Source organism: Lutra lutra, chromosome 6 (assembly GCF_902655055.1).
Source record: "Lutra lutra chromosome 6, mLutLut1.2, whole genome shotgun sequence".
NCBI lineage: Eukaryota > Metazoa > Chordata > Mammalia > Carnivora > Mustelidae > Lutra > Lutra lutra.
Window position 1 is genome coordinate 4829446 of NC_062283.1, and position 72089 is coordinate 4901534.

A 72089-nucleotide genomic window follows, 5' to 3' on the forward strand; every position below is an offset into this window, starting at 1 on the left:
ATGAATAGTGGGTTTTTTTTTCCTTTGAATTTTGAAGTGTTGAGGGGAATGATTTGATGATTCCAGGATTTTTAACTGGTATGGCTTCCATGGGTTTCCTTTAAAACTCGTATTGATTCCTTTGTTAATAGTGAAGGTGGGCGCCTGTGCAGCTCAGTTGGATAAGTGTGTGCCTTTGGCTCAGGTCATGATCCCAGAGAGCCTGAATCTCCCTCCCCCTCAACCTGTTGTTCCCCCTTCTTGTGCTCTCTCCCCCTCTCTCTGTCAAATAAATAAATAAAATCTTTTAAAAAAAGAGTGAAATGCTTAGGACCTACCAGGTGCCATATACTCTTGAACTTCAGAGGAAAACAACTCTGATAAAATATCTCAACATTGTGGAGAAAACTGGAGGTGGCTTTAGTCCATGATTCTTTGAAAAACCTAAATTTAAAATCCAAAAAATTTTGTTCTCTTTTCCCATCCTGTCTCCTCTTCCCTCAGCCAACTGTCTGATATCTCCTTGCTAAAGAGGAAAGGAGCTACCTTAAACTAAATATCAATCAAAATAAAGGTGGTATTTACCACAACATAATGTAGTTATATTGACTGTACAATGGGTTGAGACTTGGGGGATGTTTGGATAGGGTGAATGCATTTTGATTATGAATCTTGGGGACTGGAGTGTAAACTGTGGCTGGCAGGATAACGCCCCTGATGTCCAAATCCTAATCCCTGGAAACTGTGCAAAGGTCGCCTTACACAGCCTGATGATCTCATGCTAGAGGTTGGGCAATAGAGTTTTGCAGTAAGATAAATCTCATTCACTTTGTTAGGAGTCTGAATTTCATTTCAAGTTTTCAAGTCCTCTCTTCCCCAATTCTGTTCTTACTCATGATTACAATCTCTTGAAGCTTTTGGTCAGCCCTGGATGCTGTGCTCTGAAGCAGAAAGCTCTGGGGCTCTGGACTGTATTTTAGGTCCTTGATGCTTGAAATGTGGCTCCTGGTTCAGTAACATGAGCATCGTATCACTGCTGGTGGAAAAGGAAAAATCTCAGGTCTTAACACAAAGACATCAAATTTATGTGCATACTAAAGTTTGAGAAATACTGCTTTAGACGATATTTCCTGGGTCACAGAAATCTTAGGAGACTGTCCTCAACTAACTGACAGAATCTGTTGGTGCTATCTGTTGTTGTGGTAGTTGTGATAGTGGTGATGATGGTTGTAATGGTATCTGTGGTAGTGCTTGTAGTGGCTGTGATGGCGTGGGCGGTTTTGGAACTAGTTGTATCGAACAAATGGCTACAGTGAGAAAGTACTTTCTTTAATATGGCAGACTTCCACTGGCCTTGCCTGCCTTGTTAAATCTAGCACAGTCCTTGGTCTGTCTAAATATTTGTCAGATGGAAAGAAGTTTACAAAAAGACAATCAGCCATACATTTCTGGTAATCATATCTGTCCTGTGCTTTTTCTCCCAGAGGAAATGAAAAATATGCTCCTACAAATTTCACATAAACCCATCCAACCAATCCAACCAACTATCCATCCATCTACCCATCTACCCATTCATCCATGGATGGACTTCGTTCATTCATGTATTCAACAGAGATGTACTGAGAATTTCCTATTGTGTTAGGTTCTGGGGAATTAATGATGAAAATGACACAGTCCTGCCTTGAGGAGTTCAAAGTCTTGTTACAGAGCGATGTGGACAATTATAATGAAATGTAAAGATTCAGTGACACAAATGTAAAGAGTATTACAGTGTCATTGAGGAGAAGGTAATAAAACTGGATTTTAAGGGCTGGGGTGAAGGATCTGAAGGATAAATATACCCTTATTAGGTGACACGGGATACAATGGAATTTTAGGGAGGCAGGAAATCCTAGGTTATTTTCATATGTTCAGATAACTTTTGACATTCTGAGCCTTGTCATGTTTGTAGTATGAAGTGTGGATTGTGACAAATGGAGTCAGGCCAAGAGGAAGCAACCATACTTTTGCTCTGTGTCCCTAGCTTCCAATGGTTTTCTAAGAACTAAGAGATATTTACCACCCTTCTATTCTCTCCAAAAACTCCAGAAATGTGCCAGTGTATTTATGACGACTGAGGTCTCCTTCGTCAACATGACTTTAATACGTGTTCTAAGAAATTCTTGCTCAGGAAGAAAAAAGATAAAACTAATAAATACATTTACTGTGTGCTTTGGGAAATTCCTGAAAACCAATTTTTCTTAGCAAATATTGCACTCATGCACAGGGCACTAGATTGCTCACCTGAGCAAATGGCTCACCGAACAAACAACTATTTACATATCAAGGCTCATTTCAAGACCCTCACCTCACTGTGTCCACCAATCACGAAATATTGCCTCATGAATTTAGCTCAGTCTCAGTCAGAGTCCATCACTGAAAGATCTTCCTGAAACCACGTGAGCCTGGATCCCCACATCCTAGAAATATCTGTTCTTGACTGGAGCTGAGACGTTACTGAGGAAAGGTGTGCTCTTATACTATAGTAGGTTTAATCAACTTAACTTTGCTTGATAAACATGTGATTTGGAAGCTTAGGGAGCAGTCTGGGGACACCTGGCATTGAAAATGTCTGAGAACAGAGGGCTAGAAAGGAAATACTAAGCTTATCCTATGGGTCACATGCAGTTCCTGGTTGCAATAGTGTTGGAGTGGGCAAGTCATTTCCTTACTAGATTAGACCTCCTTGAAAGATGATGTATAAATATAGATACTAATTATTGTCACTGGAAATAAAAGATGTCTCAAATATTCATGACAGAATGCCTAACAGCAAACAATTGAAAGTCCGTCTTGGAAAATGCATTCGTGATGTTTCTCTAAAAAAGGTGTAACTCTTATCACTATTTATTTTTGACCCTATTTGCAAACAAGATGAGTGAATTATTTTTTTTTCCCCTTAGCCCCTGTGTGTGGTTTATACAAGGTAATAAATGTTTATCATATTATCGGCACAAAAAACCTGAAGGGTTAAGAAGGGTTCATCAAAAAGTGTCAAGATTTTCATTAAAAAATTCATATGCAATTTGAGGTTGAGCTGTTAATGTCATTAAGCTTCGAAAAGAGCCATTTCCATTTCTGGCCTGAGAATCATGAAGTACAGTTGCTTTCGGTGTGGCTAAACATATCCTGCGGGTTTCCTTTACTTGAACTGCACTGTCCACACGTATCACTGAGTTGGTTACTACACAACAATCCATTCATTACAGAAGGAGGCAGTGGGGAGGGACGTACGGAGAACCACATAACTTCTTCTTTTCCAGTCTGGTTATATAAGGTCCTCCGTTTTCTCCTACATGGACAAAATTCTAACTTTTTTGGAAAGGAAATAATATGAAAGCAGAGATTTCTTTGGATATATCCTCCTCTTGACCCACATATTTGTGAATTAAAGATGATTTTACTGAATGTGAACCAACAGGACGATCACTAAGGATGCTGTGTTTTCCAACCATGAACTCGATTCTGGCCGTCATCACAGCTCATTTCCTTCGCTACCGTGGGTTCTTTTTATTTTTTATTTTTTAAAGATTTTATTTATTTATTTGACAGAGATCACAAGTAGACAGAGAGGCAGGCAGAGAGAGAGAGGAGGAAGCAGGTTCCCCGCTGAGCAGAGAGCCCGATGTGGGGCTCAATCCCAGGACCCTGGGATCATGACCTGAGCTGAAGGCAGAGACTTAACCCACTGAGCCACCCAGGCACCTCTACTACTGTGGGTTCTTTATGGCTCTCACTGTGCTGCTTTGCTCTGTGCAATAATTCATCATCCACATTATCTTGAGTGATTTTTGTTTTCTAAAATGCATGTGTTATGGTATCATCCCTGAGGCAGTATCTTTTATTGGCTCCATAAAAATCAGGAAAAAGTTCAAGCCCTTTAGCAGTAATAATATAAGCTCAATTGATGCATAGGCTTCTGATCAGTATGTTTAAGGATGTAACTCAGAATTGCACAACCAACCTTCTATGACTTGCCCTCAGACTAATCAGGATGTTCCCGGGACGCTGCCAGCGTTCTCTCTCAGGCCATGGCGTCACTTGGCATCACCAGTCTTCGGCCATGTCTGTTTTCCTTAGTAGAATATGAGTCCCCAAGCTCAGCGTCCATGTCTCCATTGCTATGACCTTGCTCCGCACCATGGTCACTGTAGGTAATCAGCAATAATCTACTGGATAAATTAAAGGAAAACAGTTATGCAGGGTATTATGGCTGAATCGTACCCCTCCTCCCCACAAACCCATGTGGAAGTTCTAACCCCAGAACCTCAGAATGTAACTATTTGGAGATAGAATCTTTAGAGTTTTAAATTAAAATGGGGTCATTAGGCTGGACCCTAATCCAACACGCTGGTATCGTTATAAGAAGAGGACATTTGGACACACACAGAGTGAAGATGTCCATCTGCAAACTGAGGAGGGAAGCCTCAGAAGAAACCAACCTTGCTGATACTTGCTTTCGCACTTCCAGCCTTCAGAACTGTGAGAAAATACATTTCCATAGTTTAAGCCACCCAATCCGGATGTCTTTGTTATGGCAGTCCTAGCAAAGGAATAGTGTCATAACACTAATTGCGAGTATAGGTGAGAGATTATCTATGTGTAACAAGCCAATAGAACACTTATGCTGAAAAAGACAATTTGCACATATCAGATATATGTCAATTGAGTTTATTGCATTCAATTTAATGGCTTATTATTGAGAATTATCTACTGAGATAAGAACAGTCTGCTGGAGTTTATATCAGGAGTGTTGGGTTTGAGTTCTGTTGATATGACTTACTAGCCCCGTGGGGTCACACATGTGATTGGTCCTATTTTGGAGCCTATGACTGTGTTTATACTAAAGAGATGTACAGTCTATTTTTCATTAAAACACTAATATTTAAAATATTTAAAATGTTTGGTAAAATGTTACTCCATGATTAGACATTATTTTTACCTGCAATTTATTCTGCTAGGTATAAAGATATGTCAACTATTGTCTCCCTTCCAAGGAGTGAAAGGATTTTTAATGTTTGTGATAAATATGGCCAAATTGCATCACAAAACTTTTATTCCAGATTATATTATTACAGGTAGCAGATGAGAGTACATGTTGCTCCAAAGTAGGTCATCTGTCTATTGTGATTTCTGTTTATATATATTAAACTTTTCCAATTTTATACATAAAAATGCTATGTTTGTTGGGGCACCTGGGTGGCTCAGTGGGTTAAGCCTCTGCCTTTGGCTCAGGTCATGATCCCAGGGTCCTGGGATCGAGCCCCACATCGGGCCCTCTGCTCGGCGGGGAGCCTGCTTCAGCCTCTCTCTGCCTACCTCTCTGCCTACTTGTGATCTCTCTCTCTCTCTGTCAAATAAATAAATAAATAAAATCTTTAAAAAAAAATGCTATGTTTATTGTCTATTTTTATTCTTAGTTTTGTTTTTTTTTTTTGCTCTGACTTAACATGCTTTTCTTTACTCCTTTACTCCTAGAACACTTGTTTGGGATATATAATTAAATTGGGGTGTTATATTTCAGTTATCTTCACGACTGGTTCTTTGTGGGGAGGAATTTTATCAGGTGCAATGTTTTGGTACTGAAGGTTCCAAAGGCAGGCCCCCCCAAGATGGGCAACTTTGGCATGAAGATTATTTTGCTTTTTCTCCCTTCACCACCCAGATTCCTAAAGGCCCTTTTCGTTTTTGAACCTTTTGATCCCAGGAACAACCCTCTGTAACATTGCCCCCTGGAGTCTTATATATGCTTAAGCTGTTCCTGCTCTAATCTGCTGGGACGTTTTTTGCAGTGTTTTCATACTTAGGATGGACTTCCTCCTTCTGACCATGATTTCAGTTTCATCTTAAATCCTCTGTTCCCCTCATCACGGTTCATAGTTCGTCCGGGTTTCTTCTAGCTGTCTGCAAGGTTTGTATGGGATCTCAGAATATAGGTATCTTGAAAACTCCTGTTTATTTTTCTATTCACAGATATTTGAGTTTGCGATATGAAAAAGCAAAAAACACAGGCCCCAAATGAAGCCCCTTATACCAAGTCACCACACTGGGGCTTCATACCCAAGCTAACCACAGTTTCAACCTTTCCTGGAAATGCAGTCTTCACCAGTCAGGCAGGAATTTTCTGGTCAGTGAGGTCATTGGTCACTGGTACCTCAATTACCAGTGAGGTAATTTGTCTCCTGGGCCCTCTCCATCCCCCAAAGGAAGATGAGATGATCTTCATGGTTAAGACCCTTTTTCCTCCTCCTCCTCCTAAAGGCTAGTGACCTTGCGGGAAACAGCAACTTCTTATCTTTTGCTGTTAACTTCTTTGCCCCACCCTCTTCCCTAGAGAAACCTTCCCTTTTGTACTACTCCAGAGAATCTCTCTACTTGCTACATACATGGCTCCTGACGAGCCATGATCCATACATTGCTAAAAAAAACCACTGCGATCTTCAGATTTACCCAGCTGAATTTTTGTTTTTCAAAGTGACGCTCTCTGCTTTCACTCATGCTAAAGATGTGTGCTTCTTCTTCCTTTAGTGGGTCTGTACAGATTTTGGAGCATGTGTGGTAAGGGTATGATATAGGTAGCCCCTCTTAAACGGGCTAGTTTGCATTTTATAATGAAATGTCATACCTCTGGTTTCATAATACATTTTGATTATTATTTCCTTTAAAAATATAAGCTAGTTTCTTTTATTCCATGAACTATGGAACTTGTCATGACATATTTTCCATTAGAAGATAATTAAATGATACTTAACATTTAAGATGACGACGTTCTTACAGTATTAAAGTCTTCATATCCCAGAACATGAATACCTCGTCATTTATTTAATTTTCACTTATTCTACTGCAAAGAAGCATATGTTATTGATAGTGATCACATAGATGATATTTGATATCAATTTATAATGGATATTGATATTACATTTATTTGTGTGATTTTCAAAATGACTTATTGAGATACCCTTTCAGTTTCTCTCTATAAATGTATTGCTCTATAGGTGGGAAACACATTATTACCATCCCATTTAACAATGATAAATTAAATGCCAGAAGACTTAAATGGCTTGCATAAATTCATGGTTATTTGGCCTCACATTCGTGCTGGGGTTCTATGTTAACTGACTTTCTAGTTCAGTCCTTTCTGTTTACCATAGAATCATGATTTTAAAGTCAATCAGAGAAAGACAATTATCATATGCTCTCTCTGATATGAGGAATTTGAGAAGCAGGGCAGAGGGTTGTGGGGGGTAGGGAAGGAAAAAAAGAAACAAGATGGGATCAGGAGGGAGACAAACCATAAGAGGCTCGTAATCTCAGGAAACAAACTTGAGTGTTGCTGGGGTGTGGGGGGCTAGGAATGGGTGTCTGGGTAATGGACATTGGGGAGGGTATGTGCTATGGTGAGTGCTGTGAAGTGTGTAAGCCTGATGATTCACAGACCTGTACCCCTGGGGCAAATAATACATTATAGTTTAAGAAAAAAAAAAGAATCATGATTTTAAATTTCTGTACATTAAATAACTGCAGTGAGACATTCTCAATTTAATGTCTATGGTTATTTTATTTCTAGACATTATTTTTTTGAGACAATAGATAGCTTATATATACATATGTATTTATCACAGTGTGCGTTTCCATAACCCAAATCTTTAACCTAATGCATTGCCTAACATTTGTTGAATGAGTGAAGTTAATATTCTTTTAATTTTAGAGCTCAGTGACTAATATATAAAAAAGAATTTTTCTACCATAATATTGAATACTCTTGACATTTTTGTCTAAAAGATCATGTAAACATTTTTTCTATGTCACAATCCATCTTTACTTTCTTTCCATTTCTCTTTACTTTTTTCTCTTCCTTTCCTTACCTCTCATCTCCTGCCCTCTTGGTCTTCTTTGTTTTTAACCTTTAAACAGAAATAGCCTTAGTGATAAAAATAAATGAATCTTGAAGTTTTAAGTGAGATCTGGGCTCAGTAGAAATCGTCAGCCCTTTCCGATCATTTCATGTTTATATAGTAAAAAAGTTGCAATTAGACATTTTTGGTTGAGGACTGATTTCAAAATGTGATGGATAATGGAAAAACAATGTAATTTTATTCTTTCGAAATACAAGAACAGGTTATCCTTATGCAGTTACAGGCAACACTTAAATATGGTTGATATTACTAAAGAGTAAGGAGAAATGTTCTTAAACCCTTACATTTACTGAATGCCTACTCTGCATTAGGTAAAGAATCAGTCAATTTCACATTATCAAATTTAATCCTTGCAATAATTCTTCGTTTTGCATGTGAAAAAACCCAGGTCAGGGGCGATTAATCACCAGCAGGGGTCACTTGGGAGGTCAATGAAGGATTTAAGGATTGAGAGAAGGTGTCTCTCATTCTAAATCTATTCTCTTTCTGTCAAAATGTCTAAATCTATTCTCTTTCCATCAAAATTCTATTCTCTTCTGTGGGAAGGGTTAACTATTCTGATAAGATCTCTAATTATGGTGTTTGCCTGGAAATAAAAAGGGGGGGTCATCTGTCTATATGCATCTGTCTGTGCATATTAGAAGAATTTTCCAAGATAATTTTAGATAATATTTCATATAATCCTTTCCCCAGTGAAAGGGGAAACTGTCCTTTGAGTACATCTTTATTGAAGTATTTCTTATCTTGTCTGCCGCAGGCTACAGCATCTAAACCCCTGAAAGTCCCCAATAGATTTTAGGTCTAAATGAATAATGTTTGTCTTCTGTGTTATTACTTTTAGAAAGCAATTTGTGATGCCCATGTGGCTGGGGACTGGGGATCAAGCAGTGTTACATTGGGGGAGCAGTATTGCCTGTTACTTGGTTTGGTTTCTTAAAGCCCAGTTTCCAAAAAGGAGGTGGATTCTCTGCTTTCAAAACTTTTCTTTATAAATTTCTTTAAGAAATTAGCTAGTATTGGCTATGTCCACCCATGATGAAATTTCTGTGTTCAGAAAGTATACACTATATCTGGTTAAGCGAGCTAGCAGTTCCCATAGAGAAGGAAGGACACAATCTCCCTGGCAAAGAGATAGGCAGATCATAGAAATAATAAACATTGTTTAAGCACTCTATTTTTATCTGAGAGACAGAGGGAGAGAGCATGAGTTGAGGGAGGGGCAATGGGAGAGGGAGAAGCAGACCCCCCACGAGTGGGGCTCAGTCCCAGGATCCCAAGATCATGACTTGAGCTGAAGTCAGACTCATAGTGGATTGAGCCGCCCACGTGCCCCAGAAGTAATGAGCATTTAGTGAATCAGCCTCTTATAGGTGGGGAGATTTTATTTGGATATATTTTTATGCACTGTATTTCAGCTTCAGTGAGATATATTGTCTGCTCATTTAACATGATTTCTTTTAGTATAACAGAAATAATTATAACTAACCATCATGATGGACAATTAATATAAATTAGATTTAGTGGACAGACATATATGGATAGAAAGGAATGCAGATTGGTGGAGTATGTGAATGAAAGCAAATATTTTTGAACAAATTGCTTCTCAGAAGTTTGGCTCTTGAAATAATTATTAGGATTTGTTAGTGTAAAAATGGTGTCAAAGCTCAGCTGATCAGGAGACTCACTTAAAGAACTTTTATTTAATAAGTTACCTGGATTAAATCTGATGTACTGATTCAGTAACTATGAATGGGGCAGGGAGAAATTTTCCAAAGGTCCCTGGTAATTTTGATGACAGACCAAATTAAAGAATAATTGTAACAACTTGACTTTATGGAGCTTTATGGGGTACCTGCTAAGGGCTAGACACCGTACAACACTTTACAAATACTGACTCAATTTATCTTCATAAACCCTTTGAAATAAACACTGGTTTTCAGTGCCTAGTTTACAGATGTGACGACAGAAGCCCAGAAAGGCTAAGTAATGTGCCTAAAAGCGAGTTCTTTTTTTTTTTTTTAATGTTATTTTATTTTTTTTTTAAGATTTTATTTATTTATTTGAGAGAGAGACAGTGAGAGAGAGCATGAGCTAGGAGAAGGTCAGAAGGAGAAGCAGACTCCCCATGGAGCTGGGAGCCCGATGTGGGACTCGATCCCGGGACTCCGGGATCATGACCTGAGCCGAAGGCAGTCGTCCAACCAACTGAGCCACCCAGGCGTCCCCTAAAAGCGAGTTCTAAAGCGAGTTAGAGGGGTGATGGGATAGGAAATACACATACAGAATACACATACTGAAACAGCATATTCTGGTTTAAAGCACATCACTGTGAAGAACCTTCCCTTGCTTGGAGTCCACCATTTCCTCTTTCTGTGACCTTGAGTGATGGGATTTTACTTTGCCTTGTGGCAACTGTAGGAATTATGATAGAGTCTGGTCTTTCAGATGAACTACTGGTTGTTTTAGTCATGTAAATAGATGAATCCAGCCTAATAATTAAGTTTAGATTTATGGTTTTTAACTTTATTCCCTAGCCTTCAAGTATATGAACATTGCAGTTGATAACTCAGTATGTGTATTTTGTAAATTCCTGTTATATCAGCTGTAATGCTAACCTTTGCCCTCTGGGGGGAGACACCAGCTATCCAGTGAGTGACAGGGTGACTTTTAAGATAATTTTGAATCTGCTCCAATTAATGAGAAAAGAGCAAGTCATTTATGCTCTTCTGTATTTTAACTTTTGTGAGTAACAAGTCAGGACTGATGATGATGTGTTCCTTTGTCTCTTCCCCAGGATGGAGAGAGCTCCTTCCTGCTTTCCTCATAGCAGGCACATGGAGCTGATTTGGGGGATATGACTTAATTCAAAAGCTTGCTTCCTTGCACTGACCAGGCAACACCATCAAAACCCCTATAAAGTCAGACCTCCCTTCTACTTTGATTTGATGATGAATGGCAACAACCCTACCTATCCTTCCGGAAGCAATATGGAAAGGATTTGAGGGAATATAGTTAGAAGTACTAGGCATTTTTTGGAGGAAGTCCAAAATGAAATAATGAAATAATGAAATGAAATAATGGGTTCATCTTATCTGACATATTAAAAATAATTCTGACAGTAAGAGGGCAAAGCTGTCTCATTACTGGATGTTTAATATCAGCCTTTAGCGGCCTCTGGGTAAAGAGCATATTAGCTCGATGTGACACCAGTGGGGAATTGTTTAATTATAACAGAATGTAGCACAAAAGATGTGATTATTGCCCAGGAACAGTTGGAGACTCCGTTCATTTCTATAGTTTTCCAAAGCTGCTTTTAGTTGCTCTCCTCACAGAGGCAGTCACTGTGGAATGAGGGGTGATGGTTTAGGGGATTTCCCTTTAGGGATAAAGAGGAAATGCAGCGCTGGGGTAGGGGTGGGGAACGTGCTCACTGCAGAGTTCCCAAAGTCTGTCATCATGGTCTTCACAGATGCTCACTTGTTTTTCAATACTTCATTGCCCCTCACAGCCCTCCTGTTTCCCTTGGAGCTTCTTTTTACATAGATGATTTGTACTAGACCTTCTCTCTCTGATTTAAAAAAAAAAAAAAAATGGAGATGATGTCCTCGGGGCTTGGATGCAGTTCAGGTTAACAGTCCTGAAGAGACCCAACCCCATGGTCTGCACTAATGTGCTTTGGGTTGTTGGAGACGATAATGATGATGTTTTCAGTGTATCGTATTTGAGGTCCAAAGGAGGAGGTGGGCATGTGGTAACATGTTTTGAGTTAACGTGGATGGAATTGGGTGTTGCATTAACTCCGTGGGTCGCTCGGAGCAGGTCTTCCTCTGATGCCTTTGCTGATGGATTCGTTGATGGATTCAAGCTCCCAGTGAACCAAACACTGCTCTCAACTGGGTTTTACTTATGGTATACACTGTATACCAAATGACTGTCTACATTGTCTCAACATAATGAAATTAAATTTAAAAACAAAGAGACAGAATAAATGTTTCTCAGATCACGTAATGAAGTGGACAGTCACTATGAAACTAGCTGTCTAATTATAGTTATCTCTTAAGAAGAGATCATTTCTTTCTTTCTTTCTTTCTTTTTTGAGATTTTATTTATTTATTTGACAGACAGAGATCACAAGTAGGCAGAGAGAGAAAGAGAGAGAGAGAGGAGGAAGCAGGCTTCCCACTGAGCAGAGAGCCTGATGCGGGGCTCGATCCCAGGACCCTGGCTGGGACCATGGCCTGAGCTGAAGACAGAGGCTTTAACCCACTGAGCCACCCAGGCACCCAGAAGGGGTCATTTCTTATTGTACCAACATCTATTAAAATTTCTCCACAAATTACGCAAATTACGTTTATATATTTATTTGTATTGAACATATTCCTGGGTTTTTTGTCTCTAAGAAATCACTTCCTAGCTGATAGATTATTTTTATCATGTGACTTCTTTTAAGGCTATTTGAAAACCAGGGGTCATCTTTGACGAATGAGCTTCCTAGGACCAGAAGGGAATCCATGTTGAGGTGCTTTGGGATGAGATCACAGGTATCCCCCACTTTGCTTTTACAAAGGACCTACATTAGTACCTGTTCTTGCTAACTGCAAGGAATCTGAAGAGGATTTTGACTTTTAGGGTAAAAAGCAGGAATATTGTTGAGCATCTGTGTTGCAGCAAAGCCGTTCTAGGGGCAGTGTCCTGCCTGAGAGGAAAGAGAACCCCTGCCAAGGTCCTTCCCCAGGAGCCCGAGTCAGCGTCTCAGCGTCAAGCTGCCATCGCTTTGAACTGAGTCTGGGAGCATCTGGGCTTTATCTCAAGTTATTTTGTGCATCTGTTAGCAAGATGAGTCTGGGAATGCTCAAAAATGTTTCCATATAAATTAATGGTAACTGCTTCTTCACTTTACACCGTGTCTCCCACAAAAGCTTTCATGGGAATGCTCTACTTTCAGATAGTGGGGGAAACCTGCAACTGGGGAGCCAGCCCTGGTCTTTTCTGCAGGCATCATTCATAAATCATTCCCTATGGTCTGCTTCAAAATCCTCCACTCTCTGTGACTGGCAAAGGCTCTGCAGCCGGTAATAACCCAGAGCCCATCAGAAACAAACTCCACTCTACGCATATTAATTGTCTCTTTATAACTGTACCCACCTAGAACTGGGCAAAAACCCAGGGCAGCCAAATGCTTTTACTTGATGTATAGTGGAGATTGTTTCATCTGGTGAATAATTGGTTGGTGTGGAGAGGATAATAGGACGAGATGATAATGAATATACCACATGGTCAGCCAAGCTGGGCAGGAAGCATTGACTTGGACAATTGGAATATCCTTTGAAAACGTGCCGGCTGCTTTCCTTTTTTTTTTTTTTTCTTTTTTCCTAGAATGTTTTTCAGTTTTGTTTTCATTTTGTTTTTGTCATTTTCAATGAAATCAGTAGGTTCAGAAGCAATTTTGAATTTTTCTTATCATTGTTAGGCATTAACATTTCCAGAGGGAAGGCTGTCATAATGATGCTGGTCCTTGAAATGCATTTCCTAGTGCTGTCAACAGTTGATGGTGTATCTCTTTTTAATAAAATCATTCTTGATCTTCATCTCCCCTTACCCTGCCTTAAGATGTATTGCCATCTAACCAATGTTTTAAAAAAAATTTTAAAGATTTATTTACTTAGAGAGAGTGTGAGGTGGGGAGGGGCCCATGGAGAGAGAGGGAATCTCAAGCAGACGTCCCACTGAGTGTGGAGCCCAACGCAGAGCTGGATCTGACCCCCTGAGATCATGACCTGAGCTGAAAGCAAGAGGCAGTCACTGAACAGGCTGAGCTACACAGGTGCCCCCAGTCTAGTCTTAATTTGTAACTGACATAACATTTTCCTCTGCATGGATGAACTATAACAAATATTGTAGTATTTTGCATACCACTCCCAAAAAATTACCCTTATTATAGTTATTTTGCACCTAGTTAAACAAAAAGGTCGAGTTCATTTCTCAGGGTAAGAAAGCATATCAGTGGCCTAACCAGACATAAATCCCAGAGTCCTAATTTAGGGTCCACAGTTAAAAATACTTTTGCATTTTAGTTTTTTTAAAAAAGAAATTAACTGGTGGGAGAGTCTATGACTTTCTGAACACCTGTGGTGGACTGTCCCAAAGGGCTACTTCATTATTTTGGCCCAGAGGAACTAGGTGATCATCATATAAGGTTCTGAAGAGAGAATCAGAGTTTGGCTATTGAGTTTCTCTGTGATGCAAAGAGGCAAGTGTGACAGGAGTCCTCTTATCTGCTAAATTGAGCTCCATCCCTTGGGGAAGCCATGTTTATGTACCCCATGCTGTGTCCCCCATGCTCCCCACCTCAGCCTGGTTGACTAAATGGACAAGTCACTCACCTCCCTGAGCCTCAGTTCCTCAACTGAATAAGGAGATCATTCCACCTGCTGTCTCTGTCTCATAAGATTGCTGAAACGGGTTGGGTGGAGGATGCTTGAGTGGCTTTGTCAGTTAAGCATCTGACTCTTGGTTTCCACTCTGGTTGTGATCTTGGGGTCCTGAGATCAAGCCCTAGGTCAGGCTCTGTGCTCAGCATGGAGTCTGCTTGAGATTCCCTCTCCCTCCTGCATGTTCTCCCTTTCTCTCTCTAAAATAAATAAATAAGTCTTTAAAGAAAGAAAGAAAGAAAGAAAGAAAGAAAGAAAGAAAGAAAGAAAGAAAGAGAAAGAAAGAAAGAAAGATAGATAGATTGCTGGAAGGGTTCTGTGAGGTAAGAGATACCACACTGCTTCATAAAACATTAAATGCTCTCCATGCCTGCCACACTATGTCTAGCCCCCACCTTTTTTCCTTAAGATTTTATTTATTATTTATTTGATAGACAGAGATCACAAGTAGGCAGAGAGGCAGGCAGAGAGAGAGGAGGAAGCAGGCTCCCTGCGGAGCAGAGAGCCTGACATGGGGCTCAATCCCTGGACCCCAGGATCACGATCAGAACGGAAGGCAGAGGCTTTAACCCACTGAGCCACCCAGTTGCCCCACGTCTAGCCCTTTTAAAGTAGCCTCAGATTGGAAAACTGCATTTTTAAAAAAGATTTTATTTATTTATTTATTTGACAGAGAGAGATCACAAGTAGATGGAGAGGCAGGCAGAGAGAGAGAGAGGGAAGCAGGATCTCTGCCGAGCAGAGAACCCGATGCGGGACTCGATCCCAGGACCCTGAGATCACGACCTGAGCCAAAGGCAGCGGCTTAACCCACTGAGCCACCCAGGTGCCCGGAAAACTGCATTTTTAAAGAAAGGTTTGGACTTTGATTTAAAGCTTGGCATTACAAAGAAAATCAGAGGAGGGTATGGCAATGGACTCAGGGAGATTTTATTTTATTTTATTTTTTGATTCTTAATCATACATGCTAGAACAACTGCTGCTGAAAAATAATGCTAAATTTCAAAACTAATTGTCACAGGGGATTTAGCAAATTCCTAAAAATTCTTTTCCTTTAGCAGTTTTGACATGGGGCTCTACAAAGGCTTTCTAATGGGAGAAACAAGTAGAGAAGGAAGGGCATTGGATCATGAATGATAATTTGAAATTAAAAATGGATATTTTCTCCTCTGAGAAAGTTTACAAAACATAAACATGGTACATCGTGTGGAAACAATAAATTACGATGCTGTCGATTTGCTGTGGGACCTCAGAGTAAGAAAGAGCATTGGCACATTAGTCTTCGAATGTTCTTTCAAATATCTACCAGAAAATATCTCAAAAAAAAAAAAATCTCAACATTAAAAGGCAAATCTGAATCCCAGGGGGAGGGGGAAGCAGCAACATATACATCCTTGGACTAGCCGCAATGGAAGTTCCAAGTAAATTTGAAGTTTTTACTTCTCACAAGTTGTTACTTTTGCTTATGTGCATTTCAATCCATGTCATGTCCCCATTTGTGTACCACATTTTAAATCCTTAAGTTAAAGGCATTTATGGGGCTCTGAATTGTGTCAAATGCATCTTTGGCACCTGCTTAAGTGTTTCAGGAGAGAATTGTGGCATGGCAGCATAATTAATTTTCCACTGGAGAAAGCCTAATGGATCATAGAAAATGCCCAAGTTGGCATGTGTAATTTCAACGGATAGCTCTCAGTGTTTCCCTAAGAGGTGTTTGACTCATGGAATAAGTAATATTACAAATGGCAATTTGCTTTGCTTTGTTTACTTACCCAGTTCTATTGTTTCATGAAATTTAAGTTTCCCTACGAAAACTCATTTTGGGCCATTCTCAAGATTGAAAGAAAAGCCTGACACGATCAAATAAAGTGACATTATTTTTTCTTAATCTATCAGTGTTGAGGATATTCTAGAAACACACTACCTAATTGAATGCCTGTCTTAGGAACTGATGTATTGCCCCTTTTAACTTTAGATGCTTGACTACTAAGCAAAAGAGTAAATACTGATTTTAACTATTTTTAAATCTCCTGAAAATGCGAGCACCATTTTGGTATTAATTGACCTGACTCTTGGTAGACCGATTCCTAAAAGATTCTTCTATCACTCTCATTTGGTTTATCTCGGTCTCTAGCAGCATATGGGTTCCACACCTGATTAGGCCACAATTTGGTATGTATCATTGCTTGTTTTAGTCTATGTTTAACGTAATTTCTCCCTCTCAGCCTCTGCCTACCCATCCCACCTCATACAACTCTTCATTCCACGTAGCTTTCATGTCCGCTATGATTGGATCGCTAGGCCCAAACTCGGTTTTCCAGAGCTTGATTTCTGGAGTTTCTGAAACTTGAAACATGAGGGAGTTTATACCAGCCCACTTTGGAAATGTGGAACCAGTGGGCAGCAGCATCAGGAAGACACAACCAGGGAATCTGGGGTGACATTTTCAAGGTGGGGAGATTCCTTCTGCTGTAGGCGTATTTTAAGTCCTGAAATACTGCTCACCGGTGGTGTTTAGTTAACGCATGTGCATATCTAAGGGGGCACAAATTGTGGAGGATAGTAAGGTATGGTCATTTGGAAGGCTACCAACTGAAAAGTGGTCAGTGTATTTGATTACTTATCAGGTTACTTTCAGACTTAGAACATTGGCATCAGTGTGGGGTAGGAGAACATTCTCCAGATCCTTTATGTACAAAGGTGTTGGTGTGCCTCCGTAGATCCATTTTCCACTGTGTGTGCTGTGCTGTGTTCCTCAAGAGTTTGGCTTCTAAAGACTGTGTCACCTGGGCTCCCTTGGTGAATGGCTTTCAGTTGGCTTTGCCAGTGAGAAGCACTGGCAAGTCATTGGGGAAAAAAAGGAGAGAGTGAGATCAGGGTAGTTAGTCCTTGTTATTTTCTCCTCTAGCGCCTGGACCTTGTACAGCTGTAACTCTTCTGAGGTTCTTGTTTTCACTGGCTCCAGAAATAGTGTTTTCTTCCCATCTTCCTTTAGCCTTGGTTTCCCTCTGGGGCTAGTCTTTGCGAACATAGGCCTCCTTTCTGTTATCCATTAACCCTACCAATCTGTCTGTCAATAATCTCTCCATTCAGGTCTCTCTGGCTGGGTGGGGAACTGTCCCCAGTCACTATCTGTCTGACACAGATGTCGTATGGTGTCAAGATGGTAGAGTTCGCTCTGTGCCACTCCTTTTTGCCTCCAAAATTATCCATGCTGAGTAGTCCCTGACTACCAAATACAGTTCAGCAGAGCATAGGGCTTAAGAGAAAATGAAACGGAATAAGAGAGTCAGGCTTGGGTTTGATTTTGGGCAACTAACTTAACCACTGCTCTATCCACGTTCCTCTTCTGCTGAACAGGGATTGTCAGTGTATTAACATCGCTGGGCTGTTCTGGAGACTAAATGGGATAACACGTGTTGGGTTTGGCACAGTCTACAATACTGCGTACACAGTACACGGTAGACTAGTACTAGTATGTAGTAAACGCTCAATATATTTTAGCGGTTACTGTGATGATTGCATGTGTCCTAGGTATAAATGCAGTGATACTTAGAGGCAACATGTCTAATGAGTTGACCTACAGAGCAGAGAGAACGTACCCATCATCCCATATAACATGGGCGGTACGCTTTGCTGGCAGAAAGTGTGGACGGAGAACTCGGTGTGCAGAGTCAGAAATGGAGGCTGCTCCGACATCCCTGTGTACCCTCAAAGACACTCCGCTTGTGGTAGCTAGTTCCGCTCTGTTTACGATGATCTGGGGGATATGTGGCGTGCTGCTTTGACGGTTTCCGTTAAGAGGCTACCATCTGCTGTATGATTATCAAGATTACTGATATTACCGGTTGTTCTTTTATTTCTGTTTTAATCAACCTTCTTCAAGGCAGGCTTCCCAAATATGAAGAGCCAGTGTGCTGAGAAAGCCAGATACTTGTGCGTCGCAAACTGGAAAGAATCTGGTCACTTGAGAACTCTCAAAAATGTTCTTATTAACGAAACAGAATCTATACTTCTGGTTTTGTTTTCTGTGGGGATCGTTCTCTTAGGAATTCAAAATGCATATGCCAAAAATTTCTGTCCTTCATGGGTTGCTTGCTGGGAGTATGGCTCTGTGGAGGAAAATCTAGGTCCAAAGTCATTTGCCTTCTACTTACTATTATTTTCAGTGATGACACTAGGCAGTTGTCCGTGGTTACTGTCATGTCCAAGATTCTCAACTACTCTGGAAGGACTTCATTGCATAGATGTTAGTGGTCTGTGTGGACAGCTGGTCAATGTGTCCTGTTCTTTCTGTTACCCAAAGTGTGAAGGTTGGTAATGGATCTGCCCAGGCTGGATACCCCCATGGCACACTTCTGAGCTTTATAACCTTGGACATTAACTTATCTTTTGCTAACCCTCTCTTTCCTAATGTACAAGGAGGGATAACAACTCTTACAGAATTCATGTGAATGATAAAATGAAATAACGCAAGGAAAGCATTTATTACAGGATCTGGCTCCTAGTAAGTTCTCGCGAAATGTGAGGTATTTAGCTGTTATGTGGCAGAGCTGAAGTCAGTGCCAAATCCCGAAACTGTGGTGTTAAACTAAATGGTCCCTTGTACTCATGGAGCTTAAAGTCTGTTTTTGGGCTAATGGCTTCCATGATGTTGCTTGCAAATAGGACGTTTTACCCATGCCAGTAACAGATGCTGGCCCGTTTTCTGGTTTTAATGTTTCAGAAAGGGAATGCTTTCAGTATAATTTTATTGAATCTACACTGTTGCAAGAGTTACTGTGCCAATGGGGTTAAATTTTCATTATCTTCCCATTCCCACACATTCTCTTCCCCCCCTGTTTTTGGCTCTCCTTCCAATTGAGACTGACTAGATCCAGTGATAGTTAAAAACACCATCTTTCCAATCAGCCTGATGTATACTTGATTCCACGCTCTCCCACCGACGAGCACATGACCTCAGGCTAGCTGTCTCCCTAACTTGTTGGGTTTTTGTTAGAGACAGACTAAAAGAAAAAGACGAGATACAAATACACACACACACACACACACACACACACATACACACACACACACACAGGGAGAACACCATGTGACGATAGAGACAGATTGGAGGTACGTAGCCTTTAACCAAGCAACACCAAGGATTGCCAACAGACAGCAGAAGCCAGGAGAGACTCACGGAGCAGATTGTCCCTCTGCACCCAAAGAAGGAGACAGCTTTGTCCACATGGACATTGCAGACTCTGGGCTCCATCACTGTGAGAGAATAAACTTCTGTTGTTTTAAACATAAGGTTCGTGGCATTTTGTTATGACGGTTCTGGGATACTGATAGAAACATAATTTTTACCATTGATAAGTAGTAAGAGGACTAACCAGTTTTTTTCACTGGATATAAAGGGGTTGTCTTAGACTGTAAATACCTAAGCTCTGAAATTATCTGTTTTCTTCACATTGAGAAATAGGTCGATTACATTAATATGTATTTATAAATAATAATTACATGATGTTAAGTATTATCTATCTGCATGCTCTCTTATAGATCTTGATAGGTTATGTGGCAGTATCCCCCATGGTATCATTCTGAAATACACACAGTGAGCTTCAGTGATGGACCAGCTTGCTCACGGCCATAGACAAATAAAATTTCTTGATTACTAGTCTGATTCCCTTCTGAAGGAGAGACCTGGTATCCATGTCCATGATTTCACCCCCTTGATTAATTCATTTCTCTTTGAAGATGAGTTGGCAGTCATGAGTGCCCTTCCATAATATTTTTCCTCACAGAGCTATTCCTTTCATTCTTGAAATCGCCATCTCTCTCTGATGCTCTGTATCTTATTCTTTTCTCATGCAATAAAATCTGATTTTTTCCCATTGATCTATGTATGATCTATGTAGATGAAGACCAAGGTTAAAAATGAAATACTCTATCCCTGAAACACCACAGTCTAATTGTGTAGGCTCTAGTGTGTTCATTCTGTGCCAACGATCATTACTTTCAGGGAGGTGGGAATAAGTATTAAATTATGAGGAGAAAAATAGTCATTAGGATATAAAGATTTCTTAATCTTTTGAAGGAAATCTCTCCAATGACCAGGCTTGCTATAAATATACAGTAATTTCTGATTTTGTGACTAAAACAATTAATTGATCTAATTACTTTTTTAATGAGTAAGGAAAGAGAAAATGCAGAAGTATAGATGTGCTCTTTAATTAGATTTGATAAACTCACTCAAATGGGGTCATAAATGACCAGTGCATCTTAATATTTTGCCTATCTGAAGGGGTTCTTTTTTATTGTTGTGGTTGGGGCGGGGGAAGAGTGTTGTTTTAACACAAACCCGAAAAACTGCAGTTGTAGAATAGCATATGTTAATGTGAATTTACATATTGGTAGTGGGGATGTATCTTCTGAAAATGTGATTCAAAAAAACATCTGTATACGTCTGAATCACAAATAACCAGAGGGGGTTGTAGTTTTGGAATTCAACTAGTTAAACTCCTATGCTTGCAGGAAATATTGAGGCCTGGGAAATTATGTGTCTTGCTAAAGTATAATACAGATTCAACATTTACGAAGGAAAAACAGATGAACACAGGGTAAGGGGAGGAGAGGGAGGCAAAACATAGGAGACTTTTAAGACAAGGAAATGGTTGGTCCTTGTTATGAATTGTCATCTCTGTTCCACACGAGACTGGGACTCTGAACACATTTTTAACTGTCGTGTAGTAGAGATCTCTAGAAGAAAATGTGAAATGAATTGTATGTAAAGTAAGAAAAGTATGTATGGAAAGGGCAAGAAAAGTTTGTGTGTATGTGTGGTAAAGAAGCAAGCTTTTGTCCATGGAGGCATGTTTTCTTCAATTAAAAATCTCTCAAAGCTCCAAAACCTAGTGAAAGCCATTTGCAAGAACAAACCGGACTACAGACACCACATTAGAGCCATGAGAGAGTTTGGAATTTTTAAGTGGCTTATGCAGTATTTGCTTCCTTTACTGCTAAGACCTGCAGCTCTGTGGATGCCTCATTTGTGATTTATAAAATGAAAATCCATTGCCTTCACCTTTGATTTTCTCACTACAAAAGTACACCCTTTGTCTCCATTTAAAGCCTCAGTTCATAGAACATTCTCAGAAAGAGAAAACCACACACTTCCTTCTGTCCCCTTCCAGGTGACTGCTAAGCTATCATTCTGCTTTTCATGATACTTTGTACTTGGAGATTTACTATTCTGAAAGACCTCAAAGGGCTTCATGAAATGGAATTTGCTGTTTGATCCAATTCCCCATGGAGTTTGGAAAGCATTAAGCAACAGTGATCGCTTTATTTTATACATGGGGAACTGCTAACAGAGAAGGTGAATGAGCGGCCATGAGTCACACAGCAAGCAAGTGTTGCAACCTTCAGTTCTGACTATTATGCTACATTGTTTTTCTCTTTATCCTTTTGCCCTATTCCTGGAAGACCAAGGACTCCGGTGATAGTGTGCTTTTCAGCTTTACCGAAGCTTTGGGCTACTGTCTTCACAGGAACCACACGGGCAGGAAGAAATGAGCCATGCTTTCCCTGCCGGGTCTATGTTCTTTTCACAGATACGATTTGAGGCTTCATTTCCGGAGAATGAATCTCTGGGAGACAGATCACTTTAATCTGAAAATCAGTTTGAAGATTTGTGAGGTTTGTTGGCTACCGGCAACAACGGTATGGATTTTTTTTTTTTTTTCTCTCAGACACCATGCATTAGTGCTCCCCCTATGAAAATGACAGCTAGCTAAAGAAAATAATGTCTAGAGCAATGAACAAACCTTTCAACTGTCTTTAAGTGATAAAATGCTGAAACACACAAGGATTTCAGTTTCTTTATGAGTGACACCAAGACTTGTAAAGTTATTATTTTGCCTCTTGGTAAGCTTACTGAAGAAATCTCTTTAGAAGTCGCTCAGCCTGTAAAAGAAAGAGAGATTGAGAGAGAGGGAGGGAGAGAGAGAAAGTCTTTTCCTTTTTCTCTCTCTTTTCTCGTACTCAATCAGAGTGCTAATGGAGCTGCCATTGAAAGAAATTAACTGCTGTACTGTTTTTTTTTTAATCAAGAAATGCTTCTGTGTATGTCTTTGGCAGCTTTCCTGTAAGATTTCTCTATTGAGGGTATGGATGATAGACAGTGGCTGATGGCTTCAAGGAAAAAGAAGTAACAGTTTCAGTCAAAGTGGTGACAGTTTTTTGAACTTCCTTGCATCCAGGTAACTAAAAGTTCAGTACTTAAAAAATACGTTCTCAGGCTAATAGCATCTGGAAACTCCACAGGGCTGATGTTGTATGATGTGGGCAATACCGTTTCTTCTCCTTCCAGCATAATGATTATAAAATGGTTTTCAGTGAATTTCAATATTAAACCTTACCTACAGTTCATTCATTTTTACAGTTCAAAAGTCTTTAGAATTCCCATATCAGTAGGGTGGGGGGATGGGATATTATCCTATTCTTAGAGCTCAAGAGCTCTGAGAATCAATGTAAAAAATTCTTGCCCAAGGTCAGTATTCAAGGGACTTTATAGCATCCTCTTCTGTGCTTTAAACACACAAACCTCTATCCCAAAATGTCCCTAAGAATAATCAGCAAAGTAAGTGAAAAAAGGAAACATCAATACAAGTTAGGGGAAATTGGTTTTACATAGAATTTAATAAAGTTTTTCTAAGTGATTTTTTTCAGTGGCTTTTTGAAAGTGAGTTTTTTTTCCCCCAATAATAAGTAAAATGTCAGTATGACACGGAGATAATGAATATCTTATTTCTGAAGGTCATTAGCAAGTTACAATTCCACTTCTGTGGCAAGGCAAGCTTTCAAAGTTTATGCAATGTGCATTCATTTATGAGAGCTAATAATTTTCTCTTCTGTGTGTCCAGTTTCTGAAAGCAGGCTATCTGCTATCTGGAGACAGTCTTTCTCTGGCTGATAAGCCAGGACTGAAGACCCCGGAACCATTCATTTCAGTGGTTTGGGGCAGAAACAAGGCATAACTAAGGTTATGTCTGCACAAAACCATTGGAACGACATTTTTCAATGATGAATGAATAGTTGGAAAGATGGATGGATGAGTTCAGCCTACCAATCTGGTAATTCAATAATTTATTTTAAAAATATTATCTTTTTATACAGTTTTTTATTATTTAACCTAATACATAGTCATTGGAAAATATACCAAGAGAAAAAATACAGTTTACCCACAAACTTATGTCCAGCAATAACCACTATCACATTTTGACATATTTTATTTTAATCTTTTGAATATGCATATTTTTAATATTTAAAAAGAAAGTTGTTTATAAAATTTTATATTCAGATTTACTTCCTTAAAGTTAATAATATTTTCCTCATGCAATTAAACGTTCTGTGACTGGCCCTTTATTTCCCCATTTTATCATTTAAGTGTTCCCCAATTGATTTAGGCATTCCTTTATATTTAAGTTATAGTATTTCTAATAATTTAGTGAAACTGAAATAACATTTTTCACATATATCTTTGTCTTTTTACTGACCATATTTTTTTGTTAGATAGGGAGAATTCAAGAGAAAGGAGAAAAGAAATGAGCAAGCAGGTGTATTTCCATGAAAGATTGCCAAATTGTCTTCCAATGAGATAATTCCACCATGTACTTGAAAAGCCAGTTTTATATGTAAAATAGGAAAGCATAGAAAGAGTGACCCCGATGTCCTTTGCATGTGGCTGGTGGACAGGCAAATGATAAAGGAAATCTTCACTGGGTCAGATGAGCAGAACCTTGAAAAGGAAAAGGAAATCTTTGGGTACATATAGGGTGGGGAGCTCAGGCTGAGAAACCAACCAGGATAGGCAAAGAAGCAGGGTCAGGAGACAGCATGAAATTTGGGAGGAGGGGTCACGTATCAGAGAGTGTGGATTCTTGGTTGAATGGAGGACAGTGGAAAGGGATGAAATGGAGACTAATACTAGAAATAAAAGGCCATTTGTTTATCACAAAGCTTTGGGTCTTTGTTTTGTAGTTCAGAGTTTCTACTAAGGTTTTTCCCAAACTACCAGGCATTGGAATTACCCAGGGCTTTGGGAAGGAGCTCCTTGGAATTATTCTTCACCCTTTAAGTTCCTCTCTTATTTAATTTGTACCTCTTTTTTGAAGCATTTTCTATCATGTATCAGTTTCCTTCTCTGCTATTTCCATTTGACTACATAGAATTTTTCTTTGAGTTAGTCATTAAAATCTTATTCATCACCTAAGTCATGTTGGTCGTGGAGGCTGGTTTCTGGGGACCTACAGTAGTGCTAGGGTGGGCTGACACATGAGGGGCTACAGCAAAGAGAGATGGCACTGAGGAAGGCTTTAAGGGAACATGGAGGAACCCTAGATGTGCCTGAGGATGACAAGGATGGTGCAAAGTGTCATACTTGTTGCAGACTTAGCGTTTCTAAGTGCTGATCATTAGAGGCCTCAGTAAGTATTAATTTAATCAATGCCCCAATGAATGGAAGGGTCTTAAGCAGAGATGTAATATGATGTAAAGGTGACCAAAGAATAAGGTGGAGAATGATTTTGCGAAGGACCGATTTGGAGATGGGGAGAACAGTTAGGAGACTGTGAGAGAAAGAGAGAGAAAATAAATTTGAACCATGACAATGGGAACAGAATGGAGAGGGAAATGACAGAAGAAAGGCTTCCAAAACATTTGTTACCCATTGGATGGGATGTGTGTGTGTGGGTGTGTGGGTGTCCAGGAGGAGGGAGTGGTTAGGCAGAGGAAAGCATTTCTACATTCAGGCTTAAATGGGTAGGTGGGGTTGCCTAAATTCATAAAGAAATAGTACAAGAAGACAGGTTTAATGGGAAAGATAATGGTGGTGATTGTATGGATTTGAGGTGCTTCTAAGTCTTCTATTGTCTAGTGTAAGACATTTAGGTGAAGAGTTCCGCCGGTGTTTTCTATTAATTACTTCTTGTTGTTTGTCTCAATATTAACGTGTGAAATTTGTATCACTCAGAGATGAATGTGGGATTCATTCTATAAGATGTGCATTAGGTGTTGTGAAAACATTATTTTTCTCTGATTTTTGTTACAGCAATATTATGAAAGTATAGGATTATTTGGATAATGTATTAACCAAGTTTAAGTAAATAGCAAATGGATAAAAATCATTGTAAAATTACTTATATCTTCATACACAAGTTACTTGTTGACATTTAGGATATTTTTTTAAATGTTAAAACTGTATAACTATCATAGGAATAAAAGACATTTAAATTCTTTCTATTTTTTATTTTTAACAACTCTGTTACACTGTCACTATAAACATTTAAAATGTCTACAGATAGAAAATAAAGATTTTAAAAAGAAATGAACTTTCTAATTTAGATAAATTTATGTGAAAATTCAATGTATTGCATGGAAGTTAGAAAAAAGACAAGCTGGGGCGCCTGGGTGGCTCAGTGGGTTAAAGCCTCTGCCTTTGGCTTGGGTCATGGTCCCAGGGACCTGGGATCGAGCCCCACATCAGGCTCTCTGCTCAGCAGGGAGCCTGCTTCCCTTCCTCTCTCTGCCTGCCTCTCTGCCTACTTGTGATCTCTGTGTGTCAAATAAATAAATAAAATCTTAAAAAAAAAAAAAGACAAGCTGCCTTGACTTCTTCATATTGTCTCAAGTACTATATAATTAGAAACTACATATTGTTTTCTAGAAAATCCTCATGTTATAATTTGAATATACTTTAAAAATTGTTACAATAAAATCACTTTATAAAATATCATTAACATTTAAATCTGACTTTAATAGTAAAATGCTCTGAACTTTGCTAGAGATGTGATTCTGGATCCAGGACACTGTAGATTATAAGAATAACAAATATGCTATACCTTAAAAACAAAAAAGAGAGAGACAACATTTTAGCTGTATTTTAGACTGAGCTAGTCAAAGGTGAAAGACTGGTAATTACGAGGCTAGATTAAAAAATTTCAATAAAGAGTTTAATAAGAGGTGCATTACTTTTATTTGCAATGAGATTTAATGCATCCAGCATATTCTCTTAATTTATTTAGAACAAAGCATTTTATGGAATATAAACTGTTTCTTTGCTATGGACTAATGCATTCAGGACACAGGCGTTAATTAGTAACTATGGTAACTCTTAGGCCTACTAAGTCAAAATGTAGAAATGCTTGACTGACAATAGACAGCTTTATAATGTGCTTTCAGTGTTCATGAAAAATATTAAGCTCATAAGATTTCCAAAGAAGGTGGAGTTCGGGGGATTCAAGATACAGTGCTGAATTTACTTAGATTTTTTTTTTAAGCTTTTCTTTTTTAAAAGTCTCCATTTGAGCATGCAAATGGCCCAGATAAATGTTTCTCGCTGAGGTGTTAAAAGAGAAAAAAGCAGTAGGTAATAAAGAACAAAATGATAGAGGTGTTTTGGGACAGTTATGTAACAGCATAGTGTCCTGTTGCTTTGAGAAGTGTTTTGTCCTTGAGCGAAGCATTACAAAATTGGACTCCCTAAAAATTTAAGTAATAGATTTATAGGTGTTTTTCAAATTTCATTTTACAAGGTGGGGGGGGGGGGAGGAAAAAGCATCGTTTTAAGGTCCTTTTCATTGACCTGCCGTTCTCAGTAAGCTTATACGCTGAGTACCTGGAATTGCACAGTTTGGGAATCAGGAAAGAGCCCTGTGTTGTTGAAAAGTATTCAAAGGTTTTAAAATCATACAGCTTGTTAACTTCCCCCACTCAAACCACTGAAATCTCTGAGTACCCAACTTTTGCAGCAAATGAACCTTTGCTCTAGCTTGCTACTTTTGTTATTGAATATTTGCATTATGTGGAGAAATGTTCATATGAACCAAACTCCTGTAACTGAAGCAGTATGTGCAAGATGTTTATATTTAGTACCTGAAAAAATGTACTCTTTTGAATAGAAACTACTCTGTTTTAATTATGCAACTTTTATTTTTTAATTAAAATTTTTATATAGCTGTAGAGTCACACGTAATTAGAAGAAATAATACAGAGAGATCTCAAGTACCCTTTTCCCAGTTTCCACTAGTAGGAAACATCCTGCAAAACTCTGTTGTATCACACCTTGGGTATTGTTGTTGGTACAGTCAAGATGCAGAGCATTTCCATCTCCACAAGGATCCCTTCTGCTGCCCTTTTTTTTTTTTTTAATTTTTTATTTTTTCAGCATAACAGTATTCATTATTTTTGCACCACACCCAGTGCTCCATGCAATCCGTGCCCTCTACAATACCCACCACCTGGTGCCCCCAACCTCCCACCCCCCACCCCTTCAAAATTCTCAGATCGTTTTTCAGAGTCCATAGTCTCTCATGGTTCACCTCCCCTTCCAATTTCCCTCAACTCCCTTCTCCTCTCCATCTCCCCTTGTCCTCCATGCTATTTGTTATGCTCCACAAATAAGTGAAACCATATGATAATTGCCTCTCTCTGCTTGACTTATTTCACTCAGCATAATCTCTTCCAGTCCCGTCCATGTTGCTACAAAACTTGGGTATTCATCCTTTCTTTTTTCTTTTTTCTTTTTTCTTTTTTCTTTTTTTTTTTTTTTTTCTGCTGCCCTTTTATAACCACGCCTGCTTCCTCCCACTGCGGACTCCCTTATAACCACCATCAACCACTCATCTCCATTTCTGTCATTTTTTTAAATTTCAAGAGTGTTATCTTAATATTAGATATGGTTCAAGAACCATCTACCACGTAATGGTTTGGGATTGGCTCTTCTTCATGCAACAAAATTCTCTGGAGATCAATCCAGGTTATTACATTCCTTTTTATTGTTGAATATCATTTCATGGCATTATTATCATTATGTCATTGTTTAATAGTTCATGCATTAAAAGACATCTGGGTGATTTCTAGCTTTTGGCTATTACAAATGAAGCTGCTATAAATATTCATGTGCAGGTTTTTCCCGTGAACATGAGTCTTCATTCCTCCTGGGATAAATTGGCCAGGAATGCAGTTGCTGGGTTTTGTGGTAGTTACATGTTTAGTTGTTTAAAAAACTGCCAAACTGTTTCCATGGTAATCTTACCATTTTACTTTCCTACCAGCAATGCATGAGTTTCTCCATATCATTGCTAGGATTTGATGTTACTACTGTTTTAATGTTAGCTATTTGGACAGTGCAAAGTGGTATTAAATTGTTGTTTTAATTTACATCTCCCTAATGACTAAAGATGTTGAACAACTTTCCATGTGCTTATTTGCCATCTGTAGAAGTTCTTCGTTGAAATGTCACTTCTTGTTTTCTGACCATGTTTTTAATCGGATTCCTTTTCCATTTTTATTGAGTTTTGAGACGTCTAAATATATTCTAAATAGAGCATGGCTTGCAAATATTTCTCCCAGTCTGTAGCTTGTCTTTTCATCATCTTAATAGGGTCTTTCACAGAGGAAAAAGTTTTTGTTTGGATGAAATCCAATTTATCAATATATTTTTAAAGATTTTACATATTTATTTGAGAGAGAAAGTTAATGTTTAACCAACTAAACCCAACCCAGGTACCCCTACCAATTTTTCCTTTTATGGATCATTCCTCCACTGTCAAAAGAAACTAAGAACTCTTTGCTAATCATCCCTACATCCCAAGGATTTTATCCTGCATTTTTTTTCTAAACGTTTTAGAGTTTTATATTTTACATTTAAGTTTTTGATCTATTTTAGGTTAGTATTTGCGTGAGGTGTAAGCCTTAGGTTGAGACTGAAATTTTTTTGTCTATGGGTAGCTAATGGCTGTAGCACCAGCTGCTTTCTGAAAATCCTACCATTCTCCCTTGACTTGCTTTTGTGTCTTTGTCAAAAGAAGTTTTACACAATAGTATTTGTGAGGATGCATTTCTGGGTTCTCTCCTGCGTTCCACTGATCTAAGTGTCTATCCCTCTGCCAGTGCACAGAGTGTTTCAATTACTATATCTATCTATCTATAGTATACTATATATATATATATAAATTACTATATCTATACAGTGAATCTGTAAGTTGGGTAGGCTGGTTTTCCCCACTTCATTCTTTTTCAAAATTGTTTTAACTCTTCTGGTTCTTCTACCATTCTTTATAAATTTTTAGTAATTTTCTCTGTATCTGTAAGAATCTTACTGCAATTTTAACAGGAATTACATTAAACTTATATCCTAGTTTAGGAGAATTGACATCTTTTCTATGCTGAGTCATCCCATCCATATACATGGCTTATTTATCCATTTACTTTGAATCTTGATTTCTTTCGTGTCATGTAATTTTTAATTTTTATTTTTGAATGTCTAATTTTGAAAAAAAAAGATTTTATTTATTTACCTATTTGAGAGAGAGAGTTCAGGCAAGCATGAGCAAGTGGAGGGGCAGGGGGAGGGAGAAGGAGAGAATCTCAAGCAGACGCCACACTCACCATGGAACCTGATTCAGGGCTCAGTCCCAGGACAGTGAGATCATAACCTGAGCTGACACGCAGTCAGATGCTTAACCAACTGGGCCACCCAGCCATCCCTAATGTTGTGTAATCTTATTTACTATTCGAGTCTTGAATTTGGTTTGTTAGATTTACACCCAAATATTCAATTTTTTGAATAATTTACACCCAAATATTCAATTTTATTAAATGGTATTGTATTTTTAGTTTCTGTGCCAGTGTTTATGGCTAGTATGTAGAAATAAAACTGATTTTTGCATATGTATCTTGTATCCTGTGACCTTGCTGAACTCACTAATTCTAGACATTATTTTTGTAGATTCCTTGGTATTTCCTATGTAGGCAATTATGTCACATATATAATATATGCAAACAGGGCTAACCCAGGGCTAAAATTAAACTAATTTTTCCCTTTCCAATCTCTATGCCTTTTCCTTTCTTTTCTTGCATTAGTGCACTGATTAGATCTTCCAATACTGTTGAGTAACAGTGGTGAGACTGGACGAACTTGCCTTCGTCCCAATTTAGGGGAGAGTATTTAGTATTTCTCCATTAAGGAAAATGTTGACATTAGTTTTTTTTTTTTTTTTTAAGTGATCTTCATCAAAGTGAGGAACTTCCTCTCTACTTCAGTGCTTTTGAGTTTTTATCATGAATATATGATGAAAATACCTTTTCTGTATTGATGATTTTTTTTCTTTATTTTGTTAATATGGTAGATTAAATGGATTGATTTTCAAATATTACAACAATTTTGCATCCCTGGAATAACCTCACTTAGCTGTGGTATATATTTTTCTATATAGAGTGTTGGATCCTATTTGCTATTTTTTATTGTTCTTAAGGATTTTTGTGTTTAAATTCATGAAAGATATTGGTCTATAATGGTTTTTTTTTGTATTTTCTTTGATTTTGGTGTGGAATAATAATAATAGTTTCATAGAAGGAATCCCTCCTCTTTTGTTGTTTGACATAAGTTGTGTACAAATGCTATTAATTCCTTTTTATAAGAAATTCTCCAGTGAAACCATCTGGGCCTGCAAATTTCTAATTCATAATTTAAAATTATGAATTCAATGTCTAATAGCTACAGGGCTATTCAAGTGAACTATTTCATATTGGCAAGTTGTGGTAGTTTGTGTTTTTTTAAGGAATTGGTCCATTTTGTCAGAGATGTAAAATTTAGGTGGTAAAGTTGTTAAGAGAATTTTCTTAAGTATTTCCTTACTATCTTTTTTTTTTTCTAATGCGGGCTCAAAATCACACCCCTGAGATCAAGACCCGAACTGAGATAAAGTTTTGGATGTTCAATCCACTGAGCTACCCAGGCCCCCTCTTACTCTCCCTTCAATGTCTCTGTGGTCTGTAGTGGTATCTCCTGTTACATTCCTGAATTGGTCATTTTTGTCTTCTCTTTTCCCCTTTTTTGGTATTACTAGAGTCTTTTTAGTTGTATTCATCATTTCTCCCCCCTTCGGGTCCCAAGTTCTCCCTCCAGTCTGCCTTCTTCTTGCTGACTTTCAGGCTTCTTGTATTTCTTTTCTCAATCACGTCCAGAATTTGCAGTTGTATCTAGTGGGAGAAGTAGGAAAAGTATGTATGTTCCATCTTTCTAGAAGCAGCATGACAGGTCTGATTTTATGGTGTATTTCTGACTCCTGTTAAGTATTGCGGGATCCTGGCGGTTTTCCATGTGCCACAGAAGTGAGTGCGAACACGTAGTTTTCATGGCTCTATGAGAAGAAGCCCTAGGGAAGAACTGCTTGTCCTCAATCCTTGTATTATTTTTATGGCAGTTGTGAGGCTCTGAGTTTCAAACCAGACCCTCTGAAGTTATAGTGTGACTTCAGTGTGACTCCTGCCCTAATGTTGCTGTGTCCCCCGTTTATGAGAATTCTCATTTATAAGAATTTTAAAACTTGTGCTCCATTTTGATGTGTAATCTTAGAAAATTATTTTGCTATTTCAGAATATAAAATACCTGGATGTGGTCATTAAAATATTAAAAGATGTTTTCTTAGAATAGGGAGTAAGGTCCTTAAGCCAGCATTTCACAAACTGGAGTATATAAGGTCTTATCTTTTCTTTTCTTTTCTTTTTTTTCTTTTCTTTTCCTTCTTCTTTTAATCTTCTGATGGGTTTCCAGATGGTTCACATTTTGAGAAACACTGCCTGAATGACAGTCAAGGGACCGTGACATAGAACTGAGAGAGAGGGAGAACTCTTGGCACAGTACAATAGTGATCAATGATAGAAAAGCATATTGTAGCTTAATAAATGATTATATGGGCAGAATCTGAATCATAACCAAAATTTTTTTAAGGATAAAAATGACAACATGCAGACAAATATTAAGATAGAACAAAAATAAATAAGACCAGGACAAGATAGAGAAGTCCACAAAACATTGAATAACAACTGGATTTTTAAGAGATGACTTTATTGGGGCACCTGGGTGGCTCAGTCAGTTAAACATCTTCCTTCAGCTCAGGTCACGATTCCAGGGTCCACAGATTGAGCCCCACATCAGGCTCCCTGTTCAGAGCGGAATCTGTTTCTCTTTCTGCTCCCCGCCTTTCTCCCTCCCCTGTGCTCATGCTGTCTCTCTCTCTTATAAATAAATAAAATCTTTAAGGAAAAAAGAGATAATTTATCAAATTTAAAGCTTACTTGACACCATCAATAGATGTTTCATACAAAAGAAATGAGAAGAACCAATTTTCTTACATCTTAAAAAACAAGACTAGAGATGAACTTCTTTATTGAAAGCATATAAGGGTGCCTGGGTGGCTCAGTCGGTTAAGCATCTTCCTTTGCCTCAGGTCATGATCCCGGGGTCCTGGGATCTAGCTCTGTGTCAGGCTCCCTGCCTGGAAGGAGTCTGCTTTTCCCTCTCCAGCCTGCTTCTCCTTTTCCAGCCTGCTTCTCCCCTTGCTTGTGCTCTCTCTGTCAAATAAATAAATTCTTAAAAAACAAACAAACAAAAATAACAGAGAGAAAGTATATGAACCCTTTCTTTTACAGGGAAGTAGACACTGTACAATGTTTCACTTTTTGAAATGTAGGAAAGATGTGTTCTCCCCACTCATGCATCAAGAGCGCGTGCATTTTCATGTCACTTGTGACGGCCAGCTCCTCTGACTCTCCTTTTGGGGGTTTTCTTGGCTGGCTTCTAGTTGACAGATCGAACTTTACTATTGTCTCAAAAGTTCTCTAACTTTTGGAGCCGAGTGCTGAAGCTGCGGTTTTCTGAGGTTGCACAGACAAGCAGGTCCTCATTGCTAAGAGCACAGAACTCCCATTATAGCTCCTGGGGACTGCGGGAGGTAGGCAGGAAGAGACCGGGCTCCCAGAGGAGCATCTGCCTCTCACCCTCTTATCCACTGAATGTCCGATTTAAGAGTAAAGGAAGGACCATGTTTTCTTCTCCCTCGCATTTCTTCAAGACCCACATCTTTTCTTTTTACTTTGATAGTATCTAAGTGAGGATATTTCAGAGATTTGGGGGAAAAAAACCAAACAAACAATGGATTGCTGTCTGATTAGCAAGAGAGCAGGGAATATGGCTTTAAATTTCTTTTAACATCTTTGCTCTCAAATTGGTGAGTATTTATGCAGCTTCTTGTCTCTGGAGGGCAACCCCAAACATCAATCCTCAGCGTCCCTGTAATATTTGCAGTGTGCAAGTGGTGTCAGAGTGCTCGCGGCTGGAAATCTGTTACTATGGTTACCACCTATAACAAGGTCACCTTCAGGAAATTCTTTCTGTGTGCAAGATAATACAGGGATAATGAAACTTTCTTAGGAGAGGATAAAGAACAGAGTTTGTTATGCAGGCTTATAATTACCTAGGTGGTTTTGGAAGTCTGTATATTATAATCAGGGCTCCATGCTTCAGCAGGAAGGACGGGATCAAGCAGATACTCTCTAAGGTGGGATTCCAGGATAATACCGGCAGTCAGGTTCCGAGAGGGCGCGCGAGCTGGGACGAAGGTGGGCTCTGGTTTGCTTCCTCGGTGCTAAGTTTACGTTTGTCAGTGCAAATTGCTTGATTGTTTTAAGTCAACTAATAAGTGTCTAAGGAAAGGAACTCTTTATTGAGAAGGATTAGGTTTCTTGTCACTCCTGGAAGCAGTCCTTGGCTGTATGTGCAAAGCGTTCTCAGTCAGATGGGACTGGGGGCTCTCAAACAGCAGTGAAATTATAAGTACATCGGGGAATCCTTTAAATGTCCCTCCTATCGAATATCTACCCAGTGCCTGAGAGGCCTGTCCTCAGATTCAGTCAAACATTCCCCACACCATGAGACTGGTCAGAGAGCTCCATGAGCCACGTCTCGGCTTCTTCCCAGCCTTCCCTCCAGATGTGCCTCTGGCCCCAGGTGCACATCTGTGCTGATTCGGTTTGATGTGTGTGAGTTCACGTGCGGATGGAAGAAGCTTGAGTCCCCCGTGCATGGACCCGGGACATCGCCACTGCAGGATGGCATCTCTCTCCGCCGCGGCTGCCTCTCTAGTTGTTCCTGTAAAAATCCATCCTCTGGAAAAGCTGCTCTCACATAGCACATCCGCATGGCATCGTGGGAAAAGGCTTGAGTGATGCAGACAGGTGAAGGGGTCTGGGGAGAGTTAGTGATGAACTTGTGACTTTTCGCTTTGCAACTACACAGATGAATAAACATAAAATCCTTTTGGGGTGGGTCAGTTTTCCCTGTGCCATTTTTTAGAAATCTTAGCTTGTCATATATGAAAGATGCCATACTCTGGGCACATTCTTTTGGCTGAGTGTTAGGGCGATTCTGTTCTCGCCCAGAGAGCTATACAGACCTTGACAGTTCTCGAAAATGAGACTGATACCTGAATGCAGAACTCCGCACACGCTCCGATTGTTAGGCGGTGTTTCCTGTGCTATGTAAGCTTCTGAAGTACGTGAAGTGGGCATATTATTTTACTGTTTTTTGACTCTGGAATTTCAAGAAGGGCCTTTCTTCCCAGCATCAGTCCAAGGATTACTATTTTTTTTTGTTTTGTTTTTTAAGAATTTGTCATTTCCATGCCTCCAGGAACTCTACCAATGAATATCCTTGTAACCTGAAGATGCCTAAATCCAGGAGCCTAGTGGCAATATATGGGGACAAGCACATTGGCAAGGACCTGCCTCCAACTGTCTTTATGCTCATGAGTTTGGAAAGCAGTGGGATGATAGTAAGAGCAGGAAGGCTTCCAAAGGAAGGACTTTACACCATGTATTCTTAGAAGTTGACCCTAACGTTTGGGCCAGCCCTTGTTCCTTGAATCTTTTACAGGACACCTTGGTAATGCTTCTGACCGACTGGTGTCTCTAGGTACTCCGGGCTTATCTGGAAAGTTTTTATAGTTCCTAATACCATCACCACAGCCCTTTGCTTTTTCTCTTTCCTCGTCATCACAGATTTTTGCTCTAATTTAGTAGCCTGGTATTTATTTAGAGGTCACCAATTAGTCGTTTCAACCTTTAGGATCACCAGGAACCTAACTGGGAATCCATAAATAAGTTTAAAAGTACGTATGGAAACAAGGGGTATTGTAAATCCCAGGCACTAAAGCAGACCTTCTTAGCTGCTCACACTCTTGTTCTCCATTTATGTTTTCTGCAAACCCAGAGGCCCCTGTCGTTTCAGAGCAGAAGCAGTCAGTTTAGAGATATGGATGATAGCTGCTGTACACAGTTAGCAGAGAAAAGCCATAGCTAGGAAGAACTGAAGTCTGGGTAGTGAAGGAATAAAAGAAATGTTACAAAAAATAAATACATCGAGTCACAAACTGGGGCAATTTGAGGCCAGTTAGTGCGAGCACAAATGACTTAAAATGTACCTCTTTTGAGGATGTTACTTTTCATTGCATGATATAGTCATGGAGCGATATCATGAGGATTTCATAATGAAAATTTGAATTAAGAAAAAATAATTTATTATATTTCTTCTGGATAAAGCATAACTGTTACTTATGTTTACAGGTTCTAATAAAGAATTTAAGCAAAGAAATATAAATATGTATCATTTATTTATTTTTTTAAAAGATTTTATTTATTTATTTGACAGAGAGAGAGATCACCAGTAGGCAGAGAGGCAGGCAGAGAGAGAAGGGGAAGCAGGCTACCTGCTGAGCAGAGAGCCTGATGCAGGACTTGATCCCAGGACCCTGAGATCATGACCTGAAGCGAAGACAGAGGCTTAACCCACTGAGCCACCCAGGTACCCCATATATCATTTATTTTTAAAATTCCATTAAAATTATCATTCAAAGATCATGCTTAGAGAGACGGTATTTATCTAGAAATATTTGCCTATGTGGATTATTTACCCATTTGTGCTATATAAATGTATAAATGTATAAGTTTTTGCATAAATAAAAATTAGAGAGTATTAGCAAAGAATTAACTCTTTGAGAAGTGTGACACCATCAGCTCTCCCTTCCCCTTCAGACCCCAAATAATAGAGTCTATTCTTCCATATTTTATAAGATTTTAGCTTCATTGTCATCAAGACCCCATACAGTGTTTCAGAAAAAACAGTATGGGTAAAATAGACCCAAGAACTCAGATTCTGTTCCTCTTTTTAAACAAATTTTATTTAAATTCAGTTAGTTAACATATAGTGTATTCATTTCAGAGGTAGAGGTCAGTGATTCATCAGTTGCATATAATACCCAGTGCTCATTACATCATGTGCCCTCCTTAATGCCCACTGCCCAATTACCCCCTCCCCCCTCCCCCCTCTCCCCCAGCAACCCTCAGTTTGTTCTCTAGAGTTAAGAGTCTCTTATGGTTTGTCTTCCTCTCTGTTTTGGTCTTACTTTATTTTTTCTTCCCTTCCCCTATGCTCTATTTGTTTCTTAAATTCCACATAGCAGCCCAGATGTCTGTCAACGGATGGATAAAGAAAAGGGGGTATACATAGACAATGCACTATAGCTCTGACATCAAAAGAATGAAATCTTGCCATTTGCAAACGATAAGGTTGGAATTAGATTCTGCCCCTCTTGTATTTGCCTCCTCCCATCTCTGACCTGACCATGGCAGGTCCTTGCCGGCAGTGACGTGGCCTCTCTCTTACCAGGTTTAGCATGTGAGTGTGGTTGAACACAGTGACCTGAGAACAGTGGTCTACCCGTCAACACCAACTCAGAGGGAACTGTCACACACACACACACAAACACACCCCTGCCCGGTGCAACACGCATGGCCCCATGTGCGGCTCCCTTGGGTGTCAGAGTCCCATATGGCTTCCCAGCCTCCCCACGGCTCTTAGACTGGCACCAGCCTCTGTGACTCAGTGTTGGGGCCGACCTGAGCCACTCTCTTCTTTTATCCTTTGTGACCCATGCTACTAGTAGGTGTTAAATGGTTTGTCACTTGAGGTCCTACTTCTTGTCCCCATCCCCATCTTATCTAATTGATGCTGTCTTTGGCATAGGGTGGGGGAGCAGCTGATGACAATCAGTCCACTATTCTGAGGGCCCATCTACCATGGTGAGAGCAGCAATAACAGAAACAATAAAATTAAATCGGAAAAATTCAATGACAGAAGGGAAACAAACCAGAGTCCTGCATGGTTAAACCGAACAGCCCAAACAGTACACAGGTCCCTCCGTTTATGAGATTGTTGTATATCCATTGTCTCTCCTAATATCCTTGCATCCCTACAAATTATTATGCTTGCCATTATAACCCTGTAAGGTGATCTAGAAGCTTTTCCAAGAGAGGTTATACACTTTTAATAGTATCATTAATTTTCAACGATGTGATTTTAATCATTGGATGATGGATGACTGGGCTTAATTTATCATTTTTTAAAGTTTTGGTTATAAATTTTATTGGTTGTTTCCATGTTTATCTACCTCTTTGTTTGTTTTTGCTGTTTATTGTCAGCAAATTTACTGCCAGTGACCTCTTGTGTACACGTTTGGTCATGTCTTTGAATATTTCTTTAAGATAGAATCTTAGAAGTAGAGTAATTAAATCAAAGGGGTGATATGTTTAAAGCACTTGCTTTATATCTAAAATCACATTTTCTATAAGTTATACCATCCAATATTTCTACCACTAGTGTTCACAGGATCAAAACTATTTGTATTCTGCGCTTTACAAAGTACTTCCATAGCTGTTATCAAATTTTATTCTTACAACAATCTTTTGAAGAACATTAACAATATTTTCTCCAGGCTGTAGACGAGATTTTACAAAGTAATAAAAACAAAGCTGATATTAAGTGTCTTATACAAAATGGCAGAGGCAAGACTAGAACCAGATTTCCCAAACTTCTATAAGACACTAAAGAGGCAATGATAATTTCCATAAATCTCATTCAGTGCCTGAGGCTCCACAGTAGAAAGATCTTATTTCACAGAAACCTGAGCAATGACACTTTGCCCTGGGTTTTACTGCTAACGAACAGCAGAGGGAAGCAAGCCAGAGTGGGACTTGACCATTTTGTGACATTGGTTGCTCTAGAAGTAACTGAATCCAGAGACCACTTGGCTAAGTTCACTGACTAGAAGCTAAGGGAACACCTTTCCAGCTCCTGTAGATACTCTGTGAATACAGATCTTTATAGCAAATTTCTCTTCTCTTACTGATATCTAGATTCTGTGTTTCATGCTGAAGGCTTTACCGATAGGATCTTTTAAAATACTTCCTGCTTTTTAAGAAATATCAAAATACGTCACAAATAATTTAAATTAAATACAAATATAAAAATATTCAATGTGGCATTATGAAAGAGAATGAGTTCATAAGGAAAGAGTAACCATACATAGTTTGCCTTTACACATTTAACTAAGTTATTCTTGTGGTTCCTGAAAGAGTGTCTGTCCACATGGTTTGAACTGCTTTCTAATACTAATGATTAATGTCAGTCTTCTCAGTGTACTCCTGAGGTACACTTCTACAGAGGAAGCCAATCACCACTAATTCTTTTATATACTTTATGTTTTTTTAATATACAGAAATGGGAAGGTAAATGCCACTGCATCACCTAACAAAAAAAGGTAAAACATGGAGAATTGCTGATTTCTAGTGTTTTTTTTTTGTTTTTTTTTTTTTGATGTAGGAGAAGCTTTTTTAGGCTCAAGAGGAATGAAACGTTAGGGATTGCTGGCAGGATGCTAATCTGAGTGGAGCCCCGAAGGCATCAGGATTAGAGGTGGCTGAATACACATTGTCCATGTTGATAGAGAGCATTAGGAGGAGGACAGAAGAAAGGAATGTTTAAGTGTATGCCTCTGTGTATAGAAACAAGTGTTCGGATGGCATGCCAAGTTGTCACGCACAGATTGCAAAGGTTCTAGAATACATGTGAGTGTCTGAAGCAGTCTTTCTAACCATTCATCATCAACTCTTGTGGAGAAAGGATTGGGCAGGATGGAGAAAAGCTGGATCCCAGGGCTGCTCGCTCTACTACTGATTGCTTAAGGAATGATGGGCAAATCTCACATCTTTATGGCTTCATTTTTCTTGTTAGTAAAGTTAGGGGTAATTTAGTCTTGCAAATCGATGCTTACCCTAAAATTCTATGGTTAACAGAAGAGACAATTCAAATTTTTGCTAAACACTAACATGGTTGGTGCAACCAGAGCAGCACCAAAAGCATTTTAAAAACTCAGTTTAGGAAGTTGCAGTTGTAGAGAAAATTCTAAAATGTTTTACATTGTGGATGTCAGCATAGTGTGGAGGAAGCAAGTCCAACTCTGTTGCTAGGGTTGCAGGCTGGGTCAGATAGACCTGAGTTTCTCTGTTCTGACTCAGTGCTTTGATAGCCATGTGACTTTGAAAATTTTTCTAAGCTTTTATAAAATATGGAGATGATATACTTCTCTCTTTATAGAGAGCAATGATGGAGACACACCTATTAAACCTAGTCGCCTCTCTGAGTATTAACTTGGGAGTCTAAGAAACTTCCCTCCATTCTGTAGACCCAATTATCTTATAGAATGGTTACCTATATTTTCCGGGTAGAAATGACCATAGTAATAAAGGTGCCGAAAACCATGCTTCCTTTTGATTCCTTTCAAGATATGCTTGTGTGTGTGTCACGTGCACAGGTATCAAGGGTGTATTATAAGTAGGATGGTGTCAGGGTAATTGGTATTGATGGATGGCTCCTTGAGCTGTAATTTCTATAACAAGAACTATTGTCTCCATGAGATTCTAGCCGACCCCAACAAGTCTACATACAATTGGTTGAATGACAACGTTCAGAATTGCTTTCTCCCTTTGAAAGAACATAATAGTGTTTTCAAAAGACAGCCATCAAGTAAACAGTATGTGTCTCTCTTGAAATAGGAGGCTGATAACTGTGAAGGCTAGTGTCACAGATTTATCACTGGAACAACAATGGTTTGGGAAGAATAAGCATCATTATTGCTTTCCTAATATGCTTTACCCTTGAATGACTAAGTGGCTTAAATCATGAAGATGAGTAAAGGTCGGGAAGCTTTTCACTTATCCGAAAAATTTCCATTTCTCTTTTCTTCTGAAAGTACAGTTTGCACAAAGGTCACTAGCTCTTTGGATTGCCTTAGATAAGCATCTCAACTCGTGAGAAGCCTTTTAACATCTGCCTACCTGAAATATCATTGCTTCCATTCTTCAAATGCAAAGATTGGCCAAAAAGTCCTCATGGGGTGAGTTCCAGTGCTCATGGAACTTTTAAATTTCAAACTATCTGTGTAAGCGTGTTCATCTTGTCATTTTTGTGCACTGATATTACCATTAGCTTAGCTGCTTGTTGGAATTCTAATCCAAAAATCTTCCGAGGAACTAAAATGATATTAATTAATTCAAATGACATATTCAGAAGTATGGGAAACCCTGTACTGGAAAAGATTTAATCTGTGCCTCCGATTCAATCTAGATGCAGCCAGGGACTCCACAATAGTAAATTTCCCAGTTCTGAATCATAAATTGAGAATATATGTCTATTTTTAGTTTATTCAAAATTTTGCCAAATGAAAATATATCTTAATTTTCTTCTTTTGCTCCATTTATATATTTATTTTTGTCTTTTTATACTTAATTGTATATCTCTTTCTTAAACTGTCTGGTCTTATTCATGTCAGTTCATTTTATTGTTCCTTTGTAGTATTTCCTCAATCTTTATTTTTTTTCTTATAAACTTTTTTCTTTGATCTTTTTCAATATTTCAGATTGTATGCTATTTTTAAAAGCTTCCTTTAGTACACATTTTTATCATATTGAGTCAAGAATAAAATCTTCACTACTGAAAGCAAAAAATTTCACATGCTTTCCTTCTCACTCTCCATTCATACTGTTTTATTTTTTTTTAATATGGGTGCTAAAATTCAGACTATTGCCTTGTTGAAATATTTTACTTAATCACTTTGTTTTTAAAGAAATGATTTTTCATATCTTCATCTCATTTAGTCACCAGATTAAAATAATCATTTTTTAAAAGATTTTATTTATTTATTTGACAGAAATCACAAGTAGGCAGAGAGGCAGGCAGAGAGAGAGGCATGAGGAAGCAGTCTCCCTGCTGAGCAGAGAGCCCAATGTGGGGCTCAATCCCAGGACCCTGGGATCATGACCTGAGCCGAAGGCAGAGGCTTTAACCCACTGAGCCCCCGAGGCGTCCCTAAAATAATCATTTTGACTCGAGTCGATATCTGGACAAGTGGAGGTCTCACTGTCATTTCTCACCTGAGTCTCCTCTTCTTGAAGGCAAGTGTTTTCTTCATTCCAAGATCAAAGAACGTATTCAGTTTTAAAAGTTTTCATGGGTGAATATTCCCTGACTCTTGAAAAGATCTCCATTTGCCTTTATACACTGTCTGGATACATAGTTTATTAGCCTCCATCCTTCCTTAGAAAATTCTTTGGAAATTGTTCCACTGTTTATAGGCACTTAACTTTCATTTGCTTGGTTGCCTCTGGTAGTTTTTCTGCATCCATGCCATTTCCAACATTTATCTAAGGGCTAGTTAATTATCGAGAGCAAGAATTTCTGGGGGCGCCTGGGTGGCTCAGTGGGTTGGGCCGCTGCCTTCGGCTCAGGTCATGATCCCAGGTCCTGGGTTCGAGCCCCACATCGGGCTTTCTGCTCAGCAGGGAGCCTGCTTCCTCCTCTCTCTCTGCCTGCCTCTCTGCCTACTTGTGATTTCTCTCTGTCAAATAAATAAATAAAATCTTAAAAAAAAAAAAAGAATTTCTGGTGCATGTTTGTAGATCTTTTCTAAGTTCAGGGAGGCTTTCTCCTTTGTATAACCCCAGCGTTCTGAGTCAGAAGGGAGATACAGTCTTCTTAGGTCTTTATGGACTCTTTCCTGAAGAGCCACATGCTGAGGTCTTTTGATCTACTTTGGGTACGTTTCTTTCTAATCTCATTCCTTTGTATTTGGAATCATTTAATTTTTCATGTTTTAATTAATATTAAGAATAAGAAAATAAATGAGCATTTATTAATCTTTATTTTCAGTGGTATTACAAGCTCTTTTTTATGGTGTTTCCTTTTTTAATTTTTTGATAGAGAACATGAGAGTGTGAATGGAGGGTAGAAGGGTGAAGGGAGAGGGAGACAGAGAGAATCTGCAGCAGACTTCACGCCCAGCATGTGGCCAGCACAGAGCTCGGTCTCACGACCCTGAGATCATGACCTGAGCTGAAATCAGGAGTGGGAGGGGAGGCTCACTGACTAAGCCACCCAGGTACCCTTTACTGTGTTTTTCATAAGCATTTCAGTGGGCTTTTAGAAGAGGCTTTATTAGCAGCTGATAGGCTGATGTGGTTTTCTAAAACTGAAGCCTACAAATAAGGAATATGAGTGACCTGTAAAGAGAAGGGCAGTCAGGATGAAAAAATGAAAATCACTGTGTTTTCTTTCTCTTTTTTCCCCTAAGATTGATTGATTGATTGATTATTTATTTATTTATTTATTTGTCAGAGAGAGAAGGAACATAAGCAGAGGGAGAAGGAGGCTCCCCACTGAGCTGGGAGCCCAAAGCATGATGCTGAGCCAAAGGCAGATGCTTACCTAACTGAGCCACCCCAGTAACCCCCCAAAGCATTGCATTTTTAAATTTCAAAATGTCACCTTTCAAGTAGAAGATTTAATATTCAACCAACTTTAGAATAAATTTGGCGTAAGGGTTATACTGAGCTAACTGAACAGCAGAATGTAAGTGTAAAATTAGTTTCTCCTGGAGTGCCTAGGTGGCTCAGTCGGTTAAGCATCTGCCTTCAGCTCAGGTCATGATCTCAGGGTCCTAGGATTGAACCCCATGTTCAGCAGGGAGCCTGCTTCTCCCTCTGCCTGCCTCTCCCCCTGCTTGTGCTCTCTCTTTCTGTAAAATAAATAAATAGAATCTTAAAAAAAATTAGTTCCTCCTTCTATTCTTGTGTATCCTAATTATAACCTCATAGGAGACTTCCCACTATTCACCTCAATTCTAGTCAATGTAGGTTTTCATATTCTCATCAAGCCCTATTATTTCCTTAAATGGGGGAATATTTCTACCAGGGACTGGTAAACTTTTCAACATTATTAGAAATTTAAAAATAATTGTGTTTCCTGTCAATCCCAAGTGGACAATAATATTTTACTTTTTTTATAATAAATTTTCTTAAAAGATCAAAAACTTTCAATGCAAAAACTTTTTTTTCTAGATGGAAAATAAATAGCTGAATATTCATAATATCATCAATTAGGGAACTACTATAGTTTCACACTCATGCCAAGAATAATAAAATATTTTGGCAAAACAATTAATCTCACATAAATTACAATCTGTACCCTTTTTCGTAGGGTTAGTCTTGACCCTTAGAATGTGGCCTTTCTGGATCCTCAGCCAAAAGCCCAGATGTTGATGAAGATCTCTCCTGGCTTGGCTGAGTCTGAACCCGAACCTTCCCAAGGCACCATGTGGCGTCTAAAATCTCTGCTCAGCTCCCCAGGCTCCTGGGTGCTGTTCTCTCCTGGTCCATTTGAGTCTTATCCTGCTCGTTCCGGTGTAGTAGCTTAGATGATGCTCCAGGACCCCAGGGAAACTTTTATGCTGATATTAATGGCTCCTTTTCTGCAGTTCTTTTCTCCCTAATACCTCATCGTCTCTCAAATCTCGGATGCACGGCTGCCCCTAACTCTGATCTACGTTTCTTTCACTGATCAAGGATACCTCTCTCTGCCCTCAGGGACAAAGCTGGGGGAATGAGATTTGGGAATCACTTCCCTTCTCTCATGTGCCCAATGCCTGCAAACGATTGTTTTCTATATATCGCCTAGTTTTTATGGTTGTTTATGGCAGTTGTTTAACTCTATATCAACTCTCTCTGAAAGGCTTTCTTGGAGCTTGGACTTACAATAGGACTATAATCCTGCCTGACATTTTTCACCTTCCTGCTAGCATATTATTCTGGTTTATGTTCTAATAAACCACATGAGTCTCTGAGGTTATCTCAATTAGTTGTTTGTTGGTTTGTTTCCTCATCCATTTCCTGTCCCTCCCCACTGGAACTCCATCTCTATGGATTCTGACGACTTAGCTGTCCTGTTAAATGCTACAGCTCCAGCAGCTAACAGTCGCCTGGCATGCAGGAGACACTAAAGAAACAATTGTTGATCGAAAGATTGTTTATTATTTTTTTGACTACTGAAGTACTATCCAAAGTTGCACAGAATAAATTTGCACTTCAAACTGGATACATAGCTAGTTTCATTATTCATCATATTCATGTGTTGAAGACAAAGCAAAACAAACAAACAAAAAAACCCCAAAACTTATTTTTTAACCTTCTTCTGAATTCTTATTAAAGCATAGACATTTTATCTGAGGACTTAAATATTGAAATACATAACTACTGATATTTTTACTTTTAAAAATATGATTAAAGGTCATTTTCTTGCAGAGCTAGTCTGTACCTCTTTTCCACCACATGTATCTCTTTAACTTTACAACTGATATTTTGTATTTTGAGTTTTATACTCCTCTCTAATTTGGAGGGATATGAAAATAGCTTCGTGAATACCATTTGGATTTCATGTCATGATTCCTGCCTGTGCTGTGTTTGTTGTATCTTTGCACATGTGGAAAGATTTGTAGATGACTGAAAGCATAAACCTCTCTGGCAGGCAGAGGGAAATAATAAATTAGTGATATTAAAATCTTATAATGTATTTCTTATGTCAGAAGGATAAGATCCAGAATGAAGACCCTTTGCATTGAGAGAGTACTCCCAGATCGTTATTCAGGTAGAAATTTTAATAGGGAACATGCATCTTTTGGTAATGGCAGCTGTTAATAAAGAACAAGATAACCCAGATTGGTTTGTTCTGTTCTGTTTCTGGGAGGAAAAAAGTTCCTGGAACAGAGTCCCTATGAGTAGGCTCTGGAATTGCTGACAAATGCTGGTGAAGTGGAAATGGATGGGAGTGAATATGAACCTCCCTTTAGAGGAGCAATTTATTAAATGGAGAGTGACCATGGACACTGAATGGAGGACACGGTGTTGGGAAATCATGTCCTGATCAAAACTAAGAGACTGGTATGGAAAGGATGATTTTGATGGTAGTGAAGAACCCAAGAACGAAAGAAAAATGTGGCCTAAGATCTTGAACTTTCAACTCAAAACAAAGAGAAAACAAACAAACAAACAAACACCTTATGGGGATCATAAGGGAAAGGGCAGACTTAAATGACTGAGATCAGAAAGGTCTAATTTTGTGTTTTCTCTTTAACTGTCTGTTAAGTTAGGGCATTGCTTGCCAGAAGTGGGATCTATGATGGGGCGCATGGGGATATATGGATAAAATTGAGACATTTTAGCCTTTTGTTATCTAAAATCTGTTTGTTAATAGAAGCATCATTTGCTTACCCCTCTGTGTAATCAACCATTCTTTATATAAAATATTGACTTATAAGGAATATGACACCTGCTCTACTAAGGATCCTCACCCACAGTGCTATTTCCCCTAAAATGTGAGCTGATGGAGCTCCTTGAGAGTGGTATTGAGCCATAATATTCAGCATGAAGGAATCCATAGACTGGTCATTTTCTGCAGCTTCCAAAAGGCACAAAATGCAAACATGAAGATGGTAATTGTGGTGATTACCAGAAAGTTAGAGTTTGCTCCTTTCAAAAAATTTTTTTGAAATTGTCAAAAATACGAAGTGGTTTCTTTCTTTCTTTCTTTCTTTCTTTCTCTCTTTCTTTTTTTCTTTCTTTCTTTTATAAAGAAAATCACATAATACTGGTGATAATCTCAACTCTGACCCCAGAAAGATATCCTATTTTTTAAAAATTTAATAGATATAGTTTAGAATTCAACTTCTTTTGAATGGTTGTGCATAAGCTAATCCAAGGCAAATTTCCAGAAGGAGCAGAGACCAGCAGTCACTTGAAATATTGCCTAATGATCTGTAGTTTGGGGATTCCTTTGGTTTATTTCATGTAATATTTCAGCCATACACTGTAGGTACACAGAATAGAATTTCCTTATGAAATACTTATAAGGCATCTTTCATACTATAAATAAATAAGTGGAAGCCCAAATTCATGAGATGATAAATTAAAGTCAATGTCTTTGTGTAAGAAACTTTCTTGCTGATTACATTTATTTTTGAAATACCTAGGTATAATGTCAGTCCTTAGCTTAAAATTATTTTTTTTCCTGATGTGTATAAGAAATAGAGTTTTGTTATCTGAATGTAAACAAGCAAGAAAGAATATATTAGAATTAATAAACTTGTACTGCCTTGAGCTCTTTTGGAAAACCTCTGTAAAGCTGATAAAGCAGCATGTGCTCATTAATTCATATTTTTTTTCACTTAACAAAACGTTTATGGAGCCCTTTCCATATGTCTTGGGGAAATTTAGAATTGACTAAAGCTTGAAGGTTCAACCATCAAGGACTTTTAGGATGGTAAAGAAGACAAGACATGTGGATGTAAGATGTGTAAAACTAGTTAAATGCATTGAAAGAAGTGTAAGGAACTACTTATCTCATTTTTCTGAATTTGCATAATGCTTTTACCTGTTGTGGAAGGAGTCAGGTTATGACTCCTGGGATGGGAAGAAAGTAGATTCCAAAAGGAGAGCAGGTAGACTTAGCTACCTAAAAACCAACCAACCAACCAACCAACCAACCAACCAAAAACCTTTTATAAGTCAAAAAACAAAGAAAGAGAAGGCAAATAAAAAACTTGGGAATTGCTTACAATGAATCTTATTATAAAAGTGTTTGTAAGGATAATATATAAACATCCTTTATCATTGCCAAGCAAACACTAAATCACTAGAAGTTCAACAGAAAATGTAAACAAAAATTCACTAATCAGTTTCAGCCTATAAAATTAAACTTACCAACTTACTAACATTGTAATGGAATATGGTATTTGCTTATGAATTCAATATAGACGTTTTTTGTAAAAGTTTGCATCAATATTGACAAAGATGGGGTCAGGTAAGTCCCTTCGGGTGAGAGAAAATTCCTGTAACATTTTAGGAGATAATTTCAATACCTACTGAAAGTATACTTTTTTTTTATTTCCAGCAATTATGCTTTATTTTTTACCATGTATCCTAAAGAATGTATAACAAATATGGCCAGATTTATACATAAATATGTTTATGGAGATGTATTTATAATAGGGAATGATTATGGGAAACATAAGGCTTCAATAATGGAGGAAGTGCTTGGCTGAAATGTCCATTATCCATGACGCATGTGGTTGTGCGCTGTACACAACAGAGAAAGCAAGGAATAAACCATACGTAGCTGATGCAGCTTTATTTCTGTATTTTACCATGAGACCCTAATATGACTCTAGTTTCTTCTTCCACCACCCAAGTTATGTTCTCTTCACCCTCAATAAGAACCTCAGCTAATTGGTATTCTTTACTTTGCTGGGTGACCCAGACTTCATTTCCAATAGGTCTGAATCCTCAGGGGACATGTCTCTTTTTGTTGGTGTGGGGGAAATTGTTGTAATTTCCCATTATCTTTTTTCTTTTGGACTTCTTTGGAAGTGGTAAGAGGTACTCCACAGAAGACCTGGGCTTCCATATACAGTTCTCATGCCCAGTTTACTTGATTATCAGGGGCAGCCATCCTAACCACTGGTAATGTGGTTCCCCTCTTTGTAAAGTTTTGTTGTATGTGGAACCCAAATGACCAGGTAGTGGCCCTAACTTTCAATTTGGTAGAAACCTTCTAACCTTCTTCCTGTCTCATGGAGGGAACATTACCCTCTTGGAATAATAGACATCCAAAGTAGTAGAGATAAAAATTCTAAGGAAAGGAATCATAAACTCTATGAATGAGTTTTTAGGTGTGAAGGAGAGAGGAGCTGCTCTCATCCCTTGATTCTTGGACCCACGAATCCCAGAAATTGGAGAGACAGCAGACTTCTAATAATGAGAGTGCTTTAAAAATAATTTACTTGGAGTGTGTATCACTGGTCACAACATTTGTACTACTGAAATTTCTACATGTAGAGAGGTGGCCATCTCTGTGCAGAATAATTTCAATAGTCTTGATAAGAAATAGGAAAAATTTGGATAGGAATACATACATAAGAAAAAAGCCTTCATTTCCACCAATGATTTTCATATCTCCTTCTCACTACTCAGATACAAAAACTTCCATCCAGGTTAAACCCATGTCTACATTTTCCTGGTTCAAGAAGTGATGTTTACATCTGTTCTAAATTCCCCTTTCTCTCTTCTCTCTTCCAGATATGGAATACTCTCTTTTTGAAGTATATGGGCTTCCATTCAGAGTTGCTGGGATTGACTCTACTGTCAATAGACCAGATATTTTTTGTGTTATAGATGAGCCATAGATGTCCCCATCATCTCTGGGATAAAGTACTACCTTCCCCTTGCAACTCCTTCTTGTTATAAAATGACCTATAACTAAGGTAAAAATCTTGCTTCTGCTTCTACTGTCATAACCTACTTAACTTCCAGCAGTGCTTGTAATGCGGAATTTCCCAATGCTGTTTGCATTGGCTAGATCTCTCTCTTTGGGATCAGTGTTTGCTTTAAATACACTTGATCTTAACTTATCAACAAGACACTTTATATGAGAAATTTACCTTCTGTAACATGCCTTGTTTCACTGGTCTGAGGTTTCTTCCCAAATGAAAGTGAAACAAAATTAACTAAAGAAAAAATTTACTTGATGTACAACTCATTATTCACCTAGACTTGTTTATTAAATAATTTATCTTGTTTCAAGATTAAAGAATCCCAGTTCCTGTCATAATGTCTTCCTAAGTCTTGTTTTCTAGCTCTTAAATTTGCTCAATCATTTTTGGTTCTTCTTTGCCCAAATATAGTTATGCCATATGACTTCACATAATGTCTCTTTGCAACACAACCTGTGAAATTATATTTTCTGGCTGGCACACAATCAGTGTTTCCATCATTTGTGAGATATAATACAGAGCTGCTAAAGCTAATTCTCTGTTAGGTGATGTCTCACTGCCTGTTTGAAAAGTGCAAAAAGATTAGCATGTTTAAATTAAAATAGATCTACTTATAGAAGATTAATTATTTGGCTTGCCAACAAGAAGTCACCACATTATTAATGTAATGAACAAAGAAAATTGCTTCTAGAACAGAGAATGATAATAAATGGTACTTTGCCAAAACATCGCAATATAGCAGAGGTGAGTGATGGCAACATTCATAGATGTTATCCAGGTATAATTTTTTTAAAGAGTTGGTCTCAATTATGATCCCATTATCCCACTATTATTTTTAATAATTCTGGGAAGAGCTCACATTCAGATATCATTGATATATGTAAATGATGTTAGAAGACTAAGTCTATATTGAGAGTACCACAGATACTTGTCATCACTTTCATTAGAATATTGTACAGGCTGTCAGTTGTCATGGTCCAGAAGGCTTGGTGCTTGTAACCTTTCCAAGAGTTTAAATATTCATCATGGGTTCATCCCTGTGGCCATACTCAGAGATATGAAAAGATAAAAGATGTGTCAGAACCAACTTCTCTAAAGAAAATGTTGTGACAATCTGACAGCCATAAAAACAAATATGTCAGTAGCACAGGTGAATATAAAGGGAGAAAAGAGCACCACAACTACACTGGAGAAGGGGATAATGGGACAAATTGCTCTTTGGTCAATATACAAAAAAAATTGCAAAGTCACTGTCTTCTTTTAGTTCAGATTCACCTTTTCAGTGATATTCTGGTTGGTTCCTTTACTAAGTTTTTAGTGTAGGAATTTTAGGAAAATGTAAAGAAGAAATTTAAATTACCTGCATTCTCATATCTCTGAGAATGTTTTGTTTTGTAATGTGTTATGAATAATATTATTTTAGAAAGTAGCTATAGAAACCATATCTATCCTGTAATTTTACTCATATTAAATTGTGAGCACTTTATTAGGTTATAAAAATTATTGGAAAATATTGTTAATAATGAATATACGACATTCCAATAAGTTGATGCATCCTTTTCTGATTGTTGAACATTAGATTTTCTCCAAACGTTTTCTATTACAAATTTTTTCTTTGAACATCTTTATGTATAAATATGTCCATATTCAGATTTTTTCCTTAGGATAGATGCCTGGAAGTATAATAACATTAAATACTATGCTTTTGATGAATGTGAGTTGCTAGACCAAGATCTAGAGTGGATTGAAACACAGGAATTTGAATACTATACTTGGGTTGTATTTTTACTGGGGATATTTAGTAATTATGGGAGAGGTAACTGAGAGCCAGAGGAATTAAACACAGATGCTGTAGCTTCTCAGGGATAGAGAAAGATAAAAGAGAGTATTGGGAACCATATCAGGGAAATAGTATCTAAAATAAAAGGACAAAATATATTTGAGTAAGAAAATACCAAAATTTGGGAGGAGTCAAGATGGCAGAGAAGTAGCAGGCTGAGACTACTTCAGGTAGTGGGAGATCAGCTAAATAGCTTATCTAAAGATTGCAAACACCTATAAATCCAACGGGAGATTGAAGAGAAGAAGAACAGCAATTCAGGAAACAGAAAATCAACCACTTTCTGCAAAGTAGGACTGGCGGAGAAGTGAATCCAAAGCGACGGGAAGATAGACCGTGGGGGGAGGGGCCGGCTCCCGGCCAGCGGCGGAGCAACAGAGCACAAAATCGGGACTTTTAAAAGTCTGTTCCGCTGAGGGACATCGCTCCAGAGGCTTAACTGGGGTGAAGCCCAGGCGGGGACAGCGCAGCCTCAGGTCCCACAGGGTCCCAGAAGGATCGGGGGTGTCTGAGTGTCGCAGAGCTTACCGGTATTAGAACAGGGAAGCCGGCTAAAGAGACAGAGCCGAGGAGTGAGCTCTAAACTCGGGGTTGCTTGGGCCGGTCGCAGGCTCGGTCAGCTCGGAGCGTGGTCAGAGGCCAGGTGATGGGAGTCATTGGGCGCTGTTCTCTGAGGGCGCAATGAGGAGTGGGGTCCCGGGCTCTCGGCTCCTCCGGGCCGGAGACCGGGAGGCCGCCATCTTCATTCCCGTCCTCCGGAACTCTACGGAAAGCGCTCAGGGAACAAAAGCTCCCGAAAGCAAACCCAGCAAACCCGAGCGGATTACTCAGCCCGGTCCCAGGTAAGGGCGGTGCAACTCCGCCTGGGGCAAAGACGCTTGAGAATCACTACAACAGGCCCCTCCCCCAGAAGATCAACGAGAAACCCAGCCAGGACCAAGTTCACCTACCAAGGAGTGCAGTTTCAATACCAAGGAGAGCGGCGGAATTCCAGAGGAGAAGAAAGCAAAGCATGGAACTCATGGCTTTCTCCCCATGATTCTTTAGCCTTGCAGTTAATTTAATTTTTTTTTCTCTTTTTCAATTTTTTTTTCTCTTCATCTGCTAAATTTTTTTAACTTTTACTGTTTTCTTTTTTTAACGTTTTTTAAATAGTTTATCTAATATATATATATATATATATATATATATTCGTTTATATATTTTTAATCGGCTTTCTTTTTTTAATAGTTTCTTTTTTTTTTCTTTTTTCTTCTGAACCCCTTTTTATCCCCTTTCTCCCCCCTCACGATTTGGGATCTCTTCTGATTTGGCTAAAGCATATTTTCCTGGGGTTGTTGCCACCCTTTTAGTATTTTACTTGCTCCTTCATATACTCTTATCTGGACAGAATGACAAGGCGGAAAAATTCACAACAAAAAAAAGAACAAGAAGCAGTACCAAAGGCTAGGGACCTAATCAATACAGACATTGGTAATATGTCAGATATAGAGTTCAGAATGATGATTCTCAAGGTTCTAGCTGGGCTTGAAAAAGGCATGGAAGATATTAAAGCAACCCTCTCAGGAGATATAAAAGCCCTTTCTGGAGAAATAAAAGAACTAAAATCTAACCAAGTTGAAATCAAAAAAGCTATTAATGAGGTGCAATCAAAAATGGAGGCTCTCACTGCTAGGATAAATGAGGCAGAAGAAAGAATTAGCGATATAGAAGACCAAATGACAGAGAATAAAGAAGCTGAGCAAAAGAGGGACAAACAGCTACTGGACCACGAGGGGAGAATTCGAGAGATAAGTGACACCATAAGACGAAACAACATTAGAATAATTGGGATTCCAGAAGAAGAGGAAACGGAGAGGGGAGCAGAAGGTATATTGGAGAGAATTATTGGAGAGAATTTCCCCAATATGGCAAAGGGAACAAGCATCAAAATCCAGGAGGTTCAGAGAACCCCCCTCAAAATCAATAAGAATAGGTCCACACCCCGTCACCTAATAGTAAAATTGACAAGTCTTAGTGACAAAGAAAAGATCCTGAAAGCAGCCCGGGAAAAGAAGTCTGTAACGTACAATGGTAAAAATATTAGATTGGCAGCAGACTTATCCACAGAGACCTGGCAGGCCAGAAAGAGCTGGCATGATATATTCAGAGTACTAAATGAGAAAAACATGCAGCCAAGAATACTATATCCAGCTAGGCTATCATTGAAAATAGACGGAGAGATTAAAAGCTTCCAGGACAAACAAAAACTGAAAGAATTTGCAAACACCAAACCAGCTCTACAGGAAATATTGAAAGGGGTCCTCTAAGCAAAGAGAGACCCTAAAAGTAGTAGATCAGAAAGAAACAGAGACAATATACAATAACAGTCACCTTACAGGCAATACAATGGCACTAAATTCATATCTCTCAATACTTACCCTGAATGTTAATGGGCTAAATGCCCCAATCAAAAGACACAGGGTATCAGAATGGATAAAAAAACAAAACCCATCTATATGTTGCCTACAAGAAACTCATCTTAAACCCGAAGACACCTCCAGGTTTAAAGTGAGGGGGTGGAAAAGAATTTACCATGCTAATGGACATCAGAAGAAAGCAGGAGTGGCAATCCTTATATCAGATCAATTAGATTTTAAGCCAGAGATTATAATAAGAGATGAGGAAGGACACTATATCATACTCAAAGGAACTGTCCAACAGGAAGATCTAACAATTTTAAATATCTATGCCCCTAAACGTGGGAGCAGCCAACTATATAAACCAATTAATAACAAAATCAAAGAAACACATCGATAAGAATATAATAATAGTAGGGGATTTTAACACTCCCCTCACTGAAATGGACAGATCATCCAAGCAAAAGATCAACAAGGAAATCAAGGCCTTAAATGACACACTGGACCAGATGGACATCACAGATATATTCAGAACATTTCATCCCAAAGCAACAGAATACACATTCTTCTCTAGTGCACATGGAACATTCTCCAGAATAGATCACATTCTTGGTCCTAAATCAAGTCTTAACCGGTATCAAAAGATTGGGATCATTCCCTGCATATTTTCAGACCACAATGCTCTGAAGCTAGAACTCAATCACAAGAGGAAATTTGGAAAGAACCCAAATACATGGAGACTAAACAGCATCCTTCTAAAGAATGAATGGGTCAATCCGGAAATCAAAGAAGAATTGAAAAAATTTATGGAAACAAATGATAATGAAAACACAATGGTTCAGAATCTGTGGGACACAACAAAGGCAGTCCTGAGAGGAAAATATATAGCGGTACAAGCCTTTCTCAAGAAACAAGAAAGGTCTCAGGTACACAACCTAACCCTACACCTAAAGGAGCTGGAGAAAGAACAAGAAAGAAACCCTAAACCCAGCAGGAGAAGAGAAATCATAAAGATCAGAGCAGAAATCAATGAAATAGAAACCAAAAAAACAATAGAACAAATCAACGAAACTAGGAGCTGGTTCTTTGAAAGAATTAATAAGATTGATAAACCCCTGGCCAGACTTATCAAAAAGAAAAGAGAAAGGACCCAAATAAATAAAATCATGAATGAAAGAGGAGAGATCACAACGAACACCAAAGAAATACAGACAATTATAAGAACATACTATGAGCAACTCTACGCCAACAAATTTGACAATCTGGAAGAAATGGATGCATTCCTAGAGACATGTAAACTACCACAACTGAACCAGGAAGAAATGGAAAGCCTGAACAGACCCATAACCAGTAAGGAGATTGATACAGTCATCAAAAATCTCCAAACAAACAAAAGCCCAGGGCCAGACGGCTTCCCGGGGGAATTCTACCAAACATTTAAAGAAGAACTAATTCCTATTCTCCTGAAACTGTTCCAAAAAATAGAAATAGAAGGAAAACTTCCAAACTCATTTTATGAGGCCAGCATCACCTTGATCCCAAAACCAGACAAGGATCCCATCAAAAAAGAGAACTACAGACCAATATCCTTGATGAACACAGATGCAAAAATTCTCGCCAAAATACTAGCCAATAGGATTCAACAGTACATTAAAAGGATTATTCACCACGACCAAGTGGGATTTATTCCAGGGCTGCAAGGTTGGTTCAACATCCGCAAATCAATGTGATACAACACATTAATAAAAGAAAGAACAAGAATCATATGATACTCTCCATAGATGCTGAAAAAGCATTTGACAAAGTACAGCATCCCTTCCTGATCAAAACTCCTCAGAGTGTAGGGATAGACGGCACATACCTCAATATTATCAAAGCCATCTATGAAAAACCCACCGCAAATATCATTCTCAATGGAGAAAAACTGAAAGCTTTTCCGCTAAGGTCAGGAACACGGCAGGGATGTCCGTTATCACCACTGCTATTCAACATAGTACTAGAAGTCCTAGCCTCAGCAATCAGACAACAAAAGGAAATTAAAGGCATCCAAATCGGCAAAGAAGAAGTCAAACGATCACTCTTCGCAGATGATATGATACTCTATGTGGAAAACCCAAAAGACTCCACTCCAAAACTGCTAGAACTTTGACAGGAATTCAGTAAAGTGTCAGGATATAAAATCAATGCACAGAAATCAGTTGCATTTCTCTACACCAACAACAAGACAGAAGAAAGAGAAATTAAGGAGTCCATCCCATTTACAATTGCACCCAAAACTATAAGATACCTAGGAATAAACCTAACCAAAGAGACTAAGAATCTATACACAGAAAACTATAAAGTACTCATGAAAGAAATTGAGGAAGACACAAAGAAATGGAAAAATGTTCCATGCTCCTGGATTGGAAGAATAAATATTGTGAAAATGTCTATGCTACCTAAAGCAATCTACACATTTAATGCAATTCCTATCAAAGTACCATCCATTTTTTTCAAAGAAATGGAACAAATCATCCTAAAATTCATATGGAACCAGAAAAGACCTCGAATAGCCAAAGGAATATTGAAAAAGAAAGCCAAAGTTGGTGGCATCACAATTCCGGACTTCAAACTCTATTACAAAGCTGTCATCATCAAGACAGCATGGTACTGGCACAAAAACAGACACATAGATCAATGGAACAGAATAGAGAGCCCAGAAATAGACCCTCAACTCTATGGTCAACTAATCTTCGATAAAGCAGGAAAGAATGTCCAATGGAAAAAAGACAGCCTCTTCAATAAATGGTGTTGGGAAAATTGGACAACCACATGCAGAAAAATGAAATTGGATCATTTCCTTACACCACACACAAAAATAGACTCAAAATGGATGAAGGATCTCAATGTGAGAAAGAAATCCATCAAAATCCTCGAAGAGAACATAGGCAGCAACCTCTTCGACCTCAGCCGTAGCAACATCTTCCTAGGAACATCGCCAAAGGCAAGGGAAGCAAGGGCAAAAATGAACTTTTGGGATTTTATCAAGATCAAAAGCTTTTGCACAGCAAAGGAAACAGTGAACAAAACCAAAAGACAACTGACAGAATGGGAGAAGATATTTGCAAACGACATATCAGATAAAGGGCTAGTGTCCAAAATCTATAAAGAACTTAGCAAACTCAACACCCAAAAAACAAATAATCCAATCAAGAAATGGGCAGAGGACATGAACAGACATTTCTGCAAAGAAGACATCCAGATTTCCAACAGACACATGAAAAAGTGCTCCATATCACTCGGCATCAGGGAAATACAAATCAAAACCACCATGAGATATCACCTCACACCAGTCAGAATGGCTAAAATGAACAAGTCAGGAAATGACAGATGCTGGCGAGGATGCGGAGAAAGGGGAACCCTCCTACACTGTTGGTGGGAATGCAAGCTGGTGCAACCACTCTGGAAAACAGCATGGAGGTTCCTCAAAATGTTGAAAATAGAACTACCCTATGACCCAGCAATTTCACTGCTGGGTATTTACCCTAAAGATATAAACGTGGTGATCCGAAGGGGCACGTGTACCCGAATGTTTATAGCAGCAATGTCTACAATAGCCAAACTATGGAAAGAACCTAGATGTCCATCAACAGACGAATGGATAAAGAAGATGTGGTATATATACACAATGGAATACTATGCAGCCATCAAAAGAAATGAAATCTTGCCATTTGCGACGACGTGGATGGAACTAGAGGGTATCATGCTTAGCGAAATAAGTCAATCGGAGAAAGACAACTATCATATGATCTCCCTGATATGAGGGAGAGGAGATGCAACATGGGGGGTTGAGAGGGTAGGAGAAGAGTAAATGAAACAAGATGGGATTGGGAGGGAGACAAACCATAAGTGACTCTTAATCTCACAAAACAAACTGAGGGTTGATGGGGGGAGGGGGGTTGGGAGAGGGGGGATGGGGTTATGGATATTGGGGAGGGTATGTGCTATGGTGAGTGCTGTGAAGTGTGTAAACCTGGCGATTCACAGACCTGTACCCCTGGGGATAAAAATATATGTTTATAAAAAATAAAATTAAAAAAAAAAAGAAAATACCAAAATTTTAGAACTGAAAAAATAGAAATAAAAAATGCAATGGGTAGGTTTAACAGTAGATTACATAGAGCTGAAGAAGTTGTGTATGAAAGGAAAACTAAGTTTAAGAAAATGTCCAGAATGAAACAGACAGACAATGAATAGACAGATGGAAAATACGGAGAATACAGATTCTTCCTTCACTTAATGACGGGTTTATGTACCAACAAATCCATCGTAAGTTGAAAAAGAATTCAATACATCTAACTTACCACATACCATAGTCTAGTGTATTTTAAATGTCTTCAGGAAGCACATTAGTCTATAGGTGGGAAAATAATCTAACACAAATTTTATACTAAAGTGTTGAATATCTCATGTAATTTATCAAATACTGTACTGAGAGTGAAAAACAGGATGGTACTATGGGTAGAGAAAGGTTGTAAGTGTATCAGTTGCTCACCTGGGTGGTCCTGTGGCTGACTGGGAGCTGTGGCTCACTGGCTTTGTCCAGCATCACAGGAAAGGATAGTACTATATATCAGTAGTCTGGGAAAATATCAAAATTCAATATTCAATGTATGGTTTGTACTGAATGTGTATTGCTGTCTCATCATCATAAAGTTGAGAAATTATAGGTTGAACCATTGTAAGTGAGGACTGTCTGCATAAGATGATTATTGACTCAAACTCTCTGTCTATTGGATCTCTGTCCAATATATTAACTGACCACTAAGCTAACCGAGGAGAGACTTCAGGGACTGCATGTGACAAATAATGAAGGCTTTACAGAATTCCTACAGAAAGTCACTGCACACACACTATTATTTAAAGTGTTTTTAAAAGAACCAGGTAGAAATTCTGGAGTTGAAAAGCAAAGTAACTGGAATGAAAAAAATCACTAGAGAGAATGTGTTAATAACCTATCCTACAAGAAGTATGAAAAATAGTCTTTTGGGCTAAAACAAAAGGACACCAGACAATAACTTGAGTCCACATGAAGAAATAAAGAATATCAGTAAAAGTAATTACATAGTTAAATATGGAAGACATTATAAGGTATTTTTATTTGTAGTTCTTGCCTTTTCCTTTCTTATTTACAAAACAGCTGCATGGAACAATGATTTAAAGTACGGGTTGATGTGCTTATAATGTATAAAAATATAATTTGGATGATAATGGAATAGGATGGTGGAAGAAATCAAACTGTATTGGTGCAAAGTTTCTGTATACTTTTAATTTAGGTTGGTATTAAAGCTAGATTAGTATAAGATGCTAACTGAAATCCCCAAGGAAGCCACTGGACAGCAAGTCAAAAATATAGAAAAACAGACAATAAGAGAATTAAAATGGTATAAAAGAAAATATCAATTTAACATGAAAGAAGGCATGGGGGTGAAAGAAAAACACATAAGACATAGAGTAAAAGACATAAATCCACTTTTTTACTTCTCTTCAACATTGTATTGGAGGTTCTAGCAATGGAAATTAGACAAGAAAAAGGAATTAAGGGCCTCTAGTTTGGGGTGGAAGAAGTAAAACTAAATCTATTTACAGATTACATAAATTTCTATATAGAAAGTACTAAAGATACTATAAAAGTAACTAATACACAAGTTCAGTGAGAGTTCAGAATACAAGATCAATATAATCAATTGCATTTTTATATGCTAGCATAAAACTGAAAATTCAATTAAGAAAAACAATACACTTATAACATTAAAAAGAATAAAAACATAGGAATAGATTAAATTTAAAAGTTCAGGACTTGCATGTTGACAACTACAAAACTTAGCTGAAGGAAACTAAAGAAAAATTAAATAAATGAGAGATATACCATGCTCATGGATTGAGAGAGTTAACAGTTTAAGATGGCCTTACTTCCCCAATTGATCTGCAGTTCAAGGCATCCCTATCAAAGTTCCCCCTGTTGGGGCACCTGGGTGGCTCAGTGGGTTAAAGCCTCTGCCTTCAGCTCAAATCATGATCCCAGGGTCCTGGGATTGAACCCCACATGGGGCTCACTGCTCAGCAGGGAGCTTGCTTCCCTTCCTCTCTCTGCCTGCCTCTCTGCCTACTTGTGATCTATCTGTCAAATAAATAAATAAATAAATAAATAATTTTTAAAAAGTTCCAGCTGTTTTTTTTAATAAATTTACACTAAAAATAATATGAAAATAAAAAGACCTAGAGGAACTGAAATCTTGAAAAAGAAGAACAAAATTGGAAGATTCACACTCTTCAATTTCATGACTTACTGCAAAGCTACAGTAAGTAAAGTAGTGTGATACTGGCATAAAGATATACATATAGATCAATGGAATGGAACTGAGGATCAAGAAATATACACTTAAATTCATGGTTAATTGGTTTTAGATAAGTGTTTTGAGATAACTGAATGGGGGAAAATATTTGACAAACAATGCTGGGATAACTAGATAGAGACATGAAAGAAAGACGTTGAATCCATACCTCACACCATGTACAAAAAATTAACTGAGAATGGATCATAGACCTCAGTTAAAAGGTTAAACTATAAATGTGTTAGAAAAAAAATCAATCCTAGAACAAACTTACAGTTTCTATGGATCCATAAAAGACTCCATATAGCCAAAATAATCTTGAAAAAGCAAAGCAAAGCTGGAGGCATCACAATTTCCAACTTCAAGTTATTTTACATAGATGTAGTCATCAAGATAGTTTGGTACTGACACAAACAGTCACATAGATCAATAGAATGGAATAGAAAACCCAGAAAGAAGCCCACAGTTATATGGCCAATTAAGCTTCAACAAAGCAGGAAATCATATCCAATGGAAAAAGTCTCTTCCCCAAACAGTGTTGGGAAAACTGGACAGCCACATGCAGAAGAATGAAACTGGGACCCCTTTCTTACACCATCCACAGAAATAAACTCACAGTGGATTAAAGACCTCAATGTGTTACCTGAAAGCTTAAAAGTCATAGAAGAGAACAGATACTAACTTCTCTGACATCTATCTTAACAACATTTTCCTAGATACATCTCCTGAGGCAAGAGAAATAAAAACCAAAACAAACTATTGGGATTACATCAAAATAGAAACTCCTGCCCAGGGAAGGAAACCATCAACAAAATAAATTCCTACAGAATGGAAGAAGATATTTGCAAATTACATATCTGATAAAGGGTTAGTATCCAAAATATATAAAGAACTTAGAAAAATCAACACCCAAATGACAAATAACCCAATTAAAAAATGGGCAGAAGACATGAACAGACATTTCTCCAAAAAACACATCCAGATGGCCAACAATAGACTCATGAAAAGTGCTTATTATCATTTATTATCAGGGAAATGCAAATCAAAACTACAATGAGATATCACCTCACACCTGTCAGAATGGCTAAAATCAAAACCACAAGAAACAGCAGGTATTGGTGAGGATGTGCAGAAAAAGGAAATCTCTTGTGCTTGTTGATGGGAATGCCAACTGGTGTAGCCACTGTGGAGAACAGTACAGAGGCTCCTCAAAAAGTTAAAAATAGAACTACCCCTATGCTCCAGCAACTGCACTACTAAATATTTACACAAAAATGCAAAACATGAATTCAAAGTGATGCATGTCCCCCTATATTTACTGCAGCATTATTTACAATAGCCAACTTCTAGAAGCAGCCCAAGTGTCCATTGATAGACACTTGTATCAATGTGTATATATAACACACATATATACAAAGGAATATTGTTATTATGTATAATAGTGGAATATATATATATATATATATATATATATATATATATCACAATGGAATATTATATACATAGAATATTACTGAGCCATAAAAAGAATTGAATCTTGCCATTTGAAATGACATGGATGGAGTCACAGCATATAATGCTTAGTGAAAAAAGGTCAGTCCTAGAGAAAGGCAAATACCATATGATTTTATCATATGTGGAATTTAAGAAACAAACCAAATGAGCAAAGGGAAAAAGAGAGAGAGAAAAAACAATAAACTGACTCTTAACTCTAGAGAACAAACTGATAGTTACCAGATGGGTGAGGTTGAGGGGCTGGGGGAAGTGGGTGATGGGTATGTAGGCCTACACTCGTCATGATGAGCACCAGGTGATGTAAGGAAGTGTTGAATCACTATGTTGTACACCTGAAACTAATAACAGTAATATATATTATATATAATATAATAACTAATATTATATGTTAACTGGAATTTTAAAAAATGTAAAAAAAAAACTCAAACACTATGAAAAAAGTACAAGAATATTTTCCTCACTCTGTGAATCTCTCTTTGAAAATCTGGATAAATTAGATATGTCTAAGAAAGATATAAATTACCAAAATTTACTTTAAAACAAACACAAGAAAACAAGTATGCTAAATAATATCATCCAAAAGCTCCAAAGCTGATAATTTTCCAATTTTCATATAACATGTATTTCTGGTGTTCTTCAAACTACTCAATGTCACAGGAGGAAAAAAAAAAAGCTATTTTCAAGGAAAAATAAATGTGGATGTGTAGAAGGAAAATTCTGAAAATGAAGAAGGAAGAACAAGGCTTGGAAAACATGAAAATACTTTTTTAAAGCTATATTTCTTCAGTGTTATACTGACAGAAAATAGGTAAGGACATCAGTAAAACAAGAGAGAGTCCAAACTCAAAGATATAGGAAATCCAGTGTATAATAAACATAGCATTTTAGGTCAGTGAGAAAAATACATTATTTAAATGCATGCTTCTGGTCATTTAGAAGAAAAATTGAGTGGAATTTGTATGATCATACTTTATACAGAATCAATCTCAAATGCCTCAGACTCTACTTGTTAAAAGAGAAATCATTAAATTTCCAGAAGGAATCTTGAGAGATATTTAAAACTTAAAGAAAGGACTACTAAAATGATAAAATGTTATTTGAAAGCATGACTTGAAAGACATAAAAATATTTAACAAAATGGAAAAGGTAGGGTGAAAAATATCATTAACAAAGGTAAAAAAAATGAATGAGTTTCTTGGAGAATGTTTTCCAATCTCCTTAAATTCCAAAGCTTTGTACATGAAAAATTACTCATAAACTGATAGATGTCATGGGATATGCATAGATAAGGACCTCAATGTATAATTTCATGGAATGTTGTAGCAATCCATCATAATTTAAAATTGTAACCTAGAAATTCCAATTCTGAGATTTATCTTCAGAAATAATCTTACAAGTGCAAAACAGTATTTTAGTAGGAAAAAGATGAGAACAATTAAATTTCATAGAGACCAACTGAATTATGTCATATCAATACAATATATACATTGGAATATTTAGTGAAATAAGTTTCTGTGTAGAAAATTTGTGTGTGTGTCTATACGTATATATAAATAGCATAAATATACGCACACCATAGACATACCAGCTACCTACACATACACACACACACACATAATATCATGCCATAATTATGTATTATCCTTATAATACAAGCAAATATAAAGCCAGATGAATAGAATTCATGTTCTCCTATTTTAAAATACAGATTACTGAATAAACAGATTACTGAGGGGGAATTAATACAAATTCTGTTTAATTCCTGCAGAGTAATTCAAAACATATACTTTAGATTTTTATAGACATGGGTCTTATCATCTTGAAAGATAGATTTGTTTAAAGGTCAATCTCCTTCAGCTTTTATAAACACATGCAATATATTCCATAAACATATATTTTAATTTTATGATGATTTTGTCTATTGAAGATCATTACCCATGAAATTAAATTCCATGTATCTTCTCCAGGAAGTTAAGCATGTAGAAAACCTTCTGTATTTTTTATATTTCATAAGTGATTCACATCCAGCAGATAGCATTTCCTGTTTTAGGAAAAATTAGAGTATGTGGAGTGCCCTTTGCTATATTTAAATATCTAAAGATGCTTATCATGTTTCTGGCAAGCCACAAAGTGAAATTCTTCAGGACCTTCTCAACAGTGAAAATGGGAAAGATTAAAAAGAAAACTGACCACAAAGGTCTATGCCAACCTTGGTCCCAGAAGAATTAAGCAGTGCAATATACCAAGCTCCATTTCCCAAAAATCTGTGTTTATTTCAGTTGGGCTGTATTTATTAAATTAGTATAAAACTGTCCCACTTTGTTGAGAATCAACTGGAAATGAACCGGAGCCTGAATTATAACTACTCTTTCCTTTGACAATGTTAAGGATTAATTCTATACAATTTGTGCCAAGGATAAAAAAAAATTTAGGGAATTTTCCATCTATGATATAGGTTATAGGAAAGGTGAGAGTCTGAGGATCTTGAACTCTAATCTTCAATCCTTGGCCAAATCATTATAAGTGGAACACAGATTTCCTTAAGTGACACAGGTTAACTACTTAAAATGTATCCTACTAAACTGTGCTTTTTAAATTTCAACATTGATAGTACAAGGCGACAATTTATAAAAGCAGATGGAAGCCAATTCTATCATGCTAAAATGCTCTTACACACTTACATTGGCTCACATTCTCTTTTGATAATATCAAAAGAGTAGTTCAAGAATCTTACTTTTTAGCATTTTAAAATTCCATGAAATTATACATTGATGTCCTTATCTATGCATATCCCATGATAGCCTATCAGTTTATGAGTAATTTTTCATATATAAAGCTTTGGAATTTAAGGAGATTGGGAAACCTACTCCAAGAAACTCATTTACTTTTTTACATTTGTTAATGATATTTTTCACCCTACCTTTTCCATTTTGTTAAGTATTTTTATGTCTTTCAAGTCATGCTTTCAAATACCATTTTAATCATTTTTAGTAGTCCTTTCTTTAAGTTTTAAATATCTCTCAAGATTCCTTCTGGAAATTTAATGATTTCTCTTTTAACAAGTAGAGTCTGAGGCATTTGGGATTGATTCTGTATAAAGCATAAAACACTAAATATTCTTCTGAGGGCTTTGAAAATCCATGATTACCTTCATAAGCACATAAAGCAAGAAAAAAATAATTAATGATTCTTAACGACAAAAGTCTCTATTTATCTACCATAATAGCTATTTGGGCTAAAAGTAAACCACAGGAATGAGTATTGCTTTCAGCAGATATGGTTTCAGGAACTTATTATAGCTCTCAGTCTTCTCCTATCAGGGAAAGGGCATTTAGTTAATCAAATTTATTTTGGTGTTCAGAAATTAAGTACATAAGACATGGCACGTGAGCTATGACTTTTACAATGGGAGACAATGACATGATTAAATGCGATGCCTCTCTGGGGAAAGTGATTGGAGAGTCCATGATTATAGGCTTTGGAGTATTTGCATGTAAAACCCCAGCCACCAGGAGAGGTGGTTGCTTGAGACACTCAGGAAAGTGGCTTCTTATGCTTAGAGGATTAAGTATCTGAGGAGCAAGGATGAGTTTTTGTGTTAGTCAGGGTCTTGCTGGAGATCGGGACTAAGGCGATCATTTCAACAGAGGATTTAATATGAACAATTCTCAACAGGGTGGCAGAGAACAGAAAATATACCACTACTACTTCTAATAATGATCAAAGGCACTGAGGAATCACAGAGGTAGTCACTCTCAGATGGAGCTACAACCCCTAGGAATGGATGGATGAATGGAGGGGCCCTGGGGAACTAGGAGTCATACCTCTGAGGCAGAGATGCTGTCTGCCAATTATCTAGTACCTCAGGAGAAGGGATCTATCCATAGAGCTGTGACCCAGCGTTGTAGGACAGGAGCACCAACCAACGGGTACTGGACTCTGTAGGGGAGTATACGAGGCTAGCTCTGACAGCTGGAACTGCTACAACCTGAGATCAACTACTACCACTTGGAACTGCCACTGCCCATGTGAAGAACCACTCATGTGGTGCAGTGTCAGGCACAGGAAGAAAACAGGAAGTAAGCAGGTCCCTCCTTCCTCCAATCAGGTAGTTTCACTCTGGTGGTGGCCACTAAGAGCCTAAGGGGAGGACAACTGGCAAAAAAGGAAGTGCCTTGGAGAGGACCAGCCCCAGAGTCATAAAGCAAAATAGAGAACAGCAGATTTGGAGATGAGAGACAGAAGCCCAGTGATGAGCACAACTCAACCATTTGACTATTCAAAACTATATGTACTTGCTCTTGTACAGTGGTTGAATGTCCATTCACAACAACAAAAAATCGTATACTTATGTTTAAACATTCTCACCCTCTTCCCCAAACAAGGAGATGCAAAATCCCAAAAGTTCTTGGGTGTAGAATGACTCCTCAAAATTAATCACAGTCCAACTTTTGTAGAAAATAGTAAGGTGAGGGGGAGAAGAAGAAAGTAAGTCAATTTCCCTGTGGCTTGAGGTTTCCATTTTCTTTTTTTCTTATCAATTTCCAGTTTTTGTTTATCATCAAATAATGGGGTCTGTTTTTCTGTTCTTTTATTTTTCTGTAAAATCTTTATTTTCCTTGAGTTTTTGAAGGATATCTTGTGCTGAATATCAAATTCCACGCTATCAACTTTTTCCACCCACTACTTGTAGCACTTTAAACATGCCAGTCCATTGCTTTCTGGTGTGCGTGTTTGCAGATGTTAAGTCTGTAGTTAGTCTTATTTTTGGTCTTCTGCATAAATGTCACTCCTCTTGGCCCCCCTGCAGTCTTTCAAGCTTTACTCTTTATCACTGCTTTTTAGAAATTTTGTCATGATATATTTCAGCATGATATTATTATGCTCTTTTGAGCTTCGAATCTGCTGATTTGTGGTTTTTATATTTCTAAGTTTTTCAGCCATTAATTCTTCAAATACTGTTTTTTTTCCTACCCATCTCTCTTTTCTCCTCTTGGGACTCCAATTATACATATGTTAGACTGCACAGTTCATCCTGTAGGTCACTGTATTTTTCTCCCTATGGTTCATTTTGATATTTTCTATTGCTGTGTCTTTATACCTCTTGATCTTCTGTCATGTCTAATCTGTTATTAACTTCATCCAGTGAATTTTTCATTTAACATATTTGTTCTTCAATTGTAGAGGATCCATTTGATACTTATTTATAGTTTCTTTTTCTCTTTGAGATGATGTTTTATTTTAAATATAGGAGCACCTTTATAACAGCTTTTCCACAATTCCTTTCTACCTTTTCTCTGCTTCTATTTCTACTGACTTGTATATCTTCTGCTTATGGATTAGATTTTCCTGCTTGGTTTTCACCTGGGGATTTTTGTTTGTTTGGGGCTTTTGATGCTGGAATCATGCACTTTACTTATTTGATTACTGGGGCTTGATGTATATTATGGATTGAATTGTGGGCCTCCCTCCTCTAAATTCACATGTTGAGTTTTTAATGCCCAGTACTTCTGAATGTGACCTTAATTGGAAATAGGGTCATTGCAGATATAATTATATAAGTTAAAGTGAGGTCATGCTTGAGTAGAAGAGATCCCTAACTTGGTATGACTCTTGTCTTTATTAAAGGAGGAAATTCAGATCCAGGCACACATCATGGCCACAGGAAGATGACCATCTACAAGTTTAAGAGTGAGTCCTGGAACAGATCCTTCCCTCACAGCCCTTAGAAGGAACCAAGCCTGCTGATACCTTGCTATAGGACTTGAAGGCTCCAGAAAAGTAAGACAACATATTTTGTTTATTCAAGCCATCCACATTAGTTTGTAGTACTTTGTTATCATAGCCCTAGCACTAAGACAAGGTATTCTATTAGAGATCATTAGCCTTTGTTTTAGAAGTTACTTAACTCAGAATCAGTTTGATCATTTGCAGGAGTGTTTTTAATCTGTCAGGGTAGGTTTGGGATAAGCTTTACTCTAGGGCTAGTTGAGGCTCATTACCGAGACCTGACTTCTTCGTTGATTCTCTTGGGTGTTCTGTGTATTAAGGAAGACTCCACTCTGGCTTGTGGGAACTCATGTATACCTCGGGTCTGTGTGACTCTGGGAACAGTCCAGCTCACAACTCACCAGTCCTTTGTGTGGCTGTATATACAGAGTTTATTCTGTGCCTCTGCAGCCTCATATTCAGCAACAGACTAATGGGGAACTCAGCTTCTGGGGGCTCTTTCTTTCTACAACAGTAATGCTGGCATTACACATTGCAAGTTTTAAACTGCCTCAGCCTTCCTACACTCTCAAATTTGTCTTACCACTCAATGAGGAATTTTAAAATATCAGAGACATTTGCAGATTAGGCTTGGAATTCTTACTGACCATGAACTAACTATATTTATCCTTATTGTGTTATTGATTAAAACAAACAATAATCTTAGGGCATAATATCAAACATAAAATGTATAGCTCTTGGTAGGTAACAGTTCCATTACCTACTGAGGTAATGTCTACTGGGCAAACAGAATGGAAACTCTTTAAAGTTCATATCTTTTCTGATATATATTTTTTCCTGTTGTCAGCCATATTTTGAGAGAGCTAATAATCAAGTGGGATATTAAAATGAAATGGCTGTATTTTCAGCTAAGTTGTCTGTAAGACATTAAATGTAAATTTAATGTACTAAAAAGAAGATTACTTAGTTGGAAAGCATAAATTAATGTAAGTGAATGAACCATATATAAAAAAGACATTTTTCTTAAATGCAGAAATGTGTTGTCAAAGGCATGGATTTGGAGATCATTCCTTTAGTTATATTGACTTCTCTGAGGCAATCATAACCTCACATATATGAGTTAGAGGTAACAGCAACATCGCAAAACTTTAATCCCTTGTTAAAGCGTTGTTTTTAAATCTCAATTTTTTTTTTACCTTTGTTTGTTCTGTGCTTAAAATTCATCTTGAATACTTGTGAATTTGTGGTAGTAAATGGTGTGAGACTGTGTTATCTAGAGAGGTCTGGCGATTTCTTTTTCTGATAGTTTTATAAACTTGGTAGCACTACTGTTAGTGGTTCAGACACTATGTCTTCCTCCACATAAACATTTTTCATTATTTTTTAGCTGCTAGAAATGATTTTGGTGGACCACTCTTCTTCATTACAGATAGCAGGAACTGCTCAGGGTAATAGAGGCAGAGCCGTTTCTTACTGGAGAACATTCAGTAGCTCCTGAAATCACTGGTGCTGAAAAAATTGATTTGTGGTTACAGGTCTAGGAAAAAGGCCCCAAACCTGCTGAAAAACAGCCACCATTGCTATAGCTACCAGTAATAAACCCAAACAGCAGGAGTTTGCCTGTACTACATCTGCTTCTGCCAAAAGTCAGAGATTCAACCTTGCCAGTAGAGTTGTTCTCAGAAGGTAGTGTCTCTGCCATCTGTACAAGTAAGGTTAAATGTCTCCATCAAGTCTTTTTCTCCCTATCTTTCACTTCAGAGTCAAAATCTTTTGTGGAGGATTTTCAGGATTCCCCACCTTCCCCTTGGCGGGGGCGGGGCGGGGCAAGGGACAATATTTGAATTTTGAATTCCAATTTGAGGATGTAGAACTCAAAATGCGGAATTTTTACCAATAGAGAAAAACTAATCCAAACATAATTGGCAGCCGGGAAAGTGACACCTCCGCTAAGTCTGTGACAACTCACTTTCAGGACTGACCTCATCGCACCGTCTGCTTATCCCAGAAGGGTGGGAGGACCAGCGACCGTCTAAATGTGCCCACGATTATTTTCATAATTTTCTAGGAGTCTCCATTTTACAATATTCTTAGAGGCATTAAATTATCGGTTCCAAGGTCTATCATCGATCTGTTTCTTTTTATAGCTGCTTTTCTTTTCAGTTTCATGGTTTATGTGCAAGTGATAAAGATAAATCATTGTTCCTCCTCAACTCCAGGGAATTAGTTTCAAGCAGTGACGGTTTGACCCAAGTTCCATTTCCTGGCGTTATCGGGTTTTCTCTATTTCATCTCATGAGAATACAGCGCCAGTTCTGCCGCCGCATGTGAGGTTTGGCATTCACGAGGTAGAGAGCTGATACGCGGAGGTAACGGACAAACAGGATGGAGAACGATTAGGTCCCTGACTTACTGGAGGGCCTGGCAAGGCAAATATTCAGCACCATTCCTGAAGTGGTACGGACTGGGGCGGGAGATAAAGTAGTGCACATCCACATACGTACAGGTCTAGGAATGTAAGGAGTTAAGCGGAACCATGAAAGGGAGTAAAACAGAAATCACCAGGGTAAAACTTAGAAAGATGTGAATTTGGATAGAAAAATCCCTGGGCCCATGGAGAAATGTTTTTTGAGTTGATTTGCATGTCTAAGAGGCTCACACATGAACGGGTAGGGCAAAGAACAAATACACATGGATTATTACTCAATGTGTCCTGATTTCTACGGATGGGCTGGTGAGACCTTGAAGTATTGGATGGCATAGTCAAAGATCACTGATTATTCCCAGCCACGAGGGATGTGATGTGTTATCTGCTGCATGAACAGAGAAATCTCACAAATTCATTCCATTTAGGGGTGGTGATACCACAGACCATATGATCCTCCAAATCAATGTGCTTCTGCTCTATTAAGAGAAAATCTCTTTTTAACTTTTGCTTGAGTAACTGCCAATAATTATATTAAGATTATGAGATGATTTTATTGGTTAATGTACAGATGTAAATGGCCACTCTAAAAATTCGCATTTTTTATAACTTTGCTAAATATCATGAAATATCTCTGACTTAGGAATCCAGTGTTGAGGATTACTTCTAAGCTAGGGCTCACTTTAGTTTCCCCTATATTCGTATATATAAATAAAAAGGACCACAGAAATCACCTTGTTAGATCTTATTCCATAATTTCACAAAATAAAAAATAAGAAAGCAGGAGCCCATTGTGACAATGACATAATTAGTATGGGGCAGAACCACGCCTTGCCCCAAGTCAATGGACTTCCAGTTACTTCTCATACATTCTGCAGCGAGGACATATATTTTTAGCTACTTAAAAGATCAAGGGTTCTGATTACACATAGTGTTGATGTTACTATCCTACTGAAAAACTTTGGCTAGATTTACTGATGCATGATTGATTTCTCTATACTGTAAGTTACAGAGACAGAGGAAAGACGGCAAAAGAGTAGAGGACCTCGTTTCATCGGGTCCCTTGAATTTAGCTCGATAACTATCCTACGGTAGGTTATAGTAGAAGTGTAATAATTGTCCTTGTTGTGGATGTTGCCTGCCTGGCTTCTGAGCGTGCTATTCATTCTCTCATAAGCTGTCAGTATCATTTCTTCAAGTGGAAAAACCACTTTTCTGGTAACGACATGCTGAGTTGGTGCACTGGTTCTACCAAAGCTTCAGGATGCTGCCATACTGCTTGACGCTCTTCCAGGAGACCCACTGCAGGGTATAAGGTTTTGCCCTCCTCAGGCGACCCTCCTGGGTCAGCCTTTTTTTTTGTGAATCAACAGTGCTTAAGTATAATGCTCTTATTTATTCCCTATACTTGTCCAGTTCCAACGAACTATTTTTTTTTTTTAATCCAGAAAGCATTATTCTGGGTGTATAGAATGATTGGTTTTCATCACTGCCTTTTTAGAAGTCCCGTCTCTTTTATGCTATATGATCTTAAATTATGATAATAAAATTGCTGAAAATTTGGATGCAGAATGTTGAGGCAGAGCCAGTACAGCTCAGTATTTGTTTCTAGATTTTCAGTGAGATATCTTTGACCTGGGGGAGGACTTTGAAAGCCAACAAAATTATCTAGGGTCCCATATTTTACAGTTTGTAAAATATTCTCCTATTATCTTGCTGATAGATTTAGCCCATTTTCTTCAAACTGGACCCAAATTTCATAAAAGTCAATATAGAAAACAAATCCAATTATGAAACACATAAATTAGGAAATAATTATTCACATGACAAACCCATGCTTAGCTTCTCGATATGATGTCCATCAATGCTGGAAGGGTTCTTTATGTAAATATTAGGACTTATGAACTCACTTTCAGATTATGAATTATTTGGCAGGCTGATTAGGTGACTATTTGGGAAATGATTGCAAACTTGGGGAAAAATGTAAGACTTCAATACTAAACTGATAGAAGAATAATTAGAAAAAAAGAGAGATTCTCTGAAATTTTTATTAGTTTCAGTACTGTAAGTACGTGTACATGGAAGTTTTAGTAAAAACTGACACGGTCACTGGAAATTATTATTATTATTTTTTAAGATTTTATTTATTTATTTGTCAGAGAGAGAGAGTACACACAAGCAGGCTGAGTGGCAGGCAGAGGCAGAGAGAGAAGCAGGCTCCCCACTGAGCAAGGAGCCCGATGCAGGACTTGATCCCAGGACCCTGAGATCACGACCTGAGCCGAAGGGCAGTGGCTTAACCAACTGAGCCACCCAGGTTCTCCTGGAAACTATTTAATAAATCATAATGTGTTTGGGGAGTGAGATTAAAACAGTATCCATACCATTCCATAAACCTTGGCAACCTACTAGAGAATGAGATATAGGGGAAAAAAGATACATATGCAAATACTCCAGGGGATCAGATAAACATAGATTAAAAGGAAATGGAAACAATATCCTTTGCTTCCAAGTACTCACTAATAAGCAAATGCATAAAAATTGGGGTACTGGACCATATCCTGTGTTCTTTGGGAAATGGAAGATTCTGCTAATCTTTCATGGATTGTCACTTTATAGCAATCTTCTTTAGATGCAGGTGCCTTCCCGAATCTCTTGGGCTGTAGCTCTATTTCCATGTTGTGGTTCAGAGAAAAAGATGCTCTTGATAGGCCCATCTCTTCAGTATAATAAAAAATATAGAAACAGGCTCTGAATATGGCTGGGAAATACTGACTGACTTACTCTAATGTTCACACAGCACAGAATGGCAAATAATTATTGCATTGTTCATGTTATCAGGAAATCTTGTATTTACTTAAATTAGTTGGGTAAATTCTTGAAGTGAGTAATTTCTTTCAGTGCAATTACCAGTTTGACTGTCTGCACTTAAATAGATAGTTGCTTGTCTTTGAGTAGAGGTCTCTTGAGGCAGTAAATAAGGAGAGTTTGCTAGCTTTGAAAATGCGGATAAGTTGGGTGTTTATCTGTTTTTACTTATTTTGCCTGTCTATAAAAGGGGGCCA